We start from the raw sequence: 72089 nt of genomic DNA, 5'->3' as shown, positions 1-72089 counted from the left end.
TCAAAATCAATGGCAAGGATATCAAAAATTAAAGCCTCAGGCACTTTCGCTTGTTTGACTGCAAGAGTTTGGGACAACCAAAAGTTAAACATTCGAACAAAGGCTATTATTTATCATTCCTGTGTATGCAGTACTCTGCTATACGGTAGTGAAGCATGGATGTTGTCTGGTATGCAGAAGAAGAAAACTAATACTCTTCAGATACGAAACCTTCGTCGCATCCTTAGAATTGTATAGCAACAAAAGATCACCAACGAAGAAGTGCTTAGACGTACTAGTCTTACCACCATGTACTTTTCCCTCAGTCAGCGCAGGCTTCGCTGGCTCGGTCAAGTTCTGAGGATGGGTGCTGAGCGAATTCCAATGTCTCTATTGTATGGCGAGTTGGTCGTTGGCAAACGCAACCGAGATCGTCCAAAATTACGTTTTAAAGACGTATGCAAGCGCGACCTGAAAAGCTTAAATATAAGGTCTGATGAGTTAGAGTTGCTTGCAAATGACCGCACCAAATGGAGATCTACTTTACACAAAAGACTGAAAGAAAGGGAAAAAAACCGAAAAAGATGAACAAATGAGAGCAGAATAAGTTTTATTCCATTTAATTTTATTTATTTGTATTTTTTATGTACTATATGTTTGTTTTGTTTATTGCACCACTGTGCTTTTAAGTTTATTATTATCATTTATTTTTATTCTCTATGCACAATTACGCATAGCCGATCCCGGCTGATAACGGGTTTTTTATTAAGATTTTTATTATAAGAGTATAGTATTTTTAATACAAATAATTGATTAACTTTTTTCTACAATGAAATAATATAAGAAAGGTGCAGAAAAATGAATAACGCAAAAATAAACACAAGTTACAATAGCGCACTAACACAGTTCACACGACATATTCTAACTAATTTAACTGCTTTTAACTTTTTATATGTACACAATAACTCGGCAATCTCAATAACTAGAGTTAGCGAACAGCGTTACAATCCATGTTTTTTAGAATAACACACTTGCTAATGCAAAAAAACACAGTTTTATACTAACCGTTTTATATTAAAACTAATTTTGCGGTGTCAAGGTATTTTTTTGTAATATTGGAAATGTAAACTGTAATTTTAACAAATATTCATGGAAAGGAACATTAAATTTTTATTTTAAAACATCTTATGCACATTGTTTGACTATAACAAAGCAAAAGCACGTTTTGCTTGTATTTTAATAACTTAAAAACATCATAGAGCATCAAACCATCTTTTGTAATAACAAATATGACTCATAATAAGAACGGTGGGTTTTTCTTTGTGTCCTCAGAGCACTTTGCAAAGTCCGCACTTGCTACAGTTGGAAAACAAATTACGGCTACATTCGGTTGCTTTGTTCACGAGCTTCATGTTAGTTCGCATTTTTTTACTACAGAACATAAAAGCTGTTTCTGGTTTTATTTTGAAAATTATTAAAAACAATTTAAATACTTGTTTTAAACACTTAATAGGTTTTAACTATAAACACAAATTCAATAAGTTTGTAGAAGTTAGTCAAAAATATAATTTTTATATAACTTCTACTTCAATATGCGTTATTATTTATTCTGAGTACTTTTTACAGGCTACTACTTTTAGGTTTGCTACTAACAAAATGCTATTGTCGAGAATGAAAACAGGATCAGATAATTGGAAAAAATATGCAAAAGTCAAAAATAACTAAATTTTTTATATAAAAAATATTGTAATATAACTACTTATTATAACTATTGTACTATCACGATATACTTTTAACAATTTATTTTAGAAAAAGAACAAATAAGAAGTATGCAAAGAAATGCTTTACTCTTTTTTCTCGTTTGTAAAAATAAAAAATATAAACTTTAATGAGTAGATCTTATTTAAAAGTTAGAGATTTAAAATGATTTGATTTAAAATATTTAATAATTCAAATTTTTAAGATATGTTTAATTTTTATATATTAATACTTAGATTTGTTACAACTATTATTTAAGAGGTTGAAAAAAAAGAAGAAAAATAATCGATTAAAAAAGGAAGAAAATATTTCATTCAAATAACATAATGTACTAGAAACCATCGGTTTATGTATCAACAACATATATTTTTTGCAAAGAGTAAAAGTTATGTATAAAGAACTATTTATGATTGAACACTGACTGGCTATTTTTATTTAACATAATAATAAAAGAAAGCTGTTTCTTTATTTTTCAACTCTGAAAAATAAAAACACTGTTAATTTTAGGCAAATAAATATTTACGTTTTGTTAAAATTTTCAAGTTCTAAAAGTAACTTTGAATCATATTTGCAAATTTTTTATATAGTATATTGTATTTAAATATAGATTTTGTTTATTAGTTGTTTATTAAAAAACTAAAGTTTTTATAAAATGTTTGACTTTTTAGTTTTCAGCTAAAAGTTGTTTTTATGTGGAAATTATCAAAAAAATACTTAAGCAAAATATTAGCAATTTGGTAAAACCAACATAAAGGCTATTTTTGATTTGTTGAAAACAACCCTAATGTAAATTGTATGGGACCCAAAAAATGCGACCTTAGAGTTTTAAGCTGAAAATTATTTTACATATGGCAACTATCACAACAACAAAATGTGCAGAATTTAAAAGGATTTGAAGAAAGTTTCACGAAGAAATTTTCGATTTTCTGTTACTTTGTATAGTTTTTTATTAACTTTATGTTAAAAAATAATTAAGAAGCACCTTGGTGAAACTTTCTTTAAGTCGTCTTAAATATCGCAAAAAGTGTTATTATAAATAAAGTAAGAGAAAAAAATTAAAAAAAAAAAGTTTACTTTAGTTACTTAAAAGCTGTAAAAATCCAGTTTAAAGTTAGCATTTGAGCAGATTTTAAGCAGTTAGTTTAAATAGCTTAGCTGTTTTTTATGTATTGTTTCAATAGCTACTACGAAAATTTCCATACTTTTAATACTTAAAGTTTTCTAAAGCTAATTGTTTTGACTAAAAAAGTAAATTTCTATATATATTTTTTCAAAATAAGCATCAATTAAAACGTTATTTTTCAGAAAAAAAGAGAGAAAAAGACTATACTAAAACTTTATTTCGACTATTGGTTTACTTTCTAATTAAAAAAGGAGTTAGCAAACCTGCGGGTAAAATTTGGCCCGTAAAGCTAAAATTGCGGCCCGCGAGGTACATTTTAGCTGAAAATTAAAAAAAAACAACAAAAATAAAAGTTTCTGTAGTAAAAAATTGCAGATAAACTCTTTGTTTTGTTTTTACTTACTAGCAGTGCACTATTAACACTTATATTTTGATTTTTTTAGTTTAAAATAGTATTGTTTAGCGATTACTACAGTTATTTTAAAACAACTACGTCCCACCAAAACGTTTTTCAATAAAGTGCAGTCCAAGAACAAAGATTATTTAATAAAACTTTTATAAAACGTAAAATTAGCTTTATATCGATAATTACCTTCGAATAAAAAATTATATAGTTTTTATACATTAGCAAAATGTAAATTAATTAAAGTTAATTCGATTATTTTAAGTTTATGATTAGTGTTATACAATTTTTGTTGTTTTTGTATGAAGCATAAAAAACTTCTCTTCACTATTATAATATTAAAAAATATAATGTAGATTTGGTTATATAAAAAAAGAATAACGATCGTTTTATTTCGGAATGAGAACAAAAATATTTTAACTTTCTCATAAATTTATTTTGCAAACCAAATATATTATTATTCAAAAGTTATTTATAAAAGTTTTCTTTGTAAACATAAAAGGATAACTGTAAAAGACTTTTAAATTTTAAACGCATGTCGAAAAAAATTAGAAACTAACGTTATTAAAGCCTTCTTGTGAAACAAAACAATACAAGGTTTAGTAAACAGTTTAAAAACCGGGAAACTTTTAAAAATTTATCAAATTAATATGGCAAGAAAATAAAATGGTTAATTTTTTGAGTCTTTTGTGAAAGTTTTTTAAATTTACAGTCTTTCTGAAAATTAAGAAAAATCGCTACATACCGTCAGTATAAAACAGAAAGGTCTTTGTCTCCATTAGAAAGATTATTTTCTTAAGAACCTATGTAGAAGCTCGCCATTGTTGGGGTTAGGGAGTACTTACTCCGTCTACTTGTTTATAAAAATTAAGCCATACTGAAAAAGCTTAAAGTAGGTAATGTAACAAACTATTGATGTACTATTCATGTATATTTTCTTTTAGTTTTTCTGAAATAATGTTTTTAGTTTTGTTCAAGATCACACTCGTTTAAAGAGAAACAACATCAAGACTAATTATCTTTATATAAATATTTATTTAACTAGTACAAAATTGATTGCTTGTTAGCGTTATTTTTAAAAGTTATTAGAGACTCTATTGTAGGAGTTAGTAACGCGGCCTGCGGGAACAAACGTTTATACAAAATAAGTCAACAATCAAGTTAATATTTTCTATAACATAAGGAATTAGATTTTTACTACATATTATCGAAACTTACATTGTAGTATATATTATTAAAACGTTTATACAAAATTTAAAGATTATATACTTTTTGCTTTGTCTCCGAACGCACTTTTAAAAACTTTTAAGCTGTAAAATTGTAGAATACTTCTTTTTAACAGAATAGAAAGTATTGTTCAGAATAGATCTGAAAACAGAAACTTAACTTAACTTTAACTACTAGTAGGTAAACAACTAGTCAAAGAGTCTGTTTACCTTTTTCAGTATAAAGCTGATGTTGTTTAATCTTTATCTCTCTTAACCTTTATTAATTCAAGTTTATAAGCTAGAACAGGTATCGGTATACTGAAGCCCACAAAACCAAGTCATGTTGCCCGCGATATACTTTTTAGCGAAAAACATGCATTAAAAAAAGTTTTTGGGTTTAAAACTTACAACTAAGCGGTTAACTTTAATTAATACTAATTAGTAGTGCTTTAATATTACATATTTTATAGTATTGTTTAGAATAGTATTTTTTATTGGTTGCAACAACTTTTTGAAATAAATGCGGCCTGCTAAAGACTTTTTTCTATACAGTACGGTACACGAACAACTTTTCTAAGAAAATTAGCCCGTCACCTATAAAAGCATGCCGACTCTTAGAGTTAAAAAAAGACGATATAATTTCTACAGAACAAGCAGCTTACTTGTTTATTATCATTATAATAGTTGTTGTCAAGATACTAACAGATGTCATAATTATGAAACTAGTTTGATACAATTTTTTGACAAACGTCATTATTATACAAAAAACTCACACATAATAAGATGGCTAAAATCTTCTATTAATTTTGTGCTTAAGCTAAAATTCAAAATGTACGCAAGAGTTGTGAACCAAACAACCACAGATAAGTCTTGGTACTACCAAAACCTCCATCCAAGAAGCTCTTTGGACTATCATTATATACGAAAACCAACTAGTTTTGATGAAATTCATAACAACACGAGACGATGGTCTCTTGTTAAAGCTAATGCTTTATTTAAGTAAGTGAAAAATTGTATAAAGTTAGAAAAAAAATAAATCACCTATTTTTTTTTTAAAGTGTATCTGAAACAATTGGTAAAATGATTACTTGTGCAAAAGGTAAAAGTTTTGTTTTTGAGACGAATTTACTTGAGATAAGTTTATGTTGTTAATATGCAATTAATTTTACTAAAGTTTTCAGCAAGCGTTAGTTTAATATAAAAAAATATAATTTAGCTGTTAATTAATTATAGAAAATAAAAGCTTAAATACTTTTTAAGTATCTATAAACAATATGTCAAGTAATTTTGTTGTTATTTATAAATTTAAACAAACTTTGTTTTCTTTACTGTTTTTATGTGTTTGACTAGTTTTTCAAGTTTTAAACAGTTATGAATTTTGAAAAACACTTATAATCAATTATTAAAGGTGAAATAATTCGTTTTTTTATCTAAAGTTTTTATTTTAGTTTTAAATAATTAAAAAAAAATTCTAATTTGCTTAAAAAGTTAGTAGTTTAGTTTGAAATTCTACAAAAATTTTACTTTTTATCAAATGACAAACATGTTTAAGCATTTAGTTTTATTATTATATTTTTTTCCAAAGTTAAAAGTATCTATTAATTTGAGTATGAAACCAGCATGTTTACATTACAATTCAAATTCCAACAATTAAAACTCTTAAAATTATTTTTAAGAGGTCACATCTAAAAAGCAATACATATTTAAAAATATATATACAAAAAGTTCTTGTAACTAAGAAGCTTATGATAAAAAAAAGTTTAAAATAATTTTTGCTAAAAGTGAAATTTCAAAAGGGTTAAAAATTACTAAACTTTAAGTTTTGTTTTAGCCATATCTAAAGAAATGGTTAAAACTTTTAGAAGTAAAAATGTGCTGTGCATGCAGGTCTAGTTGTTAAGATTATGATGATAAAGTATTTTTGTTATCTAATATTTATTAAAAGAGATACAAACAATAACACAAAATTGTTAAAATTTAGATTATCCGAATTTAAATAGTCGTGCACTCAACCAGTTAACAATTAGATATAGTTTATACTCGAAGGCTTTTTTTTCTACTACAATAACTTAGAGCTGTCTAGTTTGTTAATTTTTCAAAGTTTATTTTATTTACTTCTAACTCTATGTGTTTTAAAAAGAAATACTGAGGACAACAACAAAGCTAGACACGAAATTTCTAGAGTGAAAGCCCACCCACCAGAAAAATTGAAAACTATCGGGGTAAGCTATGAAAAGTTTGGAGGATTAAATCCAAAAGCGCTTACTCCGATTCATTGCAAACCACCATACATGAGTTACAACTACCGAGAACTACGAAGGTTTTTACTTTTACTTTATTTTTGAAATTATTATTTAGTCAAACAAAAATTTTGAAAACTATTTGAGTTATAAAATGTACTTTGTAAATCAATGAAGTATATTTATAAGTATTTTTACGTAGTATCTATTTTTAGTCGATAAGATATTTCAAACTAAAATATTTTTGATTATTTTAAATTTTACCATTATTTGTATCACACTACGTTTAACCGGAAATTTGTTATAAGTGTTTTTTTTTTACTTAATATTTAAGTAAGCTTCAAGTATAAAACTCTGTAAAGATAATAATAACTTATGTTATCAAAATTAATTATTTCTGTGACCACTTAGTTGTTATTTAGTCGCTTTGTTTCTTATATAGTAGGTTATTTTTATAGTTTCCAGATACAACCAAAAGTAAAGTTATCTTATAGTTTTTCTATTCGTTTAAACTGATAACCACAAACAAAGCTGGCATGATCGGTGACGTCAGCTTTGTCTTTTGCCGTGCAACGTTTAATACATTGTCCACTAAGCTCGTTTTAAAAACGATCAAAGAAAATATCGGCGAAAGTCTAGAGAGCCTAAGCCTGGGCTTCCGTATGCCGTAAGACAAGCTCAAGTTAGCATAAAGTTTAATCATACCACTTCGATCATCAGACCACAAGCTTTCTGTAGACTTAGTAGGAGTTAAAAGTTTAAGCTTTAATTAAAACTAAAACAAAACTAAATTTACAAACTTTATTAATTTATTTTACTATGTAGTTTTAAATTAAATTGTTTTGATACTTTTACTATAAAGTTTTCTACATAATACCTTTTTTATAAAGCTTAATATACATGCTTTAGGATTCTTAAAACCTTTTTAAAAAGCTTGAATTGATTGTAATAAGATTAAACTTTAAGCGTAAATTTTAGATAAAAGGTGAGATGTAAAAAGGTTTAAAACTTATTTATTTCATTATAAAATATATATAGCTTTGAACGTAATAACATTTAAAGGTTTCAAAATCCTCTTATTTCTAAATGCACGCATCTCGCAACTTTTTTTATGCTTATCTATGTGTTTTAAAAATCATAAATAGACTTCTCAAATGTAAATAAACTTAATTTAAGTTTAACAACACTTCTACCCGTTTAGATTTTTAGTTGTTTTTATAGTTTTGGAACTAAAAAAAACAGCTTAATTTAAAGTGCTCCTAGTTTAAAACATCATTTATAATTTTTTAAATACGATACTTTCAAAAGTGTTAGAACTAATTGTCACATTTAATTGTTTGTTAACTTAATAACTACAAAATAATTAATCATTATTAAAGTGAACAGTTTTTAAAAATTAGAAAAAATTTCCATGCAAAAATGTCACTCCGTACTAAAGCGACGACGTGCTTTTTTGACACCTACCCTGTTTTAACTATGTGTTCTACATTTCATTGATTTTAGCTTGATTAGTTTTAACAAACCGAAGATTTAAGAGGACTTGAATCAAGGCTGCTATTAAATACTATTAAATCTTATCTATAATTATTTCTCTTAAGTAAAGAAGGTGTGTTTTTAGATTGGTTGCTTTAATGAGTTTAACTTATACAAAGTACACAAACACATTTATTAAACAAAATAAACATAACTACTCAATATAAAAAACTAAGTTAAAACCAAGAAAGGTAGAAATGAAACTGTAAGTTGACGCCAAAGCGCCCACACAAACTGAATCATTAGTCTTGATTTCTTATGTTGTTATTATAAAATACGAGAGAGGCAGAGAAAAGCAAGCCAACTAGCGGACAAACAGGGTTGTTACAATTGGCTGTGCTCTTTATATCACCTCCCAAGTTACTTTAAAATCAATGTTTTTGCGCTTTAGGCCGCGAACATACCTAGAAAGCTCAGTCTCAGCTATATTTAAATAAGAGGATTTTGAAATCTTTATATGTTATTACGTTCTAAGCTATATATATATTATAATGAAATAAATAAGTTTTCAACCTTTATACATCTCATCTTTTATCTAAAATTGATGCTTAAAGTTTAACCTTATTATACTATGTATATATGGGTAGGTGTCAAATTTGCACGAGCGGACAAAATTGCACGAGGGGACTAAATTGCACGATAACAAAATTGCACAAAGACACTTCTGCACGGATTAAATTCTTTTAATATTAATAATTTTATTAGTTTTATTAATTCTTTTTTTCATTAATTATTAATTAATTTATTTCATTTTACTATCACTGTTACCCCTAACCTTTACCCTCGGTCGGTAACTTATTTAATTATTTATTTATTTATTTTTTACTATCACTGTTACCCCTAACCCTTAGTTATTTCATATTTTTATTTTTACTATCACTTATACCCCTAACTCTTACCCTCGGTCAGTACTTTTTTCTTTTTAATTAATTTATTTTTTAGTTTTTTTTCTGTTTTTTTTACTCTCGTGTAAAAATTACGCTCCGTGCAAAATTGTAACTCGTGCAAAACTGTCTTCGTGTAATTTTGTCCCCTCATGCAAATTTGTCTTCAAGCAAAAGTATCTTCGTGTAAAATTGACCCTTCGTCATTGCACCGTTGCAAATGGTATATTAAAAAGTGAAAGATAAACTTCGAAAATATAACCTTGAATACTGTAATTTTGTACCTACTGTTTCACAAAACGTACTGTCTGTATGTTTGTGAATGCTATAACTAAAACTAATTAGATACTAAACACTTACAGTAACCTCTCGCTTATTTACGCTCATTGTGTCCACAGAAAAAAATGCGTAAAGATACGAGAGATCGTAAAAATACGAGAGGTACCAAATATACTTACTATAATGGCTGTTTTTTGATATTGCTTCTAGATAAAAGCAGATTGGGGACTTTCTCACCTTTAACAACTTGTTTACTTTAATCATAAATATAAAAACAAAAGATAAAACTATAAATATATTAAAAAAAGGATTTAAATTTATATAAAATGATAGTACTTGTAGAAAATTTTTACTAATTTTAATAATAAGGAGGTTTCATCTTTATCTTTATTTATATGTGACTTATATGATACTTTAATTTATATCTTATTCTACTTAGCAAACTCAATTTATAGTTAAGCATTTGCTTACAATCAAGAAATGGTGTGGTGTCTATATAAAAATTTGTTTCTATAGCCTTTTACAAAAATATTCTTTTGGTGCCTTAAAAGATTTTTCTTTTGATTAATTAGTGATATGAAAAACTAGTGATATGTTTACTAAAAAAAATTGAGATTTGTGTTAAGTGTAAGCTCTATATTTATAAAGTATCACTGCTACTTTTTGCTAGGAAGTTTCAATAGATTTCTTTTTTGGATATTTATTTATATGTAGGGCAAGAGTGCTGTAATATTTATTTGTGTTTGAAACTCTCATTATTTGATTATACTTTTATTATTTAACACAGTAATATTTCTTTCATAATTTTAACTTAATCTCTTATTGTTAACAACATTTCTGATATATTGAGGTATAACTAAGTGTTTATCAATTAGACAAGGAACACAAGTTTACAAAGTTTAAAGATATAGAGAGGTGAGTTAGCATATATAAACATATTTAAAATTAAAAATGTACAATAAAGCTAATTTGTGCAATATTTAAACAAATTAAAATTTTGATTTTTAGAATTTTTTAGAATTCTAAAGTGCGTAACTAAACGAGATTTCGTAACGCCACGAGTGCGTAAAGATGCGAGAGGTTACTGTACATTTAAAAAACATTATAGAAGTTTTTTTTCGTTGCTTTAATTAAATATTTAAAATAGTTTGATCTGCTTTCCGAAATTAGTAACAAAAAATATCGGATAAAAGTATAATAAACAATTCAGTTTGTTTTTTATAAACATTTTAATAAAAAAATAATTTTAGTTATAACTAAGTTTATATGATTATAATGTTATTATTATAATATTATTAATATTATTATAATAATTAATCATAATATTATATAAATATATTTTTATATCATTAATTATAATGAAAGTTTTATAAAAACTGTTTAAGCTAGGAAGCTCTAAAAATTATTAATAAACGTTTCAACACTCTCACATGGTTTATGAGTCAATATTCTGATAAATGTTAACTTTTAGAAAACTTTAAAAAAATGTTTATAGACATGGGCTTTTGTTTAAGTCTAAAAGAATCAAAAATAAGCTTTATTTTCAACAAGTTGTAACGACACAGTCTAAAAAAGTTAGCTGTGGTAGTGAAATAGCTAGTTGTAACAATGAAGTTTTCAAAAGTCAAGGTGAAACATTACAAGAAAGAAGAAAATCATTTGCAGCTACTTTTGAGGCAATGACGTTGAAGAATAATGATCAAGTTTCCGTTGATAATATAGAAAATGAAAACGACAAAGTAATGGAAGTCAGACCAAATGAACAAAATTTTAACAAAATGAGAAGAGGGTCTAAGTTCCAACGTGGAAAAGTATGTAGACAAAAAAAAAGCACAATTTTATATTTATATAGCAAATTATAAGAGATCTTACAATGTTTAAATACGAAAAGAATTTTAATAGTTAACTTCTCTACAACTGTTAAATGAAATTTGTTGTTAAAAAATATATTTTTAACATGTATACTAAGTTTTAAAAAAATATATCAAATAATTTTAATAGAAAAGTGTAGATTTTTGTGTATATATATTCTTAAAACTTAGGTATTATTTTATATGACATTAAATTTTCAAACTTAAAACTTTTCAGCTTCCTCGTAACTTTTTTCGTGACACAGAGTCGTACAAACTTTCTAATGAACCATGTGTTAAAGATCTTAGCCCCCAAGAAAAAATTGCTCAAGTTGAAAAGCAAAAAGTTTACATTAATTTTAAAACGTTAAATTTATTACTTTTAGTTAGGTAATATTCTATGTATCTAAATTATTTAGATAGTATTTTATTGTTAATTTTTTTACAACAAAAAAAAAGTTTTTATTAAAATTAGTGAAAGTTGAAAACAAAATTATTATTGCTCGTTTATTTTTACACCTAATATCATTGCTTTGCATGTTTAGAGAAAATACTTTAAAAATAACGAAACAACTTCAAATATTATTTTAGAAAGAGTTATAGAATATGCAGACAAAATTTTCTTATACTAATGGCTACACTAGTTTAACATTTACAATAGATCTTTGAGTAGTTTGTTTTTTACTGCAGTTAAGTTTTTTTTTTCTTTTGAACTAGCGTTAAATGTTTCCTTATTATTGAATAAAATAACATTGTTAATCGCTGTGCAACAAATGTCGAGTTTTAATATTTAACATTTAGCTTGCCAATCTTCTATAAGTTTTTACTTCTCTAAAACTTTTGGAGTAAGAGTATGCTGAATATACTATTTAAAATAGTTTAATACAGAATATTTTTTACTTTATTAAAATTTATGAAAACAGTTACCAAAAATAGTTGCTTACTTTTATACTACAATTATTGTATTTTTTTTAGAAATTAAACATTGTAGTTGATGAAGTCAAGTCAAAATCAGTTCCATTGTGGGAATGTTTAACATATGATGGAAAAAAGTAATTTTTTATGATTTTTATATAACAATAAATGCTTTTTAATCATTAGCACAAGACAGTCACAAAACTGATTTTTAATTGAAAAGGTTTACAAGATGTGTGTGACTCGATAACCGAAAGGTTCTTCGTGCACCAGGTCCTTGAACCAAATATTTTGAGCTTCTGTTTTTGTCGTTCATTAAACTAACAAAGCACAAAAGTTTGTCTTTAAAAGCTCATACTTATTTTTTAGAGTTCAACACCGCTTGGGAGTTCCTTTTAAGACAATGGCTCATAAAAGATACCACAAGCATTATCCTGACAAACAGTTGGATCTGAGAGACAACATCCGTGCTAGACTAAAGCCATGCATGTTTGACTTGTACATAGGACGAAAATTCTAAAAGGAGTAGAACTATATAGAAATTGTTGGAATTTACTAACAAAAGAATCATATTATTTTAATTAAGTCAATCAATAAATAACATTGAAAACTTTTATTTTTTATGAAATAAAATCTTTTAAGAATTTTTTTTCGGTGCATAACTTATTCAAAATATTTTACAAAACACATTTCATTTAAAAAAATTTATTTGAGTACTTTCAAGTAAGGCTTATCAAAATCTTTGCCTTAATAAATAAAGCTGAATTGAAATTGTAATAACGTTTTACTGTAGTTAGAATCCATCAAACAAGATTTTCGGAACATGCTGATCGATTCTTACGTGAAACCTTTGAGGTGTCATTTACACGTAGTCACTACCACAGTGACAACTAAACTTAAAGATAGTATTACTTTTTTCAAATATCTTTTTAAATACAACTTAGAGGTCGATCAGTATATAAAATTTTCTTAAACGAAGAGAGCCGAAAACCTGTAAACCAATTTTTATTGTGCTTTGCTATTTATGTAACGCGGGCCTGGCGGTAACTGACTATATATATAGGCGCTAATATAAAGTGGATCCTAAGTTCGTTCTAAAGCTAATGTTTAGACTGACTTAGCTAATTAATATAGTAGGTTTAAAAGTGTTATTTGAACTTATACGAATGTTTAACTAACGTTGGTTTATAAGGTTGCAGATAAATTATACTACTTATACAACTGAAATCGAGTCTGTAAGTTGAGAATGTATTTACAATGATTAAATGTGCGAAAAAATACAACAAACTGTAGTAGCAAAATAGTAGGAAATAAAATACTTTTGCTTAACAGCCTAAATTAAAAACAATTGACAGTTACGCTAGTAACGATGTTTAATAAATATGCATGGTTGGTCATAAGAAACAAACACAAAGCTAAAATAAAAGCAAAAGTAACTACAACAACAACCTCATTAAAACAAATGAAATAATTTGAGAGAAGAGAATGAAAAAAGACGACACTCTACCGCTAACCGCATTAGAGTATTACACCTGGTTTACTTCCTCAGATTAAAAAAAAAAAAAACTTCTTAAAAATATTGCCAAGGTACGGAAGTTTTAAGTACACTGGACACTTCTGAAAACCAATCATTTTTAATACTGTTAAACTTCTTACATCAGTTACCTGGATAACCAAGGGAAAGGATAGTATTTTGAAGTTTTTTCAACTCGCCTTCAAACTATCAGGGAGAAGAAAAGCAAAATGTTCCAAAAATCTTTAAAAGCTAATTTGATGGACGTTCGAAAAAACCTGCGAAAAAACAAAAATTTTTGGACAATCATTAGGTGCGAGAAAGTATAAAGAAGAGAACTTTTTAGTTTTAATGAGAGCGGAGAACTCTTTTCAGCTACTTATTATGGAAGCCTTGTGAATTCAATATTTAAGGCCCAGTTTATGTAAGCAGAAAATGTTTGTATATCAGACTGAACTTTCTTAATATTTATATTAAATAATTTTATAGTAGTTTGTTCCTTAAATATCTTTAAAATGTGTAGTTTTTATTGACAGTTTTTATCGTTGGTTTGTTTTAGTTTGATTTTACTCTAACAAGTTTTATAAGTATTTAGCAAAGTTATTTAGTATTAGCATCTAGTTTATTTTTTAGTTTACACTTGATTATGAAGTGATTTTGTATTTTTAAAACTTTAACGTTCTAACTACAATATAGTTTTATTTTAATTTCAATTCAGTTTAATTTAATAAGATACAATTTTTGAAAAGCCATACTTGAAAATACTCAAACAAACTTAAAAAATATTTTTTTTTAACTCTTTTTTGAAAAAAAAAAGTAAAGTCTGATAATCAATTAAATTGTAAAAAACAAAATTAAGAAAACTCAATAGGTATTGATGAGCCGTTTGCAATAAGTGTTAATTATGCAGTGAGAAAGATTTAATTATTTTTTGTTATATAAATTTTAACTATTAATATTAGTCAGCGAAGCCGATCTTGTACAATCATTTTTTGCGCTCTATCACAAAACTATTAACTACTATTCTATAGCGGTAAAACTGTAAGCTTTTTTTTTTGAAAAGTATAAAGAAACTACAGTCAGATGAGACTACTACGCTAGTCTAACAAAATTGTGTTAATGTGATACAACTGGTACATTTAGGCAACGTAGTGATTTAAAAGATATTTTTAAAGATTTTAAAACTTGTAGTCTGAAAAGTTGTAAGTTTTTTGTAAATATTTTTAAATTTACAGCATCATTTTTATATGTTAAAACTTTGAATAAGAATACTTAAAATATTATTTGTTTGTTTGTTTGTAATAATGAATATCTTAGTAATAAGTTTATACTATTTTTTACAGCTATGGTTCCGTATTGGTTATAAATTAAGAACGAATTTTCAAATCGTAAATCATATAAACTACTTGAACTTTAAAACCATAAAAAAATTATAAAAAATGAACATTTTTATATAATTTTTTATAAAAGAATGAAAGAGTAATAAGTTCAAATACTAGAACCACATTATCTCACTGGAACTGCATGCTTGAAAGTTTTGACTCGAATCCCTAGCTCCAATTCTAACGAGTATGTACAGTACATTGCGCATAAAACGTTACATCAGATTTTGTAAATTAACTCTACTCTTGCTCTTAATTTGCTTTTAATTGTAACCTTACTTGAGTTACATTAGAAATCCGGTCTGGTTGACTGACTAAACATTACTCGGCATTCAAAACAATGAAACAGCAAGTAAACCATTACAGATTCACAATAAAATCCTCTGAAACTAAATTTGTCTTAATTATTGCGATTACTATAGGCTAGGCTATTAGGTAAGTATTAAGAATATAACTTGTTATTTAGCTAACCTAGTCTATAAGTAGTTGTTATCAATTAACGATTAAGAAATCAATATTTATTAAACAAGGTAAACAAAACAACGATAAAAAAGAATACTCACACTTAAACAGTTTTTAGAATTAAACGGGCGTTAATAAACTTTGTTGACTTGTGTTTCCTGATTGCTCGTTCTGAAACAAATGGTTTGGAAGGGAGCAATTGCTTCACGTATAACGACTTAAATTGCTTGGGCTGGCAGAAGTTGCTCACCAAACGACACTACGTTGTTTATACCGAACAGACGGAAACTGAAAGTTTCCGAATTCGATTGTACAGTTTAATCAACGGTGAGAACTGCCAATTAGTATTCAAAATTTTAGCAAAAGGAACTTATTATAACGTGCTTGCGAAACGTTTTTTATTCAGATTTGCCGCAAAATCTGGACCACGGTTCTAAACAGTGAAGTGTATTTCACTTAGTAAAACTTGGAATGCCCGCTAGTCGACGAAGTCAAAAAGCGTGCAAATACTCTTACTACGGATTCTTAAAAACTGCGACTACTAGAAACTTTAAAACTGCCACTTCTTTTAAGCTTTTCAAACAGTTTTTGCAAAACTCAATCAAAACAAAAAAAAAGTTTAGTCAGATTAAATTAAAAACATTTTTAAGACTATAGGCTAAACTATACTGTTAGTTTAAGATTAATCATTACAGGAGCTAATTAAGGATCGCTTAGTACATCTAGCTGCTTTATAAAGTTAGTGAGTTTTATTATTTAATATATACAATTATTAACTTGTTATAGACTATTACTGATTTAAATAACAAAGTAATGAATAACTTTTTCATGTTCAATTATATAAGTTTTTCTAATACTCTAGTGCAAAAAACGTAACTTTTTAATACTTTGACTATTTTAAAATTATTGTTTTATTATTTTACGAGCTTGTTTCATACAAAACTTTTACTATCGAATACTATTAGCAACTAACAGTTGAACAAGCATATGCTATATCTGATATAATTTAAATAATTTAAATTAATTGGTAGTAAAATACAGTAACAAAATCACTGAAGTCATATTGTGGGTACATAGAGCGATGGCTCTAGATTGTTTAAGTGCGATGCCCAGACTTCACTAGTTTTGTACAACAGCATTTAGTATTTTTTAAATAAAATACTTCATAATTTATAGTAAGTGTAGCTTAGTACGTTTCTGCAAATCTACAGAAACGTAAACATTTGTGCGAAAAAACTCGCATATTATTCAGCTTTTAAGATCTTGTTTCTTTAGCTTTCAGTATTCGTTTATATTTAGTTTTGCACTCCTGAGAGATAATTTTTACATTAACTGTACTCTCTAGCACTTTTAGTGTCGTAAATATTGAACAAATTGAATACATCTAAATTGTATAAAAATTGGTTGGTGTAGATTTCTGTTATCAAATAGCAAATTATTGTAAAAAAAAACCATTTAGAAGCTGTAGATTTGGTTAAAATGGTGTGAGAGAATAAAAAAAGTAAGTGTGAGAGAGGATCTTGTACTATTGAAATGTTTGTAGTGAGTCAAAAAGAACTTAATATTTTTTTGAAATTTACATTTTTTTGTGTTACAAAAGAGCAAATACAGATAGAAAATATATAACAAGATGAATTTTAAAGTAGATGAACCTCAAAGTAAACTAACATAAAGAATTAACTTTTGTTTTAAATCAAATTGACTCTCTGATTTGAATGTTTTAAGATAAAATACCTGTGGTTGACAAATATACAAAAATGAAAAACGTTTTAAACAGTGATGATAATATCATTTCCTGAAGTTTTATCTAAAATATTAGAATCTATTAAATCAGAAAAAATAACACAATAAGACAAATAGCTTGCAACAAGAAGACAAACTAAAAAAAACTCAAAAATATGAACATTTTTTTAAGAATAATATAAACTAATTATAGTTTTTTTTTTTTTTTTATAACTTTATTTTTTAGTTAAAATTTGTTTCAAAGATTTTATAAATGCTTAGGTTAGTTAAAGTTTTTATATTTTCAAGATTAATATAAACAAATTGTTGTTTTTTTATTGTATTTTAAAACTTTATTTTTTAACTAAAACTTGTTTTAAAGATTTTATAAATGCTAACCTTAGTTAAAGTTTTTACTGCATTTTTTAGCAAAGTTGAAGGATTTAAAGTTTACATTGTTGCCACACACTCAAAGTATTCTGGATAACTCTAGGATATTTACAGTTTTATTTTTGAACTCAGACTGACTCAGTATAGTTTTGTTTTATTTATGAAAACCAAGGATCTTTTTAGGTTTGTTAATAATATCAGAACAGATGTTTTCTAGATTTGAATGAGATTTTGCTAGCTAGTTTTAATAAACTTTTTTTTATAACCAATTTTATAAAAAAAACTTTGATAAATTTGAAAAATTAGTCTTATTTCAATGATATAGAAAAAAGTTATAATTCTTCATTTTCAAATATTGATGTTTTATATTCAAAGTTTGCAATTATTTAACTAAGTTGTTTTATTTAACAAATTTGTTTTGTAAAAATAAGAGTTTGATTTATTTTTTACAGCTTTTATTTAACAAATTTTTTAAGTAAGAAAATGTTTCATTCATTTTTACAGCTTAAATCTTAATGCTACCAAAGCTAGAAATAACATTTACAAAGACGTGTACTCTTCATTTCTTTATGAATTGTTGTTGACAATAATAAAGTAATTGTACATCTGAATTTTATCTAATGTTGTGAACTTTTTTATTTTATATCTCTTTTGTTTTTTATTTAACTTCTAAAGTTTATGATTTTTATCTAATTTTTGAAAATGTTTTCTGAATTGGGGAAACTGTTTTCAAAGTTATATATTTTAGGCCTATCAGTAATACTATAAAAATTAAATTCTTAATTAATATTTTTATTTCAAATGAAAGGTTTTATGAGTTCATAAAAGTTGAAACACATAAAGAATTATAGGGGGTCAAAAGCAGTACAAATTGCCTTGTAATCAGTTATTCATTATACTTCAATATTCAAATTATTTTTAAATTTTTAACAAAACTGCACACTAACATATAAAATTAAAGGTAGTTAAAACTACTCTATTCCCGCTATGACGTCATCACACATAATTCTTGATTTTTTTTTGCAGGTTCGTAATTTTTTTGAGCTAGCTACGTCCCTGTTACACTGTATTAATTCATAAAAACTGATCGAGTGGTTTTAACTACAATAAGGCAGTAGTTAAGGTAGGTACTTTAAATGAAACGCACTAAACCTAAAAAATGTTTTGGACCAAAAGTTTCATGGTATTTTATTCTACGAATCAAGCTAAACTTGCAAAAACCTAATCTTTATATGTTTACGCAAGAATAATACAAATACATTTTTTATTAACTCAAGTATTTCTAAAAAGCTTGATTAAATATAAGTTTTACTTAAAACAAGTAGATATTTTATCATCGTTTGTTGTGAATAGAGTAGTTTTGTCTAAAGTTATATGGTACGCATAACATATACAGTCAGAACTTTTTATTGGATCAATCTGGTACCCCGACCTTAAAGTTTTGCAGTGAAAAATCTTTAGAGCATAACAAACCATGTAAAAAGGCAAGACAAAAAATAGCTTTCTAGCTTTCACCAAAGTTGAGCAGATGACGTTTGATAATTTTGTTCTACCGGTATTTTTTAATTTTAAAGAAGGACGTTTATTTTTTTTTTCATATGTTAGTGTTATTTTGCAAAAGCTTATCCAAGTTATGAATTGATTTAACATTTACTTCATAAGAGCCTTATTTTTTAATAAACAAGTAAATATTAAAATTCAATTTATTTCTAGGAAAGAACCAAATAAAAAAGCAAGATACAAACTTTTCTTCTCACTAGAAAATAAAGGGGATTTGTTTTTGTTAATGAATTAATTTTGTTTTTTTTGTGTAAGTTTATTTTGTTCGCTTAAATGTCGAACTGAAGAAAATAGCTCAAAATAGACAAAATAAAAGGAACTGAAGAAAATCGATCAATCAAAAAATTGATTATTTAACTCTAAATTAGTTAATGCAAGTCAAATCAGCAGCACAACTGTTTAAAATGAAACAAATTCAGTTTTATATTCAGTTGTAATACTTATTTTTTGTAAAGTTTTTTTGTTGTTTTAAATATTTTTTTTTTCAAACAAAATTAAAATTTATTTATGTTTTTTATCTGAAGTCGACTAACTATTATGCATTTTAGTTTACTTAAGTATCATAGTATAATTTTTAAAGAGTACTAGAAGTATCTTGCTATAAGATAAAGATGGGTTCAACTTAGGATACATTCCCACGTTTTAATGATAAGTCACAAGTCACGAGAGAAGAGAAACCTAACAAACTTTGTTGGTAATAGTTCAATGTTTTTATTTTAATTATAGGCCGCTGTTCTTTTTTCTTGTTAAACCAGCAGAACGATAGATAAATGATAAATATTACACAGACGTAAGGCAATAGTAAATAAAATGAGTTTTTTAAACGACGTTGCCGAACAAGGTGTTTAACAGTGCAGAAACTTTTAACTTCTTTAAGAAATGAATTCATGGTTCAAGCCAGTCTACAACTTATTGAGGAGGGTAAGAAAGGGTAGTAAGAAAGTGCTAAACCTTAGAAATTATAAAAGTTTTAAAACAAAACTAGTGTGAAAACGATTTTATCAAACTGTAATACTTTGGTTTACACAAAAATTTTAAACGAATACTTGTGATTTAAAAAAACAAATTATACAGTGTCCTTCTTTTATTAAACTGACATATGTTTCTGTGTGTTAAACAAGTCAACACACTTCAACTGAGCTCTGTAAAAAATATATACTGTAAGGAAAGAATAGAAGCTAAAGTAGGTATATACATGTGTCCACTAAACATAAAAATAATTGCTATATATTTTATAGGTTAATAATAAATAAAGTACTTAATGTTAAATCCGACTGTTATAAAACAATATAATATTTTTAATTATCAAGTTTAAATTAAATAAATTAAAGTAAAATACAAAATAAGATACAAATAATAATATAAACTACTTCCATCAAAATGAAGGAACTACTAAATATTTACTGGTTACTAATCATTGAAAAAAATGTATCTAATAATTACGTCACGATATATATGAACATTAGGACTAGCTAGTTGTTTTAAACTACACAGTTAGATGATATATTACTTATGTTTAGAAAAAGTAGCAGAGCGCTTTAATTTTAAAAAGTTATATGTAATCTATTGTAAATAAAAAGTAAAACAACACTTATGTTAACAAACAATTAAATTTATATTTTGAACAGTTATTTAGGATTTATGTATTTATTAGAGGAAAAACTCTAAGTAATTTTTAGAATTTTTTTTGTAGAAAAGAACGAAAAAATTTAAAAACTTATTTTAATCAAAAAATTAAAAACAACTAGAAAAAATATAAAATAGAAACTTGTTATTTTTCAAAGTTAAAAATATGAATTTAGTAAAAATCTTCTCAGCTATGCTTCGGATTTCAAAAATAAAAACACCTGTAAGTATATACTTGAACGAATAACGGCACTATAAAAGTAGAGTATAAACATTTAAATAAAGGCTAATAATAAAAATAAGCACTAGACTTCAATACACGACCATCAAAAAAAAAGAATCAGAGACGGCTATGTTCTAATTAGAACCCATCTGGCAAACATAATCGCGAAAAATATAGTACAATTTTGCTGAAGATAGCTGAAGTATTGCAACTAGCTAATAGCAGCGCATATTTATTTCTAAAACATAAATAAAATAATACTCGTTGCTTTAATACAAGTTTAAAACGTGTTTACCATTGTTAAGTTAGTTTTTATTTTTGCTTCAATAATAAGTCTAGGATGTTATGTTTTTCAGTTGTGTAAATAAGAAGACAATTAGTTAACTTTTAGACATTTATTGATTCAATTACCATTAAGTACATAAACAAATCAAATTGTTTTTAATATTTGAAAGTAAAAGTTGGGGCTCTTTTAAAAATAAAAATTAGTTTTTTTGTTAATAATTAGTTTGACGAAAGTAGGCAAAGGTATAAACAAAGCTTTATGGGCCTAGTGTAAAAACAAAAGGACATTCGCTTTCATCATCTTCTTTTTCTTTGGTTTTATTTTTATCTTTGCATTTCCTGTTTGGATTGCATTTAACTGAGCTTAAATCACTCATGCAGTTTTTTAGTTTGATAAATAAGTTAGTTGGACATTGTACCGCTGTATAGTATTTACTAGCTTCTGACATACACGATTGCTTTGAAGGTTTTCTCTCACATTTTACGTTACTCGAATCTTCTTTTACTTTTAACGTTGGCACACAGTTTTCTAAACTTTTTATAGGAGGAGAAAAAGCTATAAATGGTGAAACAATAGTATTAGAAGAACAAATAATAACTGGTGATGGCTTTGATAGGGTACAGTTTGGTTCCTCTTTTTTTATACATGAGGTAAATTTCTGCATATCATCGTTGTTTGTTTTCTTTGGTTTTAGGCAAGACTGTTCTGATATTTGTTGTTTTTTGCAACTGTTAGTTTTTGAGTTTGATACTTTTGTTCTGCAACTGTTAGTTGTTATTTCTTTTTTTACAGAAGGACTGGTCAGTTTTTCACATGATATCATAAGAGTTAGGTTAGAAACTGTTTTTTGAGTGTTTTTATTAGAAGGACTTCTTTTTTCTACCTTACTTGTTGTGCATATATTATCAACTACAGATGTTTTCGACTTATTTTTATTTTTCTCTTCATTTTTTGTTTCATTTTTTTGTTTGCAAGACAGTTGTGGTCTTTTTATTGTTCTACAGCTGTTGTTTGTTGAACTTGTTTTTTTAGTTTTTATACATGTATTTTCGTTAAGTTTTGCACTATTATCATTAGGTATTTTAATAGTAATGCTTGAAATTAATCTTTGTAATTTTTCACCATATGACTGTTTATGCTCTTCTTTATCTGTTGTACAGTTATTATCATTTTGTTCTGTTTTAGTGGTAGATAGTGCAGATTTATTTTTTAAAATCGTCGTGCGACTGTTGATTGTTAAACATGAAGTTCTAGACTTAGTTTTTTTAGTAAGAGTTGATTTAGAAGTTTTCACTTTTGGTGTTTTGATAATCAAGTTTGAAGCATTATTTTTACATTGTTTTGAGTAGGATCGATCACTTTTTGCTTTTTTTGTAAGTATTGTATTATCATCTACAGATTTTCCTGTTTCTATCATCTTTTTGTTTTGTTTTTTTATAGAGTTGTTCTTAATTTCAGACTTGCTAGAAGTTGCTAGACGAGTAAAAATGTTCCATATGTCATAGGCGGATGATTCATCTTCTCTTTTCTTCTTTTGCTTGTTTTGATGTTGCTTAACACTAAGTTCACTTCTGCTTACACAAGCAACTTTGTTTCCAATTTTTTCATACGATAGAGCATCTTGTTGAGCCTGTTGTTTTTGAAGTGCATCAAATTTCCTTTTTGATAAATTACTGCTAGAATACTCAACGCAAATGTCTGGTTTTCTTTTTGAAGATACACTTCTATCACTTTTTTTATTAGTAAGTTGGACATTTACCAATGGTTGAACGTTGTTTTGAGAATGTAGTATAGAGTCTTTTGACTTGGAGGACTGAACTTTAAAAAAGTTTAAAAAGGTATTTGCTATATTAGAATTAGATAGACTGCTTTGAGGCGTTTTATTCAGTTGACCATTTGAACAAATTTTATTTTGTTCAGATATATTTTCGTGCATTTTAACAGAGTTTGAAGACTTTACTTTAAAAAGTTTGATAAAATTGTTTGATTCTCTCGTTTGAGAAGAAGAATCTTTTAAAGGTACAACATTGTCAGCTGTTAAAAACTTTTGGTTCTTAGAACAACTTTGATGGACTACTTTAACCGATCTCGATGATTTCACTTTGAATAAATTTAGAAACGTGCTTGAAAGCTTGCTTTTTTTATTTTCATTGTTCGGGTCTTTAGAAATAGGTATATAAGTAGGTTTTTTTAGTTCCATCAATGTTGAAGATTTAGTTTTAAACTGACTACTTGTTGAAGTTGAAGGTTTAACTTTTAAAAAGTCTAAAAATGTATTGTGTGTTTTCGACTGAGAAGAATTATTTTTATCAATTTCGAACTCAGCACTACTTGAGTTAAATACTGAAGGTGTACAATTTGCTTCAAGATTTTTTATAATACTTTTGGAGTTGTTTAAATTGTTAGCATTGTTTTCCCCTTTTTTTGAATTTTTACTTTTTGTTATTTTTTGGCTGTTTTTTGAACTGCAAGTGTTTTTTTTTTCTTTTTGACTGTTACAACTTTTGTTACTTTTTATAGTCTTTTGACTTCTACAGCTGTTGCTTCTATCGTCTTTTAATTTACTAACTTGCCTTGTCGTAGACCGACCCCGATTATGACAACTCGATTTCTCACTATTTCTAGTATTCCTTTTGTTTTGATTTTTATTGCTTTTAACAGGTATGTTAGAATTCTGATTCTTGCTGCTTTTGACACTTTTTGTAGACTTTTGACTTTTGCAGCTTTTACTTCTGTTATCTTTTGAAGTACAAGCCTGCTTTGTTTCCGTTCGACCACGATTCTGACAACTCGGTCCTGCGTTCTCGCCTTTTTTTCTTCGTTCAAACTCCCTTTTAGTAAGCCCACTTCTTGCAAACTCTACACATGGATCTATTTTTTTCGAGCCTTTATTTGATTTTTTTGATTCCGATCTTGTTCCATCTGTACAATATTACGATTTAAAGCAAACTCTTTACAAATGCATTTGTAAACTAATAAAAAACTTTTGAGTTTCATATATTTAGTATTTCATAAGTTTTAAATGTATTAGTACATGGGTCAGCAGCTTTTATAAGCAAAAGAACAATTTCCCCCAAATAAATTGCTCGTGGGTCCTACTTTACAGAAAATAGTCTTCTAATGGACGCAATTACTTAAACCACCTATAGTAATCAATAGTAAACACTATTTTAAACTAACAATATGAAAATAACAATAACAAAGCAATAGTTATGTAATTGTTAAGTTGAGATCCTAATTGTATGTTTTTATGCAAAATTTTTAATTCTTTTAAACTAACAAAAAACATCGGCGAAAGTCTGCAGAACAGAAGTCCGGACTTTCGTTTGCCGTGAGACAAGCTCAAGTTTAACAAAAGGGTTGATCATGCCAATTCGATCATCAGACCACAAGTTTCGGTAGACTGAGACCGGTTTCGTCCTTATTAGGACTCATCAGTCAGTCACAACCGAAAAACTTTTAGTCATAGTTTAGTCAGTTATCAACCATTCTTTTAAATTAAGTATGTTTTTAGCTGAAAAGTTTATTGTAAACCGTAGGTTTTTGCTTTTAGGGACGCATTCGGCCCGCGATCTACAGTTTTCTGACCCTTGTGTTTTGTGTGAAGTATTTATGCAGTTTTATTTCCTTATTAGAAAATTTTTTTTAAGTTAATTTTATAAATGTATAAAGCTTCAAAATATTAGATTAAAATTAAGTTTGTCTAAAGCTTAATCTGTAACAAAACAAACACACATTTTGCTGGTTTTTAAATAACCGCCATGGGCGCTATAAGATTATTTATCAAAACAAAATTAAACAATGTAATGTTTTAGCTCATTTGTCTTATTAAACTTTTAGCTTATTAGTCTTTAACTTTTTCGCTGTACGCGCCCTGTTATCCGTCAACTTGTGCACAAAGCACATCATATTTTGTTTTTAAACTGTGTTTTAGTTTACATATGTCTATAGTATGGTGATTTTTATTTATTATTTTGTTAATATTATTGGCAATAAAACATAGTTGAATTGTACTTTCTCACTAACTTACTTGATTAATAAGATTATTTTGTCTTAATCTTTTGTAACTAAATCTAATGTGTCGGAATAACTTAGGTCATGGCAAGTTAATACCTAGTTTAAAATATACCTTTATACTAAGATATAATAATCTACCTACAAATATCAATAAAATGGTATCTCCTTTAACAAGTAGTGGTATTAACGTTACTATTCTAATAATTAACAGTAGCTTCTACCTCCAGGCCAAGCTGGATTACAAATCCGCTATCAAAACACTTTTTAACAGTTTTATGCTTAGCCTGCTACTGCTTGATTTTTTTTTGAATTATATAGAAATTACTGAAGTAATACTTGATGTAAATTGCCACGTTATTTAAAAAACAACTTTTAGTCTTTTCCATATTTACCCTACCTTTTCCGCCGATACTAACTTCTTTAATTATTTCCCCTTCTTCATCATACTCATCAAAGTTTCCTTTAGAAGGGAGTAATACCCTAACAGAAAAATAGTTGAGTTTATAAGAAAAAATAAATTGTAGTAGGAAATTTTTAATTTGTTCAACTTTATAAATTACTATAAGTTAGTATAACTTACTACAATTTGAAAATAAACTGATAAGTAGAAAGTTGTTATAAAGTTAAATAAGGTGCTGATTTGAACCTTACTAATATTTCTTAAATAAAACTATGCCTCTAATTTTACTGAAGAATGAAACTACAAGACATCATTAACAAAGAATTACCTTAAGTAATTTTTTAGTTTAAGAACGTAGCTTTAAAAATATATTGGTATAAAAACAGAACTTTATTGCTTTTATAGTAAAATAAGTAGCTTACTCGGAAATAGTTAATATGCGTTTTACTTTTTTTTTTTTAAATTAGATATCACAGCTACTTTTTATGCTTGAATTTAATTTTTGGTTAAGGTTAAATATTGAAGTATATGGTTGGAATTAATTTTATCTTAAAGTGTACCTTATTTTAATTGTACACACAATAAATAAAATGGAAACTTTAATTTAACATAGCTATAGCATATGAAACAAGATTTATATAAAATTTAAAAATCAGTCCAGGACACAGTCAATTTATTACTTGTAATTTTTCCCCATGCTTCAATAGTTACAAAAATTCAAACGATGGTTTGAAAAATCTACAAGTTTAATGCATACAAGTTTAGTTCAAAACGCTTTTAGACAACAGTCAGTTTTCAGTTAACTTATGTTAAACTAAATAAACTGAAGCACATTCATGCAACTAAGTAAATAAAAGTGAAAAAAATATAATATAACGTAGTAACTCAAAACTGTGTATAACACTAAATGTTTAAAAGCTAGAAGATTTTTTACATTATAATGATTTTTTATATGTAAAAGTAAATCCGAATGAAATGAATATAAAAACAAACACTTTCCCGGTATAAACTTTAAATCAAAAACTATCTTAATAAGGAACTGTTTGGTGTAAGTTATTTTTGATAAATAGTTACTGTTATCAGTGAATTAATTTTTTTTTACTTAGATTTTGTTTCAAAAAAGTTATTTTTATTCATCGATAATACTATTTCTTTAAGATAAGAAATTTGTAAGATACAGTTTTTTATTAATATAGGTTTTTGTAATTACTTTAAGTAGTGTTTGAGAAAAGTTTTTTTTCTTAATTTCACCGATAGCAGACAATATTTATTGACAATAACTTACATCAAACAGTTCCTTACTAAGGTAGATTTTGATTTAAAGTTTATATCGCAAAAGTGTTTGTTTTTATATTCATTTTATTTGGATTTACTTTTACATACAAAATATCATTATAATTTAAAAAATATTTTGGTTTTTACAAATTTAGTGTTATACACAGTTTTGAATTACTACGTAATAATATATTTTACACTTTTATTCACTTAGTTGCATGAATGTGTTTCAGTGCTTTTAGTTTAACATAAGTTCACTGAAGACGGACTGTTGTCTGAAAACGTTTTGAACTAAACAAGTACTTTTGTACTAAACTCGTAGATTTTTTAAACCATCATTTGATTTTTTGTAACTATAGCATATAAAAAGTGTTATTGCAGTAAAATTTTAAGATTGTGTATAGAAAAAGTTCTACATTTAGTTAAATAAGTCTCTTTTTGTAATGATAATACATCATTTTAATACCTTACTAAACCATTATATTTTAACAAATCTAGTATAGTAGTTTTAATTAAAACATACTTGCTCTTACAAATAATAATTTCATAAAAAAACATTTAAACATGACTAAAGAAAGCAGCTATTTTTGTAGCCAAAAACTTTTTTAGACTTATAACTTTCCGAGGGGCATTGCTTGTTTGAATCTCTAGGATTTAAGGCTTTATTACTTTATACCTGATACAAAATATAACGGAATAACTTTAAAATGATTTTTAATACCACTCTTTCAATATAAACCAAAACTTTTGTACAAGTTAAAAAAAATATCAAATAAAGCTGCTATTGTACTCTCTACTTATTTATAAATTTTGATATTGTATGGAATTTAGTTTTATTAAGAAACATTTATTGCCAGTAACTATTATAAACGTTTTTTTTACTGTTTTAAGTTAATTTCTTATTTGTTAAAACTAACCTTTTCTTTTCTCCTTGAATTGAAATCAAACTTTTACAGATTTTAAAGTTTTGAGTACTCATTTCAGTTTTTAAAAATACATTTATATAAACAAAAAAAAATTGACATTGAATACAAACATATAAAACTAAATAGTTATAAAATTAAATTTTTAACAATTTATATTATTATTATTTTAAATTATATACGTCATTAAGTCATAATGCTTTTCAGAACTTTTAGTTTTCCGTTTCTAAGTAGCTCAAACTTATAGGCTGAAAATTAATGGTTTTCAGCGTATATTAAACTTTTTTCATATTTATATACAGTAGGGACTTGAACAACGTACGCACCTTAAAACTACCCAATATGTAGTGCTTATCTTACGTGAAATGCGTACTTTACTGTTTCAATACAAAAAATCATCTACTAATTTAATAACTAATATCTACTTTATATAAAAATTTGAGACAACAATTCATTTTGCAGTATATTTTATTTTTTGTTAACTAAAAATTTTTCAATCTACCCTTTTCAATAGTTTTTGTTACAAAAACTATTGAAAAGGGTAGATTGAAAAATTTTTAGTTAACAAAAAATAAAATATACTGCAAAATGAATTGTTGTCTCAAATTTTTATATAAATTTAGTACCGAAAAGAAATTATTTAGTAATATCTACTTATTTTTAGTAAATGTACGATCTATTCCAGCTTATTCTAGAATCTTAATCAAAGTAACTAATCTGATAATATTTGTAAAAACTATTATTTTATTTTGTTGTTTATCATTTAATCATTTTAGTAGCTTATTATAAAATAAATTTAATTTATGAATACATTTATATAAAAAGGACTCTTTAAGAATTAAAACAAATAAGCAAAGAAGTCACATGTAAGAAAAGTAAAAGTTGTTTGCAATCAAGTACACACTAAACATTCAGCTAAATTAATACTTCTGAAAGTTTTAATGGAAAAAACGAAGAAAATTGCAGGTATAAACAGAATAAACGAAGTAATACCGTAAAAAGTCACACAAAAAGCGTATTATTCTTTCGACAAAAAGCGTCATATGAATTTACTCGATTTTTTTTTAATATATTTGGTTCCACTCATTTTTTTATTTCTAAAACGTAACTTACGCAGGTGCATACCACTTAAAGTGCGTATCTTATCTACTGTAATTGGCACTAAACCGAACCGCGTATACATCAACAACAGTTCACGCGATAGATTAGGATCTGATTACGTTCTTATTAAAACTAATCAGTCAGAAGTAGTCTCTTCTACTAACCATAATCTTTCGTTGAAGCAGACGACGCCTCAGAAGAAGAGTTGTGATAATTTAGTTGTGTCTTCAATTTTTTGACAGTGTTGGTGGCTCAATATCCAAAGGTCTAGTTTGTTCTCGTAGAATATCTGGGGCCAGACTGTCTCCCAGACCTACTTCTATACGCTTTTTCTGCAGATGGTCTGTCACTCTACGCCCTAGGGCGTGTCTATTTACGGTCTGAAGAACAAATACATTATCTTTATGACTTAAACTATTACTCATAGTTAGTTATGAGTCTAATATTACCAAATTATTAAAGCTAGACACATCAAGTGAATAAGTGTTTCTTTATTAAAAAGAACTAAACACAAAAATTTTTTTATAGTTTGCTTTAAATATACAAATTATACTTTATTTAGAACTTTTATTAAATCAAAAATTTAACAAACAAATTAAACATTAGTTAAAAACAAGTTTAAGAAGTCTATACAGTGAGTTAAAAATTATAAGCATTTGGACTTAAATCAAAAAGGTTCATAGCCAATAAATATTTTCTAACTAAAATGAACTTGATTTAAAGAAAGAAAACAATAAAATGTTTAAGAACTGAAACAGTATAATAGGATATGCAGGAAGTGTTGACTTGAATGCTCAACTCAAATTTAAAATATATTAATATAGTTCTCCGTTACATATAAAATGTTGCGTCAAGCAGTATTTATTGTTACTCTACTTGTTACGTTATCTACGTAAATTTCCTGTGCAACTAATTTAAAGTTGCATTAGAGATGCGTTCCGATTGAATTGTTTTAAATAATTCAATCTTCACATAATGGAATACATGCAAAAGGAGTAATTTCATTACAACAGTACCCAGAGCTGATTGCTTTACAAGAACTCTTATTACTATTTTTTAAATATTACTTTATGCGGTATTATACGACTGTTACAGGAGCTCCCTAATGATAATTAAAAACTAGTAGAATCAAACGCAATATATATATATATATATAATTTATTGAAATGACGATTTTAAAAATACTGGAACATATGTTTCATAAAGACAAAAAAAGTTGTCTTTAATCTTCAGCCAGTTCAAATTTAAAATAAAAAGCATTTTGGTAAACAAAGATGCAAAAGTTTACAAAAAAACAACAAAAGTAAAAGAAAGCGAAATATAATTTGGTATAATCCCCCATTCTGTACTTCAGTTAAACTTAAAACAAACATCGGTAGAGAATTTATAAATATAGTAAAAAAACATTTTAACAAAAATAATCCATTATCAAAGATATTTAACAAAAATAATATGCGAATCAGTTATTCATGTATGGCGAATTTGGAGAGATTAATTAAGTCACATAATCAAAGGATTTTAAACAAAAGTAATTTAATCAAAAATCAGTGTAATTGCGCTGGTGGCTTTAAATATAATTTGAAGGGGGCAATTGCCGGTCAGAGAACATTATTTACAAGGCAACAGTTAACTCTGACCTTGAAAAGAAGTTCTACATCGGCTTATGCTTCACTCAATTCAGATTTCGGTATGCTAACCATAAAAAATCCTTTAAAGGTGGTGTATACGAAAATGAAACTGAGCTTTCGAAGTATGTTTGCGGCCTTAAGCGTAAAAACATTGATTTTAAATTAACTTGGGAGGTGATAAAAAGGGCACAGCCAATAGCAGATGGTGACAACCATGTTTGTAGGCTGTGCTTAAAAGAATCAACAGCCGTTATGTATGCGTTAAAAAAGCAAGGTTGTTTATATAAGAGGAGCGAATTCATATCGTCTTGTCGACATATGAAAAAGCTCCTCTTCAAATACAACAAATTTTGAAGTATTTTATAGTCAATTACCTGTTGTTTTCGTTAATTTTAGTTGTCTGATTAATAAGATGGTAGATAGATTTTTGTACTGAATATTTGTTAAGTACAATGTTCAATTCTTACGTCATATTGTATTTGTTTTTTTGTAAACTTTTGCATCTTTGTTTACCAAAGTGCTTTTTATTTTAAATTTGAACTGGCTGAAGATTAAAGACAATTTTTTTTGTCTTTATGAAATATATGTTCCAGTACTTTTAAAATCGCCATTTCAATAAATTATTTAAAAGCCCTTCAAGTCGGCTCAGTAGAAGGTGTTCAAGTTTGAATATTAACCTTATTATATATATATATATATATATCACAGATGTTCTTGTGTTAAAACTTTATTTCAACTAACGGCATTTCACTGCTCCATTAGAAAAAAAGCATAAAAAGCATGTATAATTATGTATAGTGTTTATGTAGGTAGTAACTATAAATGAACTTTATGGTTTAAAAACAAAGTTTGGGATAAAAACATAAAATTATAAAATTGTCTACAAAAATACAAATTTAATAAAAGTAGGCATTTACGAAAAGCCTCTTGTTTACGAAAAGATTAAAAAGTCAATGTTTAGATTGATGTCTGATATCGGTTTTAAAATAACTATAGAAATAGGAGCGCAAATAACGAATTTTTTAGATGTTACTTTAAATTTATCTAATAATACTTACCGTCCGTACCGTAAACCGAATTCTTTATTAAACTTTATTAATATTAATTCTGACCACCCTTATCATTTAAAAAAATGCCTCCCGGTAATGACACAAAAACGTTTAAGTACCCTCTCTTCGAATGAAAAGATATTTAACGAAATAAAAGCACCGTACGAAAATGAATTAAAAAACTGAGGTATTAAATTTAAATTAAAGTATGAAAAATTAGATGTAGATAAAAAACGCAAAAAAAACGCGTAACCGACATATAATGTGGTATAATCCTCCATATTGCTATTCAGTTAGTATAAACTTAGGTAAAGAATTTTTAAAGCTAGTCAATAAACACTTCCCCGATAGCCACTTTTATAATAAAATTTTTAATAGAAAGACTGTTAAAATTTCTTATAGTTGCATGAGTAATGTTAAAACTTTAATTCAATCGCACAACAAAACAATAATTTCAAACTTTAAAAATAGACATATCAAAGCTAATACAAATAATAGTGCTAGTAATAAAGTTAGTAATAACGCAGATATGTACAGTATTTCTAATTATACTAATCATATTATAAATAACAGTAATAATAAAAATAATAGTAATAATAACAGTAATAATAATGATAATCCTAATAGTAAAAATTTAAATTATGATAACAATAATGTAAAACATATTAAAACTTTAAACATTAAAGATATAAGCTGTAATGATAACTTTAATATTAATGCCAATGTAAATATCCACATCAATAATACTAATAATAGTGTAGATTATAATAATCAACGTATAACTAGAAGTATTTCTAAAATGATAAAAGAAAACTTAGAACAAGTAATAAATAATAGCGCTAAAAGTATAAGCAAAATGCATAACAATAAAACTACAAATAAATATTCAAAACCAACTAACCCTAATAGTAATAAGTAAGTAATATGCCTAAAACATGTAATTTCCGTAAAATAAATAAAAATAACTGCCCATTATAAGGTAATTGTTTAATTAAAAATGGAATTTATAAATTTGAATTTGAAAGTAAGGGCCCAGATGAAATTTATATCAATAGTACAGCAGGTAGTTTCAAGAATAGATATTCTAACCATAAACATACTTTTAAAAATATAAGTAAAAAACAAAGCACGCGTTTATCAGATTATGTCTGGAGCTTCTTTCACAGGTACGGTATAAGGCCAAACATGGAGTGGAGTGTTGTTTCAAAGATCAAACATGCATCCAACGGAGTAGGTAGAATTTGCCCAACTTGCAATACAGAAAGAGCAGTAATTGCAGCAGAAGATAAAGACCTACTTCTGAATAAACGGCAAGATTTATCGAATATTTGTCCCCACAACCGACGATTCTACTTTAAATAACTCTGTCTACTTATGTACTAATTTATTTCACAACACTCACATTACAATCGAAAACACTTGCAAGTTTAATACTTCATGATTTTAAGCTGTATAAATTATTGACCAATTTGTTAAATTTATTATGACGTAACATTTCTGCACAACTCAATTTAATTTTCATTTTAAAAACTTGCCTATTCTTAGAGCTTTTTGAGGTTAGTGCCTACTTTTATTAAATTTGTATTTTTTGTAGACAATTTTATAATTTTATGTCTTTATCCCAAACTTTGTTTTTAAACCATAAAGTTCATTTATAGTTACTACCTACATAAACACTATACATAATTATACATGCTTTTTCTGCTTGTTTTCTAATGTGTGTTAATATTTTATAGACTCCGTAGATCTGTTCTTAAATTTATTTGAGAGCAGTGAAATGCTGTTAGTTGAAATGAAGTTTGAACACAAGAACATATGTGGTATATATTCCGATAAGCTTAGATTATCAGGATCTCCCCAGATTTAACGCCTTTTAACGTTACATCTTATATATATATATATATTGATAACTGTGTGGTGCATTCTTATGCAGATGTCTAATATTTTTAATAAATAGATTACATTCCAAGTATAAATAATTAACCGTGCCGCAGAATAAACTTTTGTTACTACTTAATGAAAAGTGTTACAATAGTTTCAACTTCTAGTAACAACTTTATTTACATTATATAAGAATTTTAAATACTGCAATACATCTATGTTGTTATAAAAAAATCTTTTTTGTACGCAAATAATTTATTCAGTTTACGATGGTTCGCTCCGTTTTGGTGTTTCTGAAACTTTAGGATATAGACCTCTTAACTTTATTTGTAAAATATGCAATAACAAAAAATAATAAAAATAAGGTTACAGCTCTGGTCAATGGACCTTGTGTAGATAAATCAAACATCGCATAACTAATTTTTGATAGTATTTTTGAGCTACTTGAAGCTTAAACAACTACTTCCTACTCATGTTATCACTTTATCCCGATATGATAACCCGTCGTGGTGTCTAATGTAACCAACCTAAATTGCTAGGGGTAATTAAATGGGGATAGATATGGTTAGATAAGATAAATACATCTAAGATACTTAAAAGTCAACAAAAGCTTAGTTTCAAATATAAAGTAACCACACGACACACTAACTAAAAATACAATTGAACACAAGTAACAAGAAGTACCTTAAACTAAAGAAAACGAAGCATTTCAAACTTGAATTTAAACATTTTATAATACAACATTACGAGCTTCACCAAACACTAACCGATACTGCAAGTAAATGCAAGTAAAATTCCGTTTTATAAGCACTGAAATAAATGTAACTCCTTTAAGTAAACAATATTGTTTATTGTTTTAAGAAAATGGTTTTGAGAGTAAAAAAATTGTTTTGGAAAAGCTTGTTTTGAAAATAATGAAAATTGCTTTTATTGTTACAAAAAATTCCATATTTATTCACGCGCTTTAAAATATTAAAATGAAATATGCTTCTATTCTCTCATTACAGTAATTATTTTTTTACAGAACCCAGTTGAAGTGTGTTGATTCGTTGACACACAGAAACATATGTCGGTAGAATGAAGGAAGATTACTGTATAATTTGTTTTTATTTATTAAAATGAAATATTAATTTTATTACATTATTTGATTTTATTTTTTCAAATAAGTGTTTAAAGCTTGGTTTTAAATAATTTAAATCCTTAAAACCCTACTTATCTTTAAATTTTTATGTCAGTGTTAAAATTCCGGGTCAAAAAAAAGTAAGAAAAAGAAACTGTATTACTTATTATCTCAAAAATTACATAACTTACAAAAACTAAGATAAAACACAACATAAGGACAAAGTAACAATGATAGTCATTTAGCTGTCTTCCGGCTTCTTGTCCTCGGGCTTTTTTCCTCGGGCTTCTTGTCCTCGGGCTTCCTGTCTTCAGGCTTCCTGTCCTCGGGCTTCTTTATCTTTTTTGACTTTCTGTCTTCTAGCTGGTTTGTAGAATCAGCAAACACCACATTGATTGGCTTTGGAAATAATGACAGCAGGAATTTTTGATTGTGACGTCATAATATAAACACAAAATCTTGATTATTTCTCTTGTCTATTGTGGTACTTAAAAACAAAAAAAACTTTTAAAGTTGTATGCAGTAGTTAGGTGTGCTTAAAAGCTGTGCTTAAACGACAATCAAACATTTGCTTTAAACAACGTTCAAAAAGATACAAACGCAACAATTTATTTAACAAGCGACGACTGCTAAATTTAAGGGGAGTTTATTTTTGATTTCTTTCAAAGGAAATAATCCTTGCATATATTTCTTTCAAAGGGAAAACTTTAACAAAATTGTATACTTGAACTTGAAACGAGTAATAAAATGTGGTATATGAAATGCCATTTTACGACTAATAAAGATGAAACATCATTCAAACATATTTTTGAATTTCAGCAACATTCTGGTTTAAAACAAATAAAATCTAAACTTTAGAACAATCAATCAGCAGATCAAAACTATAAACTAGTAGTAGTAAACACATAGAAAAATTTGTTTTATCAGCTAAAACTCAGACGTTACTGAGAACAACTATTCTGCTGTTGTAAATTTAATGCGGTTATTATTTTACGTTTCTATGCTTAGAAAAATATTATAAATGCGCTCTCTTGGCAACTTATAAAATGCAATTTTGCACTAAAATACTGCGTCCCCTGACGACTTATGTAAATTGCAACATGTTCAAAAGAACATTGTGCAATTGAGTAAAAAGACTGTGCTTTTTATGATCGAAATACTGCGCCCCCATGCGACTTATGTTAGTTGCAACATATATTGTGCACTTAGAAAAAGAAATATTGTGCTCGTTAGCAAATAAACTGTGCACCTAAGCACTAAAAAGAATATACAAAAGGATAAGTAGAAATAACCGCAAAAATCATATAGTATTTTAAGCAAAACATCCCTGACATCTAGCTTCTCTTTTAATAAAACTCAATAAACCACTACTACACACTTGTATTATTGTAACGAATTCCATTTTCGATTTCGTTATTTTATACTTTTCCGCCAGTTGGCGCTATAGTCAGCCGAAATTATGTACTTATTTCAAGATAACGATAAGAAATTGCTCATTAGGCCCTAGCTTGCGCACTACGCGCAGCTCGATATGTTGTTCGTTATTTTGTTTTTGGCTCAGTTAGCCATAAGATCGTGCAAAAAGCACACTAATTTTAAGAACTTAAGACACTGATTGAATTTAAGAACTTTGATATGATTGTCATTTTATAAGAACTTTATCTTTATTTGTATAACTGTATTGTAATGTACTCAATTAAGCCATAAGACCGTGCGAGATGCACACGAACTCATTATAAGAACTGTTATATTATTTTTGTTTTATAAGATCTTGAAGCTTATTTGCATGATCTTATTATATTGTGCTTAGTTTAGCCATCGTTGTGCATGAAGCACGACATATATTAAGACTCTGTATTATTAGTAGTATTTTTAGTAAGACCTATTTTGTGCTTAAGATTGTGTCATTAAGACACTTTAAAAACATTATTAAGACATTTTAGTTTGTAGAGTTTGGTGTTTACTTGTTGTGTTTATATTCGCAGTTTTGTTCTACTGATAAATTAGCTGCTTTATTATTTCTACTTCCTAATTTTCACATTAACATCACGTTTTCAATAAACTCACTTCATTAAAGAAATTATATATATTAAGCTTATTACATATTTAATAATTACTAAGTTAAACCTAATGAGTAAGGTAAATTCAGTAAAAACCTTAAGAGCTAAACGCGTTAAGAGTTTACCACAAAAAAGGGGACTTCCCCCAATTAAAGGTAGTTCCTACCTCAGGCCCTGGAGGACTACATTATAATTGTAGACTTGCTGTTTCAAAGTACAAAGTTTTTCACACAATTTTTCTTACTATAATCATATTAAAATGTCGCAAAGTAAAGTATTATCGCAAATTATACTGTCAAAATTTTAAACTTGTTAAAAATTTGTTTAGTAATAAACTAAAGTTTTTTTTTCCGCTGCGTTTTTTAATTGATAAGGCACCTGATTCCTATTAGAAAATTCCTAAAGTTCAGGCCACTCATGGTCTCTAATTATCCCGATAAGAGTACCCGTTGTTGTGTCTATTGTAACCAATCTAAATTGCTAGGGGTAACTAAATGGGGATAGATATGGTTAGATAAGATAAATACAACTAAGATACTTAAAAGTCAACAAAAGTTTATTTACAAACATAAAATAATCACACCACACACTAACTAAAAATACAACTGAACACAAGTAACAAGAAGTATCTTAAACCAAAGAAAACGAAGCATTTCAAACTTAAATTAAACATTTTATAATACAACATTACGAGCTTCACCAAACACTAACCGATACTGCAAGTAAATGCAAGTAAAATTCGGTTTTATAAGCACTGAAATAAATGTAACTCCTTTAAGTAAACAATATTGTTTATTGTTTTAAGAAAATTGTTTTGTGAGTTATAAAAATTGTTTTGGAAAAGCTTGTTTTGAGAATAATGAAAATTGCTTATATTGTTACAAAAAATTCCATATTTATTCACGAGCTTTAAAATATCAAAATGAAATGTTAATTTCATTACAAATTTAATACATTAATTAACTTAATACGAGTAAGAAAAAGCTCTTATGTTTTTGTTACGTATTTAAAAAAATTAAAAATATTGTCTGTTATAAATAGAACTATTAGCTCCAATCCTAGCAAATTTAGTTTAAATTAATTTATTAAAAAATAGTTTTCACCCGTTCAATTCTAAATTGAATTACTTTTACCTCAAAAATTTTCAATCAAAATTAATTGTTACCTGATCAATTCCAACGAGTTAAGTTGCGATCTAAATTTAGTCCCATCCGTTTAATTTCTACCTAAATTGTTTCTAATTTTCTTTAATTCCCATTTGAATTAAATCTTGGATGTCATTTTTATACGAGTTGTCACTTTTAAACGGTTTCACATATGCTCATTTAACGGGTTTTATACTTGAACGTAGTATTACTTTTACAAGACATTGTTTTTGTATGTGGTTGACTTTTGTGAAACTAGAGTAAAACCAAGCTTATAAGAATAAAGTAAAAACAAATAGTTATTAAAATTTGAAATTAAACATAAAATAGCCTATAATTAAAATAAACGTCAGTAAGAGTTAAACAAAACTTAAGCTAAAAGTTTTTTTTATCATAATTAAAGCTTAATTATAAGTAAAAGAAATTTAAACTTCGATTGATATTTAATTGAAATCTAAAAATAAAGATTTAAAAACACGATTTAAGAAACAAAATTTTGAACTTTATAGCTTTTCTTTTCAGAGTTTTCTATTTTATTTTGGTATTCTTCATTTCTTTACTAGTAAGTCAAAATATCTATACTGTGTTTTTAGCCGTAACACGCAAAAAAAATCCGTAAGAGACTATAATGACATTTTAACTTTTCAACACAATTTAACTAATGACATAAATTAATAAAAGTGTTTAAATTGTTTTATTATTTGACTTATTATATATTTACAAAAACTTACAACACTTCAAAGTTCGTATGGCTTTAAATTTTTAAGTTCGTAATATGTTAAATTACACCAACTTTTCAAAAACTTCTCTAACTATTTCCTTTTTTTAACTTTTAAGTGTATTCAGTCCAAATAAATATGTGGATAAAAGTGTTTTCTTTAAACTAAAACAGAACAACTACATATATCAATGCACTAAAGCACGAACTGAGGTTAATTATTTAAACTTATTTAACTATTCAAAATTTAAAGTTAATCGTTTGCTAATAATGATCCTAGCGAAACAAGTTCACTAGAATATTAAATAGTAACAAATTTAAACAGTACTCTTTCTTTATTTAATTAACACATGTTTATGTGTGTTAACAAGTTAACATGTGTTAGTAAGTTAGTTAAATAAAGAAAGAGTACTGTAAAAATTTGTTGTTATTGACTTTAAATTCTAGTGGTATTATAGTTCAAAATTCATTCGATATAACTATCTTAACAGTAGCAGTTAAACTAGTAAACTACCGTATTTTTTTTTAATTTCCGATATCGGATTTTGGTATACTGACATTTCCCAACCGCGCGCAATTCCCACCCGCACGATTCCCACCCGATCAATTCCAACCCGATCAATTCCAACATGGGAAATCAATCATTTCCCACCTGCATCAAATCCACCCGATAAAATCCCATCCGCTCAATTTTCACCCGGATCAATTCCCACTCGAATCATTTTCCACCCGCTCAATTCCCACCCGGTTCAATTCCCAATCAAATATCAAGTTTGATTTAATTTATTGTTGCACGAGTTAAAAAATTTGATACCAAAAGAACTCACATTAAATTTATTCTTGAACGGTTTGAAAAGTCTTATACGAAAGGAATTCACATTAAAATTGTAGTTTTTATTCTTTATAAAGACAATTAAAAAATAAGTTTTGCGGTGTAAAGCATCATTCCTTTAACTAAAGTTTTTGAAAATAAAATTGTTATTATTACATATTTTATCGTGTTTTAGTTTAATGTAGGTTTTCTTTGTTGATTTACACAGTAGTTTTAAGTAATTACGGCTCGCAGACAGCAGAAAATTGACCAGTTTCTTGTAAAAGGCTTTTATAGCTACTTATATAAAATCTATATAAGGTTTTAAGCAACTTTAAGTTTTTACTATTACAACTATTTTTTGTAATAAAATTTTCTATGGTATAGATTTGTGTCATATAAAATCTACTTTTGTAACAACTATAGAAACTATTTTTGTACAAAACAGTTTTCTTTTAAGTGGAACTTTTGTAAACTGAATACTTTATTACTAATTTTTATTTCTTGTTTAAAACAGTACATTAAACATGTATTAAAACAGTTTTAAACAATTAATAATTAATTTATTATTCGAAATAGTATTTTGGTTTTAACATCAATTTTAAATTATTAACGACCACGATCAGCTTTTTATAGGAAAAATGGTCTTTTACTAGTAAAATGCTACCCTTGTTACTAAAGTTTAATCCAGATCAAGCTAAGAACATATTTGTTTTTAAAAGAAGCATTTATTCAAGTCTTAGCTTTAAAACCAAGTACCGTATGACAGAAGAAACTCTGACATGTATGTAGTTAAGCTTTGTAATAAGCTAATGATTACTCAGTGCAAAATTGCTAAAAAAGTTTATGAATAGAAATGTTACAACAATTTAGCCTCAAGTTAGTTATACCAACGTGGATCTTGTTTAGAATCAGAAGTTCGAAACTAAAAATGTCTAGTAAAGTTAAAAATTAGTTTTTGAAGTGTGAAAGCAGTAAAATAGAGAAGACTGTTAAGTACTTAAGTTTTGTAACTAAATATTTGACCAATGAAGTGGAAAATAAAATTTAATCTGAAAACTTTACATTTTTTTTAGGAATATATAAAATGTGTTACCAGCAAACACAAGGATAGATTAAGTATAAAAAATAAAAACAAACTTGAAAAACGAATAGCTTTAAAATATGGAACCCTTGCTAATATTGCGTATTTAATCTTTCTATAAAAGAAGTATCCGAACAGAAAAGTTTTGCTTTAAGTTTAGGCCTTAATTTCTCCCTGCCGGCAAAACAACTTGACAAAAAATCAGTTTACTTAGGTTTTTAAAAATGCTTATTAGACTACAACCGAGATCACATTCAGAGGAAATAGCAACGAAGGTTAACCTTACTGCGTTAGCCCATAATTACTGCAAATTAAAGCCAAATAATAGTGAGTTACTAAATGTGTCTGAGGTAAGAAATGTAATTAGAAACTTGAAAAAGGATGATACAGTGATAATTTCTAGAGCAGGTAAAGGAAATGGTTGTGTTATTGTGGATTAATCATATTTCTTAACTAAAATGTACGAGATTATTGATGGCACAACCAAGTTTGTCAAAACCTTGTTATGCAAGTACTTATAATTTGAAAAGATTTAATTTATTAAAAACTTTTATAGCATTTTTGATTTAATCAAACTTGAGGCTATATGTATTTTATTAAGAAAACCTAAGTTGTGTAAACATAAAGATTTTGAATATACTGTTTCTTTGTTTCATAAATATTTTTATAAGTTGTTACGTATGTATTATTTATTTTTAGTTTCATTGTAATTAAAACTACATATGTATTGCTAATTACCCTTTGTTCATTATTTTTACTTTTATATTAATTACCTTTTGACTATCTAAGCTGGACTTGAAACTTTATGTTCATTGCTTAGTGAACAACTGAAGAGTTAAACACGAAATATATACTGTTATTAATTATTATTTAGAATATTTTTTGTTTTTTCTGTGTTTTTTACGTTTATGTTACAATTATGGGTTAAGTAAATGTAAATTGCACTGTTTATTATGTTTTTTGTCTAAGTTTTATGAAACATTTTTTTTTGATAATATTTTTAGATATTTCATATTGCACAAAACAATTTTTTTGTTTATCTAAAGTTTGTACGACTTTTAAAGTATTTTTTATTCCAATGTTTTAATCATTACGAATGTAAATTCAAATTGCACTGTTCGTTATTTTCATTTAATAAACTGTAATGTGTTTGTTTTAAATATTTTATTTGATCTAAAATTTGTAAGTTCATAACTTATTTATTGGTTCATTTTGATTTAGTTTATTTAAATATCATACAGTATAATTTTATTTGAAATACAATTTTTTTATTTACTACTTTTCTTTTCAAACTAATCATGTTGAACATAGCGTTTTTAAGCTAAAAAGTTCGTACCATACTTGCAGTTTGAACCTAGCTGGCAGGTTACTGTTTATAAAACTTGACTTAAATTAAAAATAAACTTTTTCATTAACGTTAAATACAGAAAAATTTAATTGATTAGAACTAATGCAGAAACTATTGATTTGACTAAACGGATAACATAAAAAAAGGTTGAACAGATTCGGGTAGGAATTTATTCAGGTGGTAATTAATCGGGTGGGAATTGGTCTGGTTGGAATTGATTCGGTTGGGAAATGATTCAGGTGGAAGCTGATCGGGTGGGAATTGATTCGGGGGGAATTGATTCTGGTGGGAACTAATTCGGAGGGATTGATTTCGGTTGGAATTGATTGCGTCGGAATTGATTTGGGTTGGAAATGATTGCGTTGGAATTGATTCGAATTGGATTTGATTCGGGTGTGATTTGATCGGGTGGGAATTGTGCACAGGTTGGAACTGAACGGTTCCCTGGATTATATCAGCGGTCTAGATTAAAAAAAAAATCTAGGCTTTACTGAGTGATAAAATTTACAAACTAATTTATTAAAATTTTTATCTATAATTCTGGAATTCTTTTTAACATAAGGTAATATCAAAGTAATTGGACATTTTTTTACGTCCTGCTTGCTTTATCTTGTTTATAATTTTAAGGTGTAACTTAATAGTTTTGTTTATTAATTCTTGAGGATAGTCGTTTTTATTTAGTATCAACTTTATCTGATTTGTTTCATCAGCAAATACTTCCTTTAAACGAATTTTATGTGCGCGATGACAAAGCGTTCTTATTAAGTTTGTTTTCCTTTTTACAAAACGAATGAAATTTTTAACAGTTTCTTGTAAAAGTTTTTTTTTGTAAACACTGATGCCACAAATTTATTCTTCTGTCGGTTAACTAAAACGTCAAGAAAAGGTAGTTCATTGTTGTTTTATTTTTCTAGTGTAAATTTTATTGATTAATGTGTTTTTGTTTTACAAAAAATTTCTTTTTTTTTCATCTTTTCCCAATATAAAACAATCATCACCATATTTGAAATAAGTTGAATTGTTCTTAGAGATTACTTTTCTTTCAATAAAGCCCATGAAAATGTTAGACAAAAGTAGCCGTAATGCTAAACCTATAGCTTTTCCATCGTGCTGGGAATACATTTGTGAGTTGAATGTAAACTGTACTCCACTAGTTGATAACCTTAAAAGTTTTATAAAGTAGTTTTTACTTTTACTTGGTTTGAAATATTGTACATGTATGTACTACTTCATCTAAAAGTACATTTGTAAAAATACTTTGAACTTTAAAAGATACTATAAATGTATTTTTGAATTAATACTTTTTATTTAATCGACAAAAGTAATTAAGTCTTTCAAAAAGTTTAAATGTTCTAAGATAGGATCAAGTTGGAAATTAATAAGTTTTGCTAATTAATGTTAAGCAGAGCTAACAGAGGTATACCTTTCTAAATAAAATATTTTATTTTATTCAACGATTGTTACTTTACACTGTTTCTCCTAAAAGGATCTTTTCAAAGCTCTTCAAGTAACGGTTCTATCTTTCTTATGTATTTTTGGGAGACCATACAATTTTTGGGTAATGAAACCTACGGGCTTGTGGAAGTAGTTATATTTACAGTTTATAAAAACTCATATTATTAAAAGTAGTTATAGCATTTTTGATTATATTATACTTAGGCTAAATGTATTGTATTAAGAAAACCTAATTTGTGTAAGTACATATATAGATTTTGGTTATACTGTTTCTTTGTTTTCGTAAAATATTACGTATGCTTTATTTATATTTTTATCTAAATAAAATTATTTATTTACTGTTAATAACTTTTTACTCATTAATGTTACTTTTTCATTGATTTTGCCAAAATGTTATACGAGCGTTAACTTAGCTCGATAAGCATTTTTTGCAATTTTTAAAAAATGTCCAAACTTTAGATCCAATTATTTTCCTTATCTTTAGAGCTTTCAAAAGTCTTTTTTTATTCTAGAGAACGCTCCTTTGCCTTTAATCAAAAAAAAAATCATTTGAATGGGGCTTAAATTTTTGAGTGGGGCCCCTTAAAATAGTTGTTTTTTTTTTTGAATTGTTACTCTAACGGATGTTTTAGCCAAAATATATGATTTTCTATTTTATTTATTTTATTATTCTTACTTTGCTGTGTTCTCAAGGGTAGCTTTTTTTCAAATTTATAAGGTTTTAATAATACATACAAATGTGCCCAATTTTAAATTTAAAAAACCTTCAATTTTCTAACGGTCATTGACAAAAAAAACTTTTTTTACTTATTTAAATACACTTAATTATGACTATTTTAAATGGTTCACGTTTTTTTTATTATCTTAACTGGTTTATGTAAGACATGACCCATGTACGTTTTACTAAAACTATCGTTATTTGATCATGAAATCCCTCATAAAAAAAATATGAGGGATTTCATGTTCAAATAGTTCAATAATAGATTAATGTTCAAATAATATTTTTTTTTTTTTGCTGCAGTGACCGTTAGAAAATAAAAGGTTTTTGAAATTTATAGTCGGGCATATTTATATATATATTATTAGAATATTAGAAATTTGGAAAAAAACAACGACTCTTGAGAACACAGCAAAGTTAGAATGTTAAAATAAATAAATAAAAAAGCATATTTTTTGGCTGCAACATCTGTTAGAGTAACAATTATAAAATAATACATTTTTTTCTAAGGGGCCCCACTCAAAAAATCAAACCCCAATCCAATGATTTTTTTTTAATTAAAGACAAAAGAGGGTTTTCTAGAACTAAAAAAATCTTAGTTAGCTTTAAAGATAAGGAAAATAATTGGATCTAAAGTTTGGACATTTTTTAAAAATTGCAAAAAGTTCTAATCGAGCTAAGTTAACGCTCGTAAATGTTATGACTATATAAGTTGTATTTAAAACTTTTTTTTGTTGCTAAGTAAACAACTGACGAGTTAGTTTAACTGATTAGTTAAAATTTAATTCATTATGAACATTGAGTTGTGTTTTGATCTTAGATATAAATTTTTGAAACTTCAAAAATATTGAATCGTATACTTGTTTAACAAACATTGCAGTTTAAATTTGGGGTAAACACATGATTAAAACGAAGAAATAAAAAAACTATAAAAGGTCATACGAAAATATAAAAACAAAAATAATATAAAAGTGCAAACCACATTTATTTACCCCATGATACAAACATAAAAGTAAAAAGCGTATGAAAAAGCGATATTAACGAAAATAAAGAAAATTGACATTTACGTACTCCATATTTGAAGCACAAATGTATAAAGAAATAATAACGAAGATAATAAACATTGCAATTGAAGTTTATTTAAAACTAGATACTTTTGAAAACATGTCTGTTAGTGCAGCTTATCGTTTTGGTTTAATAGAAACTTTTTTTTTGCTCGCAAATTCTTTTAAAAAATTTTTGAAATTTTTTTTAAGCTGATTGTAGCTTTACATAGTTTGTTTCTACCAACAACTAATAACATTTCTTTGAACACAGCTCTCGATCTAAAAAAATAAACTTTGTGTAAATGTTATCAAGAATGATTAGTTGTATTATGTAAATTTCAAAGGTTCAATAAATACAAAGATAAATTCAAAAAGCATAAGGATTTGAATATAAATAAATACATATAACTACATATATAAATAGTCAAGACTTATAATATTTTAAACAAATATGTTTTGAGCTCAATTTTGTTGTATTGTGAGATATTGGTGTAAGTCATTTGTAAAGCTTAGTTGCTTTTAACATGTTTGTACTTGGCTTAATTTAGGTATACTTATAGAGCAAAATTTCTAAGGTACGCATTGCCGGTTTGATACGTATTTTTGATCCGTGTTTAAAGTGTGTACGTAAATTATGAAGTTACTATACCTTTCATTATTGCCTTACATCAGCGGGTCTTAAACATTTTTTCATTTTTACCCCTTTTAGAAAAATTTTTACTAAATTACCCCCAACTTACAAAATAAATTTTAATTTTGAGGAAAAAAAAACTAGATTTTTGGAACTTTAAGCTTATTAAATATAAAAATTTAAGAGTTTACATAAAAATTACAGTTAAACACTAACTGATAAACTAGAATTAATGAACATTAACTTACATAACATGAAATAAAAAAAATTTACCCCTAAAAGAAGGTAATTTACCCCCAGGGTTAAATTTACATTAATTTAAGAATCGCTGCCTTACATTAAGCTATTTTGTTGGTTTAGAAGTTCATTATTTTTTATACTATTTATAAACTTTATATATTCCTCTTTATATAAAAAAACTGTTGTATTGCTTATCTGTTATTACAACTTAAAAAAGAAAACAAGTGTATAACTTAATAAGTTTCTAAATAAGTTCCAACGAATTCAGCGTATACACACGAACTTGTCTTTATAAGTTCAACGAAATGGTTAAAAAAACTTAATTACAATTTTTGCCATGTGTATCTTCTCTTTATTATGACTATTATCGTTAATTACCCATTAAATTGTTTTACTTGAAAAACTTACTAGGAAAAACTAATTCCATTGTTAATTATTGTATATGTAACAATCTAATATGTGAACTAACTGGTGTACAAAAACTATCAATTAAAATTACTGTACAACTGTACTAATTAAGGGTTGTAAGGCTGAACTTGACCTCTATTTAACTAGTATAACATTGATGTACAGTGCAAGAAATTATATAAATTGAGTGTGTTTTATACGCACTTGCAGTTTACAAAGGTTAAAACAGAATTTTGAAACTAATTTTATGTGATATTGTATAAATTACTCAAAATATATACAAAACTTTTCAACTCAGTCTAGATTAATCATTTAAAATAGCATATATACTGTATCAAAGTTAATGAAACTTAGCTTTATTTAGTAAAAAACTAATTGAAGATAATTTTAGTTAAATTTTTCTCATTTTTTGAATGCAACCTTTATTTATAACGAAAAAAACAATGAATAAATGATTTAAATGGGAGTACATCAACATCATTTTTTTTTCCTATTAACAGTAGCATTCATTAAAATTCTATGAAGTTTATACAGAAAACTATGAAGTATATACAGAAAATTAACTTTAATAATAGAATGTTTTAAAGCCAAGAATGTACAGATCTAAAACATAATGATAATCAAAAGAGATTTAGTTAAAATGACAATTTCAAACAAACGCAGTTTTCAGTGAAAGTTTTAAAAGAGAGATAGGAAATAATGAATTGGCACTATCAGACACATTATTTTATAAGTAAAATTCTATCCAAAAGTACAGATTTAGCAAGTAGTGGATAAGTGTAAAATAGTTAGCATGATTTTCTTAAGTCACTTTTTAGCACACGTAAGTTTGTATAAAGGCCTTTAAAACGTATGTACAATAAAAAAGGGACATAATAAGCACCGACACAAAGAAGCTAGCTAAAAAAGCAATGTTAGAGGTAGATTATTTGTCGTCATGTAAGTAACTTTCAACGTCACTGAGCTCTGAGAAGTTGTCACTTCTGTCTTTCTGGTGTATTTTTAGCAACTTCTTACGCTCCTTTGAACGTTGCTTGTCTAACTCTGTATTAAAATATAAAATTTAAACATATTTTCTTACAAATAGTAAATTTTTAACAAGACTCAAGCTCTTAACATAGAAGACTTTTGGTTTTAATATCATACAAAGCTGAATTTGGAAAACAAAAACAAAACAGTAAACTAAGCTTTACCTTCCATGGACACACATGTAAAATTAGGATTTCCTGCTGGAGCTGAATTAAGCGGTTTTGCCATTGGTCTGCTAGATATTTTATATAAATATAAGGCTAACTTAACATTATATCTTTTTTAATTAACAAAGAATCTTTATAACAAAATATACTTAAGAAGGCTAACTTAACATTATATCTTTTTTAATTAACAAAGAATCTTTATAACAAAATATACTTAAGAAGACATAAGCGTACCCTTGTTGAATATTATTAGTAAAAACAGTGTTTCTTCTCATAACTTCGTGAAAACTGGGAGGTGCAAATGGTGCTTCAGATGCTAATCGATGTTTCTTTAATCTAACAAAAAGATTTTTAGCCAATTCGATCGGATAAATAAATTAACTATTTATCAAGTTCTTCAATTTCAACTAAATAAATTTAGTATTTGTCAAAATAATAATAGATAATAAGAAATAGTAAACGCAAATATTCTTATGAAATTGTCAGATATTTAACACCTGGTGTTTTTTCACTACATTATGTTTACTGAACAATTTTTCTATAAAATATTTAAAACATCAAATATATAATCCTTTGAAAAATACTTAAAAACTAAATATTTTTGATCAACTAACTGTTTGTTTTTTTTGTTGTAACCAGATGCATTTCTGAATATAAACTGAACAATTTCTAGTGCAGTAATTAGCATGCAAATGAAAGACAAAACATTCATGTAACGAAGAAAAACAGTTTTCTCCTAAATTTTTTTTTTAAATAAATATTCTTTATTGTTTATTCATATTTACCAAACTTAAATTTTTTAAGTACATTATTCAAAAGTATCTAACTTGGACTTCAAAATTCAAAGTACTAACATAAGGTCTAGAGACCCAGCATGGAACAAAACCAGATTGATTTTCTAGGTGTTGAAAACAAGCAGTTTGTACAGCATCGTCATATGAACTTAAATGTCCACACTTAAATCTTCCTGGAACTCTCATCCATAAGTATTTGAACAAAGATCCTTCAGAAATCGAACCATCCTGGTATTTTTTCAATTGTTAGGAATTTTTATTTAGGAAAAGTCAATTTTTCAAATATATTTACAGTGAAATTTAATACGTAGTATAAATTTTTATACTACATTAAGCGTTGAAAACTAAAGAGGAATAATAGACGGTATTATTTAAAAAATATTTTTTAAGACAGATATATTTTACAAACAAAATTCATCCCATAAACAAAATTAACTACACTTCTCTATCATTTTTTTAAATCTTTTTTTGGTAAACAAAATCTTTATGTGCAGTAAAAACTATAACTATACTATGAGTTTAAGGATAAAGAAGGAAACTTTTATTTCTTTTAAGAGAGTATTTATTTTTAAGTTAGATCTTCACAAACTTCAATATTGAATAGATTGTACCCAAAATGTGTGAACAAAACTTCCATTGCAAATCTCAAAGTGAGGCTGATAATATAACTGACTTTTATTTTATCTGTGTGAATCACCTGTTAAATAATTTTTTTATTTTGTTATTGCATGACTAAAGACAGTTCATAGCTTAAATAACAATAAATGAAAACTGAAATACAGATTTACTAATAGAATATTTTTTTAAAGTATTGAAACTAATTTGAATCATAGTTTAATTTTAACATTTACTCATAAAAGCAAAAAACTAACTTAATAAAGTTTAATTATATTAAAACAAGTTACTTTTTGTAAAAGCATGCTTGCTATTTGTGTATACAAATTCTTGAGCTCAGTAACTAATTTAGCTCTAACTTTAGGTAACACTTTTGTACAAGTAGCAAGCTTAACAGAGTTTGGACAGACGCAAGTTTGAAAAATTAAAATAAGTTTTCATTTTCTCTATAAACAAGACAGAAATTATATATATTGTTGCTTATTTCGAATAAAAAATAAAGTTCATATATACTTTGCTATCTGATAAACTTTGTTTACCGCTAAATAAGCGAATCTAAAATTCGACATTGCATCCAATAGTTTATTTTAGTGTAAGTTTCAGTTTTGAAGGAGATTTTGAAGTTTTAAAAAGTGTATACTAGTACATTAATTAGTAAACGTTGTCTACTTGATTTTGTAGAAAGGTTTAGCCTAATACTTTTAATCTTTTATTTTATAATAAGATGCAACATTTTTATTTTATTTTAACAACAACATTTGTTTATACAGATTAATAACTGATTAATAGAAAATGAACTTTAATGATGTAATATATTTATAAAACTAGCTTTATTAACATCACCTTTTTTTAGAGCAACGTAAAAAGTATTGCTGCAAACCAAATAAGATATGAAAATAAGTTTTATTAAAAGCATGCGAAACTTGTTTTTTTTTTGATATTACAAAAAAAAAACGAATAGCTTACTCATATAAACTTAAAGCCTAGACTTACGAAACTTGCCCGGGCAATATTAGAGAAAATTACTCAAGTGTTTAAAATGACTCATATTTCAGACTTTTAAAGTAAACAGTGCCTTAAGCTTAAATGTTTTGAAGCCGTAACTCATCACGAAATCTTTTGTTGGTAAGTACAGTTTTTTTAAGAATGTACATAATTTTGATTTTCAATTTTTAGTAGGTTTAAAATGTTGTTAAAGTATAGTTTTATTTGTAATAAGAAATATAAACTATTTCATTAAGCATCTAAAAGTAATAAATGTAACTAATCATTTTTTCAAATATACACAACAACCATTAGTTGTTATTAATACACTGTTATATTTAAAATTATTATGGTCTAACAAAACTTTTAAAAAAGGAACTTGAAGTAAATAAAATATTTTATACATATAGTTAAATATCTTTACAATTAAAGTCTACTGATAGTTTAAGACTTTTTTGAGTAAACTAGTTCGTATAAAAACTGAAATTAGTCAGTTTATGTTAAGGGCGTAGGGGGGTAATATTGATTTTTACAAGTTAATCTTATTTTATAGAGTTTTATCTGAGCTATTAGACACTTTTAACCGCTTGAAAAATTTCAAAGTATTTTTTGAGAAATCAGCGATCAAAGTCGCTGACCTCAATAGGTTCCTAATGGAAGGCGCAAACTAAAAATGCGAAAAAAGACCATTTCACTAAAAATCTATCTCCTCCTTCATTTTTTAAGCAATTTTATTCAATTTTTCACAGAAAGTGTATTATTAAATTTTAAAAAGATTGGATGCAGGATTTTTTTCTTTGAAAAATAAAAATACTATTATAAAAAACACCTATTTTTTTTTGTTTTTTTTATCTAAAATTTTTATTTTTTAATATTTTCAAAATTCCAACATTCAAAGTCTTACCAAAAAGTCTTAAAGTATCATTACAAAAGGAACGTTTCCTGAAAATTTGAAGTCTCTAGCTCAAAAAATTAAGGAGAATATAGGTTTTTAGTGATTTTCTAAATTTCCGAGAAAATTGACATTGAAAAATTTGCGGTCCATCCGTTTGTATCGGAAACTTTTTATAAAAATTACAATATCTCAAAAGTTAAAATAGATTTTTAAATTCTATAAAAACTGGCTTGTAGTTTGTACTTTAAGCTTTCATATAAGATACAATGTTATTTTTAGTAAAAAAAAAATGTCGGACCCCTCTATGCCCTTAATTAACTATAATACTTTATATATTTTTAAGCAAAAACACAGAATACTTTTATTTTCATTATTAGTTGAAGAACATTAAATATTTTGGCAATTTAGTATAACTAAAACATTTTTTTAAATATTCGGAATAGTTAAAAATACTTAAATTAAACATTCAAATAATGTTAGATATTTCTCTAAATTAATTCTTTAACTACTTTAAAAAAAATTGTTTATAGTATAAGCATATTAATTTATACATTACTGAAACATACAGTACTATCGCTTAATTTAGGTTTCAACTAAACTTCGTAATATTAAGCGTAACCATAGTAAAAAACTTCCCTAAAAATGCAGGTTAGTTTAAAATAGGTTTAACAAACTTCTTTTGCACCATCTTCCTTGTACACTTTCTTCATCTTGTACTTGCCAACTTGCATCCTTCTGCGTGGAAGTTTTTTTAAATCCTTTTCCATTTTGTAGTCATACTGTTGTAAAAAACTTAACAATTAAAACTTCTTCAGTTTCCATATTTAGTAAGTTAATATAACAATAAAAGATAGTTAAATAAAAAAGCACTTGATGTTGTCGGTACTATTTTGGTGCTTACAAGTATCAGAATTTTTTTATTAAGTTATTAAAAGTTTTTTTTAATGGCTATCAAATAAAGTATTTAAATAAATTAGAAGCAGCGACATACGGAAGTCAAAATAATATATTTTTATACTTTACTCTTCGAATTCTTGTTATCTAATTTAGTTATACAAAATTTAAAAAAATACAAAAGCTTTAGTTGTAAATTTAGCGAATTTAAAACTAGTTTTTTCTTTAGTTTGCGTAATTTAAATTCAATAGACAACATTTTTGAAAAAACCATGTGATTTAATCTAGCGGTAATGCCTACTTAGCAATCTAAAAACATTCATCATAAGTATAAAAACGTTTTAAAAAATACACGTTTCTTGTAAAACGACTATCTAGGCTTTTAGTTTACGTAGTTTATTGTTGACTCTTTCTATATATTTTCTTTTCTACTCGTAAAATGAAAGTTTAGTGGTAGTTTAAATGGATGTATGTTTAAGTCATCAAAATGATATAATAAAGCAAAAATGTGTTAATTATAAATTAAGTAACTTAGTCATGTATTTAAAAAATACTTACTATTTGTTTTTATTATGATAAATAACGAGCTTCACCACACAACCAACTACAACAACAGTATCCGAGACAACCAAAGACCGGTTTCGTCCTTTTTAGGACTTGTCAGACAGGCATAGTCGCGAGAAACCGTTGTTGTGATCTAACCAACTATTAAAGTCCGCTTGGTTAGATCACAACAGCGTTTTCTCGCGATTATGCCTGTCTGATAAGTCCTAAAAAGAACGAAACCGGTCGTAGGTTGTCTCGGATACTGTTGTTGTTGTTCGTATGGTGCAGTTCATTGTTTATTATTGATGGCGAAAAAGATCTTAACTTTGTTGATGATGGCTGAAATAAATACTGGATATTTGTTTTTACTTTATGTAGAGTTATGTGACCTATTGTATTGTAAATCATTATCTTTTATTATCTTTACAGACCGCTAATTTTATATATTTAACCTACGTGAACTAAAAACGGGAGTTATTATTCATTTAAATTATTAAAGTTTAAGCATTGCACAATCATTTATGTATGTAAAGTATATTTAACCGAAGATAAATGTTATCTTTAACAGATAAAAAATACTTTTTTTTTTCAAACTTTTATAACATGTTACTCTAAAAAAGTTCGTACTTAACTAAATTAATGACAAGAAATATTTTTGAAACTTTATAAAAGTCGAAAAAAATGATCAAACTTAAAACAGGGTTGCCAACGGTTTTTTGAAAGTACAAGTATTTTGTATTTCTTTAGTATAAAATTAAATTTAAGGTAAAAAACAGCCTTGAATAGTAGAAAAATGTTCAAAAGATACTGTAATGGTATTTTAAATGTATTTAAAATATATAAAATTCTCAATGATACGAAAAAAAATATGATAAGTTTTTTGTATTGTTCCAATATTTCATTATTTTTCATCTAAAAAGTAAAAACTGATTTAAATTCCAGTTTTTTTAAGTTTTTTCCCGAAACTTCTCAAATTCCAAGTTTTTTCGGTCATTTTTTTGTCTGCATTGTCAGTTTCAAAGTTTTTAGAGGATTCAAGGTTTTTTGGAAACCCTATTTAAGGCAGAACTCAGCAAACTAAGTAGAAACCTATGGCACGCTTTAAGTTAACCGAAAAATACTCAAACTTAAGCTTTTTTGGGTAAGAATTTTTGTAAATGTGTTCTTCATTTAATAAAGTGTAAGCAATGACTATTTAAAAATTGTTTCATTACAATTTAAATCTAAAACTGTCTTATTTTATCAGTACAGTTTTTCAAAACAGTTTTTCGGTCCGCTTGGACTCTTTTTTATTAATTAGGCAAGCAAAAGACTTATTCTATTAAATCTAGTCTATTACTTATAAAAGGCAGCCGACCCCTGGTTTAGAGATCACACAGTAAAACTTGATTACATTACATGTAAGGATATGCCAAACTACTAAACAAATTAAATACTATACATACTTATCTTATGAAAAGTTAAAAAAGTGTTTTGGTTAGTTTTGTTAGCTCTGTTTTGTTTATATTGCTTTAAATATATAAATAGTAGAACTACTTAAAAGTATAGATCTGTTTTTATTAATATATACACTCATGAAACTTGAAAATCTTTTCAACTCGTGATAAAAATAAAATTTGATACATTTACAAGATATTTTAGGCTCAGGCGTACACTTATACATTTTTTAATCCAAATTAATAATTCAATACTTATTTAAAACCTTTTTGATAAATAATTAAAGAAATTACTTTCAAAGTCAAAACTGTCAAAATTTACTGCTTATATTATTTCTATGAAATCAAACAAACTTTTTTATTTTTAATTAGTTTTATATATTTAACTGAAAATACATGTAGATTTAAATTTACAAAACTTTGAATTTTTTTTGGTATAAAATACTACAAAAATTTTCCATAAAGAAAAATTATTATCTTGCACACAAAATTTAACAAAAAATATTGAGTACACGCTACTGAAACCGTTAAAAAATATTGCCTAAAGGCAGTAGTGAAGTTTGCGCACTGTAGCGTGAAGTAAGTGCATTATAGGTACGGAGCAAAATAATTTTTACTTATCAGTAAGAATCAAATGAGCAAACTTTACAATCAAAATGCTAGGTGTATTTCAAAAGTTGTTGATACTAAATAATAAGAATACTTTTTCATAATAGCTGAAAATCACTTAGCACATAATAAAGTGTTAGATCACCGTAATACAGGGTTGCCAAATGTTTTTAAGAAATTACTTCCAGGTTTTCGAGCGTAAAAGTTTTTGGGTCTATCTATAGTATAAAATTAAGTTTAAGGTAAAAAAATATCTTTAATAGTATATAAGATTGAAAAGATACTGTTAAACTACTTTAAATGTGTTCTTTAAATTATTTTTTTAAATTTTGTCTTTATGATAGATTTTTTATGTTAAGTCGAAATATCATTACTTAACATATGAAAACTGTTAAAAATTCTAGGCTTTTCCAGGTTTTTGTTCAAAATTTAAGGTTTTCTTCAAAACTTCTCAAACTTCAAGTTTTTTGACAACCCTACAATTTTTTTTTCAAATAATTAAAAATTCACTAGTAATTATTTTAATTTTTATTTGAGAAATGCGTTATTATTACATGTTCGTATGCTACTTTAAAAAACATCTTATTATTCTGGTCTTTTTATTAATCTTCTTAGTTTTATCACTATCTATTTGATATAACTTAGGCTAGAAAAATAAAAGAAACCAAATCTTACTTTAGCTTTTGTATGTTGTTTTCGTGCATGATTAATCAAAAGCTTTATCAGAATGTGATTTAAATGACTAATTTTTTAAAGATCGATCTGTTCTGTGATTTAAAAAGAACTTTTTTATGTAAAAAAAATATTGTATAATGTAAGTGTCAAAAAGCAATACAGCAAAAAAACATTTTAAATAAGTCGTAGATCTGTTTTGAATAAGAAAATATAAATTCACCTATAGTTTAAGTTTTTTTAAACTGGCCTGCTTTCAATTAAAATATTTTACACAATCTAAAGTGTATATCATTTTTTATTTAGTCATATTTAATCATTTATACTTAACCAAAAAAAATTATTTTCATCCAGCTGACTGTTCTTAGTAATAAGTATAAATTTAAGTACCGGAAAAGACTCTATATTTTTTATTCTTAGGTATTAGTAATAATTAAACACAAAACTTAAAACTTTTTTTCATCTTGTTGTACTTAAATTTTTTCTAGGTTTACTAAAGATAGCTTTCAATGAAACTAAATACTATCATATTTTACATCTCTTTTAAATAGTTTACAAATTTAGTTCTTTTAAACAAAACTCATTTGTTCTCGTACCATACAAAATCTAATATTATTTCAAATTGTTTTAATAAAAAATTACTACTAAAATATTTCCTATACAGTGGTGTAAATTAGTTAAGTTAACATTTTTTATTTGGTAATTTAAAAGGTAAACTTTAATTCTGTATCAAAATTTATACAAAAATTTAACAACTTCATGGGAATAAAAATAAAATGCAAGATTTTAGCAGTATAAAAAATTCTAACTAAGCTGTACGTCTTGTGTAATAATTAAGTTTTATATTAAATTATACAAAACTTTTTACTAAATAGCTATAGTTTAAATACTTACAGTATTAACAATATCGTTTCCATCAAAGTCTTCAAGAGCTTTTTCTGTATCCTTTATTTTTTCAATTTGCGACTGAACATGCAAGCAATAAAAATGGAAGAAAATTGTTGGAGTTGAAATAGCTATCAACTGTAATTTTTTTCATATTAGGGTTTAAAAATATATGAAGATAACTTAAATAAATTTTCTTTTTAGTTTTTAAGTTATGAGGAAGCTTTTCTGCTTCAAACCTCATAAAACTATTTAGCTCCTATTAGCTGTAAAAATTATCAGATAGCTTGTTTTAAAAGTACAGTTATCTTCCCCTTGAGTACTCACTATGAACAAAGCCTAAAGGTGTGTACTCAACAAGTTTTGTTCTAAAATTTTTATTATTAAAGGTTGTTTAGACCTGTTTAAATTTACTACTGTTATAAGATAATCAAAAGATTTCTTAAAACAAAAAATAAACATTGTAGGGTTGTGTAGCTCATAGTATCACATATTTGATTTAATTTTATTGTTATCTTAATAAATCGTTAATTATTTGAAACTAAATTAATTTAAAAAATTAAATAAGAAGTTATTATCATGAAAAATCTCACAATGTTTTAAAATAAATAAATAATTTTACATTGAAGTGAGTGGATCAGGAAAGGATGAAAAGCCTATTGATCTTCTTATTAAGCAGTACGATACAATCCCTCTCAGTTTTATTGCAACTCAATTACCTGAAGCTTGTGGTTGTGAGTACAGGTTTCAAGAGACTAACACACTGAGAGTTTTGTAGCTAATAGATGGTACTGTACACATTCCAACTGAGGTTAAAGTGTGAAAAAAGTAGATTGTAATTCATACCAAACAAAACCCATACTAGTTCAACCAAAGTTGATCAGGAGATCAGTTAAGAGATATGGCTATCGTTTGTCATGAGAAACGTTTAGGGTTAAATATAAATGCAATGAGCTTGCAGGAATTCAGCAATTCCAAAGTGCGCAAGACAAGCTATGTGATCTTATAGTCACATTATTTGTTGAAAAAATCAGAGAACTGCTGAGCTGAAGTAATGAAACTCTTTGCTGTAATTAAAGATCCAGAAGTCAACGTAAAACACCAAGTTAATTCAGAGCATCCAGTTATCAACATTGAACATTCAGTATTCAATGTGGAAGATCTGATGGTTGATAAGAAATAGCCAATGCTTATTGTGGAAGATGTGTTAGTCAATAAGAAATATACAATGTTTGTTGTAGAAAATTTAATATCCAATTTGAAATGTGGAAGATTTGATGATTGATAACATTAATGACAGGAGCTTGATATAGGAATACAATTGTATTTCAAACTTTGCTATTAAATTTGCTTATTGCAAGACTGGTTATGTTGTAGGAAGTTGAAAACAAAAGTTCTTACCAGCTTGCCTTATGTGTGATATTTGAAGAAAAGACATATATTACAAATAGTAAGGAGCGCAAAAAGGTCATCTTCTGCCTGCAGGTACCAGATCTGGATATAAAGCAGTCCTGGACGTGTCCTCTGTATTACAACTTTATATTCAAAAGATGCACAATCATGTGATAAACTTAAAGGAGCTACATAGAAAACTAAAATGATCCATAGCATATACAGCAATTCTTTCCCTAGAAAGACTGCATACCTGTAGCAAACACAGAGTAAGTAAAAGTAACAACAGAGTAAGTACAGGGTTGGTGCGCGAATTTTTTTTCATTTAGCCTGACTGAAACCAATTCAGCCTGACATTTTTTCAAAGTAAGGAAAATCCTATTTAGAAGTAATTTTAGGTATTGGGGGTCTTGATTAGTACTATTGTAGTTTCTGACTTCAACTAGCTTTATCTCAAAAATATTTTGAGCGTTAAAAATCTGCAAAAAGCAACTCATAGCTTAGTTACAACTCAATAAAATAAGACTAAGTTGTGAAAAAGGTGATTGACCCCACCTATGCCCTTGACATAACAAATTCAGTGATAAGTTTTAAAAAAAGTGTTGTATCTAATCTATTACTAGTGTAAAAATTTAATATATATATTACTAAACACAATTGTTCAATTTAATTAAGCAATAAGTAAAAACATTATAACCAGTAGATTTATAATAAAACAACGTGCATTGTCGTGTTTTATTAAAATTTAAAATGAACGCTTACACTAGTATTAAAATAAGTAAAAAATGTTTATTATAGTATTTTGACTAATACTTAAAATTGATACATAATTATAAATCCTAAACTCTAAATAAATATAGTGATTGTTGATGTCATATGAAATTAAAAAGCTTACACTTAAATTAAAAAAAAAACCTTTAATATTTTTTTCTTGTAGAGAAAAATTAATTGTACCTAAAATTTGTACTCCCACAAAACTTAGTACTTATATCTTAAAGCTAAGTTTTAATGTTGTGAATATCTCTAACAACTTAAAACAAACAGTAAAATATATGAATAAACTGCTAAGAATTTTAATCTAAAAAGTAGTTAGTATAAAGCCTATAAATTGGAAATTAAAACCAACTAGTTCTGAAAAACATATGTAAAGAAATTCAAACAGTCAGCTAAGTGGTTGAACTAAACTGTAATGTTTAAACTGTATTTTTTTATGAATTTTCATAATTATGACGTATATAATCTACTCAATACAAAATAATGAAGATTCTTAAAATTTTTTTACAGATTCAACAAAAGGTTATAAGCATTTATTTTTACAAATACTGACTTAGTTTGTCTTTAGTAACTAAATCTTTATTTAGAAATAAATTCACATCTCAACAGGGTTCGTGCGCGAAATTTTTTTCATTTAGCCTGACTGAGACCAATTTAGCCTGACATTTTTTAAAATTAAAGAAAATCCCCTTTAGAAGTCATTTTAGGTATTGGGGGTCTTGATTAGTACTATTGTAGTCTCCGACTTCAACCAGCTTTAACTCAAAAATATTTTGAGCTTTAAAAATAAGCAAAAAGCAACTCATAGCTTAGTTACAACTCAATAAAATAAGACTAAATTGTGAAAAAGGTGATTGACCCCTCCCCCTCTTATGCCCCTTATATAACAAATTCAGTGATAAGTTTTAAAATAAGTGCTATATATAATTTAATACTAGTGTAAGATTTTAATACATGTTACTAAACACAATTGTTCAATTTAATTAAGCACTATAAAAACATTATAACCAGAAGATTTGTAATAAAACGACGTGCATTGTCGTGTATTATTAAAACAAGTATTAAAATTCAAACAAACAGCTAAGTTGTTGAACTAAACTGTAATGTTTAAACTGTATTTTTTATGAATTTTCATAATTATGACGTATACAATGTACTCAAAACAAAATAACGAAGTTTCTTAAAAAAATGTTAGAGATTCAACAAAAGGTTTTAAGCATTTATTTTTACAAATACTGACTGATTTTGTCTTTAAAAACTAAATCTTTATTTAGAAAATTCACATTTCAATTTGATCTTTATTTAAGAGATTTATCATTTTTTATCAGAAATTTTCAAGCAGTTGAACTGAGAAAAACTGAGATTCTCAAATTTTTAAATAAAAAACTGATTTAGCCTGACGTTTTTCAACTTTTTTCAAAAAAACTGATTTAGACTGACTTAGCCTGATTTAGCCTGACGCGCACGAACCCTGTCTCAATTTAATCTTAAAATGATTTCTCAATTTTTTTTTATCAAAAATTTTCCAATATTTGAACTGAGAAAAACTAAGATTCTCAAATTTTTAAATAAAAAAACTGATTTAGCCTGACGTTTTTCTACTTTTTTCAAAAAAACTTATTTAGCCTGACTTAGCCTGATTTAGCCTGACGCGCACGAACCCTGTAAGTAAAAGAGCAACTTTTTGAATGTGAGATTTGCAGTAAGACCTTTAGAAGAAGTAAGATCACAAGAGAAGAACAAGGCATTTGGACTATTTTAGGTATTGCAGTGTGTAAACAGGCTAACAAACAATAACATCAACCAAATTCTGAACATATCAATGACGCAGAAAATGCTATGGATAGAATGGATGATTCATGGCAAGGAACTGCATGTTCAATTTGCTGCTGATACCAGGAAAATGAGAAGATGAATGGAATGAGTCATCTAGCAGCCACGGCTATCCTGTTTTGGTGGTTTAAAAAAGTTATATTACACATGCATAAAGTCCATAATAAGCCAGGGAGGATTAAAAGTGAAATAGACAGTATAAAAAACATACGATAAGATTTCCTAAATAGCCAAAAGGATTTAGAACAAAATATATTTCATGCTTCTTTCGTCAGTTGTATACTAAGCAATAAAAATAAAGTTTCAAATCTAACTTATATAGTGTAAATGCAATCAACGTAATTATTAATAATAAAGCAAAGTGATTGTGCTAGTAATTATAATTTAAAAAGATTTAAAATTGTTAAAAATTGTTTTCACATTTCGGATTTAATTAAACTTGAGGCTATTTGTATTTTGTTAAGAAAACCTAAGTTGTGTAAACATAAAGATTTTGATTATACGGTTTTGTTGTTTACTTAAATTGTTTTATAAGTTGTTGCTCTATTTTATTATTTTTTAGTTGCATTGTAATTAGAAGTACTTATGTATTGTTAATTACTCTTTGCTTTATTATTATTAATTACGTTGATTGCATTTCCACTATATAAGTTAGATTTGAAACTTTATTTTTATTGCTTAGTATACAACTGACAAAAGAAGCATGAAATATATTTAGTTCTGAAAAAAATTGATTCTTATTTAGATTGTTTGAAAGAATTTATTTTAATGTCAAATTATGAATAATTATCTAAAAAAGGATTTAGCATAGATTATTACAAAATTTAAATCTTGTGTGAATTTTTGTAGTTTTACTGGTTTTTATGTTAAAATTAACTGTATCAGTATTCCGTTCAATATTTCTAGAGTTTAATTCTCTCTAAACAAATAAAAAAATTTGTACATTCAATGAGCTAAGAGGATGCAGAGTTATGTAGCGCATTAAAATCTATTTGATTGACTATTGTTATCTTTACAAATTGTAATTGATTAAAATTAAATAAACTAAATTCAAAATTTAAAACTAAAACTTAACAAATTAAATAAGGAGTTATTATTCAAACTTTTTTTTATTGAAGCTATTAAAATGTTGAATGACTAAATTATTTACAAACATTTTTCCAATTTTTTTAAAGTTCTTATGGTAGACCTGCTACTGTACTAGATGTAGCTAACTACAGGGTTGCCACTCGTTTTTTCAAAAAATTTTCCGGGTTCTTCAAATTTCTTCCAGGTTTTTAAAAGTAAACATTTTCGGGTCTATTTTTAGTTTTAAGTTAATCTCTATAAAAGAAACTGTGTTAAATAGTACAAAAACATTTAAAAGATGCTATTAAGTTACTTTAAATAAGTTTTTTAATAAAATTTTTTTTGATGATGACAAAAAAATCTTATTTATATGATATATTTTTTGTCAAATTGAAATTTTGGTACTAAAAATGTTAAAATTATTAAAGAGTCCAGGTTTTCCCAGGTTTTTTTATCAAGATTTTAGGTTTTTTCAGGTTATTTTTGCCTAAATTGTTGAATTCCAATTTTTTCAAGGTTTCCAGGTAAAGTGTTTCCCTGTAACTATGAAAAAAAAGTGATAAAACTATCAAAAACTGCTTTATAAAGATGGATATGAAAATAAATTTGAATAGTGCTGAAGCAGAAACTTAAAAAAAATAATAAACTTTCAAAGTTTTTTTTTCTAAATTCAAACATTATAGTCATTGTAGGAGATAGAAATAAATTAGTGACCATAAAACAAGTTTATTGAACTCATTTTCACTATTGCCCACTTGTTACATATTGACTTTACTAGTTAATTACACATTCACTTTTTTGCCCCTCACAAAAAGTATGCCTATAATATATACTTTGCCCCTATATTCCCCACTTTGGTAGCCCTGTCATAAATAGAAAATAGGAAAAGTTGTATCTTTCAAACTTTTAGATGAAGCAACCGGTTTTTCATAAAAACAAAACGGTTTCAAGATAAAAAACATTTCACGATACAAATATTAATCAGTGATTGTTGATACTAATATTTAAAATTGTACTAGTATTCTTGATGATGAATACACTAAATTTTTAGTTTGGAGTCAAAATACATGAAAGCTACTGTTGGCTACAGCTATGAAAAGTTAAAACAAGCTTTTTATTATTTTCAAAAAAAAAAATTAAATTAAACTTACCAACTACAAAAAGTGTATGCAAGACCTAAAATATATTAGATATGATTTTTCAAGTATCTGCTTAAAAAAAATGCACTGTTTGTTGTATATGTAGATAATTAGACTTTATTATTGTTTTCTGGATACTTGTTATATCATCATCAACCATAAGGGATGTCAGTGTGAAATGCACTTTTTCCAAGATATACAAATTCCAGTAGCGCATTTTCACATATATGTTTAAATCATTAAGGAGGTAAATGTAAATTTCAGAATATGAAATTTTTGAGGAAATTACTGTATGTTTACAGGTATTTTAGTTCTTTTTCTTTTAGAAGAAATATGAAAAAAGTTCAATTAATTCTACTTTTTTTAAATATAACTAGTAATGTTTTATTTTAAGGTTTAATTTAAGAAGAATTTAATTGCATATTTATCTTAAGCTTCCATATCTAGAAAGTATGTACTCAACCGGAAAGATAACTGTATATTGGATAAACGATTGACTTTAACAGTAGATATTTCTTTTATTAAGGCCATAGGGGGGGGTAGACCATGTTTTTTACAAGTTGATCTTATTTTATAGAGTTTTTACTAAGCTTCAAGATGCTTTTTACCGTTTTTAAAAATTCGAATTAGTTTTTGAGATATGACCGGCCAAAGTCGGGCCGCATAACAGGTTCCTTATGGGGAAGGAAAACTAAAACGGCGAAAAAAGACTAATGCATTCAAAATCTATCTCCTCCTTCATTTTTTAAGCAATCTTCTTCAAACTTTCACAGTCTATTCTTTATACAATAACAAAAAAACGTTATTTGTGACTTTAAAAAATTTCAAGTAAAAATACCTTTTTTTTGTAAAAAAAAATTTTTTTTGATGAAAATTCACTTTTTTTTTTAATTTTTGTCATAAAATTACAAAAAAAAGGTATTTTTACTTGAAATTTTTTAAAGTCACAAATAACGTTTTTTTGTTATTGTATAAAGAATAGACTGTGAAAGTTTGAAGAAGATTGCTTAAAAAATGAAGGAGGAGATAGATTTTGAATGCATTAGTCTTTTTTCGCCGTTTTAGTTTTCCTTCCCCATAAGGAACCTGTTATGCGGCCCGACTTTGGCCGGTCATATCTCAAAAACTAATTCGAATTTTTAAAAACGGTAAAAAGCATCTTGAAGCTTAGTAAAAACTCTATAAAATAAGATCAACTTGTAAAAAACATGGTCTACCCCCCCCCCCTATGGCCTTAAACTAACCTGAAATGCCCAAAATCTCATGTGAGATATTTTAGCAAAGTGGTTGTAGCACATGTTTTCACAACCAGATTCTTTAACACTGCATTGAAACTGACCTTGTTCATCACCATAAACTATATACAATTAATATTGTTAGTCTACATACATTGTAAAGGAAAATAGTTTTTAAATAAATTTTTTCTCTATTATAAATTATACAGTTACAAATTTTAAAACTTAACAAAACTCCACTAAAATTTATTAAAGAAAAAACAAACTTACCTGAACCACCAAGTGAAGTGATAACAACTAATCTGTAACCAAAAACAAGAAGATACCAGACTTTACCCAAACTTGAGCTGTAGTTGAGAACCTAAATTAATACAACATATTTTAGCAGGGTAAACAAAATACTATACTGGAGTTGCAAAAAAGAATCAGTTTTAATACATTTTCTAAAACATCAGTTAAAATCTTCAGAGTCTAAGCCTGGACTTTCATATGCCATTGGACCAGCTTGAGTTAACATAAGGTTTGATATTTTTTGCTTGTGGCTGACTGATAAGTCCTTTTATGACAAAACTGGTCTTAGTCTACTGAAGGCTTGTGGTCTGATGATCAAATTGATGTAATCAAACCTTATGTTAAGGGCATAGGGGGGTAAACTTGATTTTTACAAGTTGATTTTATTTAATAGTTATCTGAGCTGTCAAACATTTTTAACCGCTTGAAAAATTTTAAAGTAATTTATGAGATATGAGCAATTAAAGTCAGTGACCTCAATAGGTTCCTAATGGAAGGCGCAAACTAAAACGACCATTTAACTAAAATCTATCTTCTCTATCATTTTTTTAGCAATTTTCTTCCAATTTTCACAGAAAGTTTATTATTAAATTTTAAAAAGATTAATGCAGGATTTTTTTAATTTTGAAAAATAAAACTTTTATTAAAAAAAACCTATCTTTTTTGTTCTTTTTATATCTAAAGTTTTTATTTATTAATATTTTTTAAATTGCAACATTTGAAGTCTTTTGATTTAGAAAAGGAATTTTTCCTAAAAGTTTTAGGACTCTAGCTCAAAAAATAAATGAGAAGATAGATTTTTAGCAATTTTCAAATTTCCAAGAAAATTGACCCAAAAAAATTTGTGGGCGATACGTTTGTATTGAAAACTTTTTATAAAATTTACAATATCTCAAAAGTTAAAAAATACTTTTTATTTATATAAAAACTGGCATGTAATTTGTACTTCAAACTTTCATACAAGATCCAATGTTATTTTTAGTGAAAAATAAATAAAAATGTTGGACCCTATATTGCCCTGAATTTTAAACATTCTGACATTTACTTTAGGAGTTAACTAACAGGTTCATCAAGCTTTCAGGCTGACTCAGGCTAGTTTGGTATTTATAAGATAAACTCAAGCTATTTTAAAAGACTTTTATCTCAGTCTAGTATCCTGTTAAATTCTAAATGAGTATAAGTTAATTACTTTTTATATATTTTAATTTTTTATAGTCAACTTATATTGTAACATTTAGCTTTTGTTAACTTTAAAAAGTTGATTTTAATTTTTTTTTTTTGTTGTGGCTGTCTTTACTTAAAATATCAAAGGTATTTTCATAGCCTTTAGTAAATATCAAACCTGAAAGATATTTTTACAGTCTAGCTCACCCTCAGTGATAAAAAACATAGACTTCTTATCGGAGTGTAACTACAGTAAAATTTTATGTGTTGCCAAAGGTTTTTAAAGTTTTTTTCTAGGTTTTTAAAAACAGTTCTTTTATACATTTTTCAATATTTGACAAAAGAAAAATATTTTTTTTTGTTAATTATTGATATAAAGTTTTTATTTAAGAAATTTTGTGGATACAGAAATTTCTAAATACTGCAAGGAACATTTCGTGAAGGTTTTAGGTAAATATCTCAAAAAACGTAGGTAAAGATAAATTTTTAGTAAAACAGTCTCTTTTTTTTACCTTTTTAGTTAGTGCCTCCCATAAGTAACCTACAAAGTCTCAGACTTTGAACTGCTATATCTCAAAATTTATTATTAATTTTATAGCCTATAAAATAAAGGTTAGTTTAAACTCAATGTAATAAGACCAAATTGTGAAAAAAATATTTTTTTTTTAATCTTTGGTTATTAATCTTTGGTTATTCTTTCCATTATAAACCCAGTTGAAGTGTGTTGATTCGTTAACACATAGAAACATATGTTGGTACAATAAAGGAAGATTACTGTATAATTTGTTTTTATTTATATTCCAGTGAACTTGTTTTATTAGCATTTTTTGTTAGCAAACGATTAAATCTATATTTTGAACTGTTATTTTTTTTTACCTTTTTTAATATTTTTCAACTTACATAACTAATAAAAATAATGTTCAAAAATGAACCACAAAATAACAATATTTATTATATTAAACAAAACTAGTTAGTTTTGCTTTACAGATGTATTTTAAAATAAATTTTGTCAAATTATTTGATATTGAAAAAAATTTTGCATAGAGCTTTTAAAAAATAAATATTTGTTTTTTTTTTTTACTAGACAAAGCATTCAATTGTTAAATAAAGTTATTTAAATCAACTAATGAAATATTTAATTTGTTTAACCTGATTAGTTATCTTCTCAAGAATTGACCACATCTTGATGATTTTCTGTTCTTAACTGGTTGAGATGCCAATTAAACAGTGTGCTAATATACAAAAACTATCTAATAAAATGCAAACAGTTTTTAGTTATCAACTGACACTCAACTTTAATATGTGAAATTAAATAACATTAAAAAAACTACAAAAAGATTTTGTCAATAATAAAAAATATTTTTTGTGAAAAAATTTTTGGTAATTAACTGGAATGATGTTGCACCAATATCAAGCTGAAATTATTAGCCTAATAATCATATTTATATTCAATATCTTTTTTAACCATAATTTTAAGCTAAAGATCAATTTTTTTAGCTTAATATGTTTAGTCTAATAAGATACTTGGTTTTAAACTAGCTATACAAAATCAAAAATAATTTTTTTTATCATTAATATAACTCAAATATTTAATTGTTTTTTAACAATATCATAAGTTTATTGAATAACTAAAAACATAAGCCCTCAAAATTTTTTGATTCAAAAACCTGATGTAAGAAAAAACCAGTAACTACCTAGCAGATAATTACCTAGCATGATGTTTCACCAATATTGAACTGAAATTACATTATATTAGATGTCTATATTCTTGGACAATACGTTAAAAGGTATCAAAGTGGTGTGCGACTTGATAACTAAAAGGTTTTTTAGTACACAAAGTCCTTGGACTGAATATTTTGATTGTCTTTTTTTTGTTGTTCAATAAACATTACTATTTTAACCGTATTTTGAGATAAAAATAAATCTTTAATGCCTAATATGTTCAGTCTAAATGATACTTTGTTTTAAACAAGCTTTATAAATACATAAATAGAATAAAATTTATTTACTACAAACTAATAAAACATAAATATTTAATCTCTTTTACTTTATAGATTTGTAGTTGATATAAAATAATGTATTGATATAATCGATTTAAATTGTAAAATGAAAGTGATTAAATATTCAAGTTTTATTGTTTTATGGTATATAATTTTTTATTATTATTTTGTATTTATAAAATGTCATTTCTAGCCTAAAATTATAGTTAAAGTAGACCTCAAATAAAATATAAATTCAGATAAATATTGGTGTAACATAATACTAGGTAACTAACAATAAACTTTTTGGTTATCAAGTCATATGTCAGGATACAGTATTCAAAGGTACCTAAAGGTGAAAACCGGTCCTTGTTTAAAACAAAGTATCTTTTTAGACTTGACATTGATTTTTAGTTTAAAATTATGCTTAAAAAAGACGTCGAATATAAATATGATTATAAGGCTAACTACATAATTTCAGCACGATATTGGTACAACTTCATTCCATGTAAATATCTATTTTTTTGCATGTGTGTCAACCACATGGGTTTTGATATTTCAGCCTTCAACTTAAGAGTTTACAAAGCCATCATTAGGACCCTTACACCATCAGGCCACACACTATAACTACTACTGAATTATATTATAATTTAATCTTCTAACCAAAATATTTTCACATTAAATTAAGTAGAGCTAGCAAAATAATTGAAATAAAATTAAATCAATACATAAAATTAAAAAAATTATAAATGATTTGACAAGTGAAATTTAAAAACCCAACCTGAAAGATAAAAATGTATCAAGTTGTACAATAATATTCTAGATTAAGTAAAATTATTTTGATTGAGTTACATTTACTAGATAACTTTACACTTAACAACTATTTTTTAGATCTATCAAAAACTTTATATCTGCACTTTTTTTATTAGGAGAAAAATAAAAACATGACTAATTATAAAATAAACTGACAATGAGTAATCTTGAGTTAGAGAGAAAAAATGGAAAAGCTGTATACAGGATAGTTCTCTTTTTTACTTCATATTCTACAAAAATCGCATAATCCTTTCTCTCTTTTTTGTTTCGTATCATTTTAGAAGTTTGTACTTAATAATTAAATATATTTCAGTTTTAAAAAATTTCAGTACTTGAAGTTAATGTGTAAACATATTATTGAACTTTTATAGAGTTTAAAAAAAGATTTAAGTTTTTGAATTATATAAATTTTAATAATACAACTTGCTTAAAATTGACATGATGTAGAAATATAGAATTTTAAAGAACTACATTATTATAAAACTAAAAAGACAACACCTGATTAAAAATTAAATCTTAAAAAAAATCTTATTACAAATTCTAATGAGTTGTGCAGATTAAATGTAAAGTATTATTTTTTTTGATTTTGCTGCTCAATAAATAAATTTACAGACAACTGAAAATTTTTAATAGTCATTCTATAATTTTAGTTTTTTTTTATTTACCATAATTGATATTTTTTAAATTTAGCGATTGTGAAACTAAAACTCAGTAGTTTAAAAATATTTAAACTATATAAAACACTTGAAACTATACAGTAAAATCAATTTAATTTTTCTGGCATTAAATAAAAATTCAAACCCCAATCCAATGGTTTTTTATTTTAATTAAAGACAAAGGAGCGTTCTCTAGAACAAAAAAAGAATAATTAGCTATTAAGATAAGGAAAATAATTCGGTCTAAAGTTTGGAAATTTTTTAATAATTCCTAGAAAATGCTGTCAAGCAAAGTTATGCTCTCAAAGCATATAAATTGTTTGGTTTTTTTTTTCGGTGGTGGTCAATTTTTTATCAATAGTTACATATTAATTAAAACCTAGTCTGCTGCTAAAGATCAAATACTATAGTTTAAATAATTTGTAATTTAATACAAAATAAATGATAAATCAAAATAACGTGGACGATAAATTTTAAAAACACGTTTAAGTAATTATATCTCAAAAAGTAGTAAACAATTGAAAAAAAAAAGTGGTTGCATTACAACCTTATTATTTATCTACGAACGATACTTTTCTTTTAGCAAAACATTTTAAAATTTTGGAGATAAGGCTAGAATAATATATTAGTTTGTAATAACTTTTAAAGTTCTTTTTAAGTTTTTTTTTTGTTATTCTTTTACTTTTTCTTTCAATTAAATCTGTAACTTTTTTTTTTTTAATTTATTTGATTACTGAAATAAATCCTCTTAAAACTTTTTTAAAGAATTTGAATTGTCGTGTAACCATCAAAAAAAGGTTTTATTTTTTGTTGTACTAGTCGTTTAAGCAAATTAAATATTTATAAAGTTTTAAGAACTAATCTTTTTTGTTAGTAAATTTAAATTTATTTCAAACCAAAACTTTAAAAACTAAAAAATGTTTTTGCAAGAAAACTTTAATTTAAAGAAAACTGTAAAAACGTGTTAATTCAAAATTAGTAAAATTCATTTGTTAACAACTAGAATTATTTATGTAGGAAATAATGTTTTTCTGTAATGAAATAAAAGAATTAAACTAAACAAAAACATTCCAAAAAAAAATAAAACAACAACTATTTTCTCAAGACTATAATATATTTTAAAAGTATTTTATGAAGTTTTTGGTCTCAAAGTAGTACTAATAACTATTAAAAGGTAGCATAGTTTTGTTTATATCTATGGTTGCTCTTAATAAATAAAACCATTTGTTTTCTTAGTTATCCATGTCCGTATGATGACTTTTTATTAATTCTAAAAAATTATTGATTATACTTTTTCGAAAATTTTGCTCTATTTCAAATTTGATGTCTTTTCGTGAACCTGGGACCTTTTTTTGACAATACTTATGTTCGACATACCTAATAATACTGTAATTTAATTAACGTTTTAGCTGTAGTACTTAGGAAATAATTTAAATAAAAATTAATTCAAGTTGTCAATATTGTTCATCTACTAGATCCAAGATCCGGATACGACCGGATATCACTAGATAAATACTAAACTGAAATACCTAATTCTAGTAACTACAATAATTAACTACTTGAGTAGGCATTTTGAACACAGGACAAAAATGCGTACATAATTGGCTGTGCATACTTAAAAAACTTTAGCACTTTTAAACTTCATTGAATCTAGTTAAACTTGTTTAAAAAAACTTAAATTTATAGGTGACTTGTACACAAAACCCTTTAAACTAAACAAGACCATTCACCATAAAAACAAAACTTCCACAAATTACAAATTTATTGGTTTATGAATATGTTTATTAAACAATGTTTAATTAGTTAGAATAATAATAATGAAATTGTAAGCTATAATAACAGTTGCAAAGTTCCTTTTCGATATAAGTTGAAAATTTTGGTTGTTACTTAACAACACAAACTAAAAGTATACAAAATATTTGACCAAAAAAAAAAATTTTATTACTTTTATATAAGTTATTCCTGTGTTTAAATAAATCAATATGCAGATATGTTTTTTTTTCGTGTGTATTATTTAAGCGGTTCAGGTTTTAATGCCCGAGTCTATCTTCGCACAACAAACTCAAAAAATAATAATAAATGACTTTTGCACCTTAATTTATTACTCTACAAAATAAACTTTAACATTTTATTAAAAATCCCGGATTTGATATAAAAATTGTGAGTTCATAACTTTTTTTTTCTGAATTCATTAGTTGCTGTTAAACTTACTTTGAACAAGAATATTTATTTTAAAGTATAACAATTTTGTATTACTAGTTTGAGGTAACTCTTTTTTGAATTTAAAATAAAAAATAGAGTTTTTAATAATAATCTACCGGATCCAATATCCAGAACCGGTTAGGTATTTTTTTTAGATCCGGCCGGATGATAGTTAGGAAAAAATATTCAGATCCGGCCGGATCCGATATTTGTGAATCCAGTAGATCACTGGCTAAAAAACTACATTAAGAAAAATGTTTCTAATAGTCACTGAACAAAACTTTAATGTTATAATTGAAAACAGTTTTATTAAATTATCATATATTGTATTGTATTATCATATATTGTATTGTGTTTTGAAAATTGTTTAAAGTTTTTAGAAGTTCAAATTAAAGTATAATAGTAAACTAAAAATCTTTAAATTATACACCAAGCTTTATGGACGTAAAAGTACTTTATATAATAATTTATAATTTATGATGTAATTTTGATAAATAATAACAAGTAATTTGAGTATTTTTGATGAGTTTATTGACAGGAGGCATAACTTGCACTAAATTACCGCTGAAGTACGCACTTTAAACACAGCGCAAAAGTGAGTACTCAACCGGTAGTGCGTACTAAATAACGTTTTTTTATCTACTCCTAACTTAGTATACACATAACAAAAACAGCTAAAGATGACTATTACACTAATATTTTGTAAAAAAGTCTAAAAAAGATCCACCATAAAAACAAAACAAAAGTTTTGCTATTTGACAATGCTTAAAATAATTTTTAAGATTTTCAAAAGTGTTTTTTTTTGTAATGCGTTTTTTCCTTCAATGTTACAAGCTTGAAGTAGTCATGCAATTTTGGAGGTATTGCAGTGATCAAAAAGAGATATATATTAAGAGTTTTGAAAATTATTATGTCATTCTATTAGCTTTATAATGTTAACAAAAAAATACTAAAAAAAGAATGTTCAAAATTTTATTGGGAATCTGTTGATATATTCGTTATGGCAAACATTCAACTTTGCTAATTGTAGTTAACTATGCTCCAGAGGCTTAGGAGAAAATTACTGACGAAACTATCAAAAATGACATTCTAAAAGCAGTCTTTAAATACCAAATATTCTTTTCACAGAGACCTTTAAAAACAATTAATTTTTTAAGATTTTTACAAATTTTAAAATCAATGCCACACATCAAGATATTGATATTTTTTAGGCTATGATAATATAAGCATCATTCCAAGAAGAAATAATAAGAGAATTTTTTTTTTATGAATAACAGCAAGGATAAATGAAGAAGATGATATAACAATTTAAAAATTGAGCCTATAGACGTTGGTAGCAATAGTCAAAATTCATAAGCTACCAATGTTTCTGATATTGTTAGAAACATTGGTAGTCCATTGGTAGAAACACTCAAAGTCCGATATTCTAAAATGTCTTCAGCAGAGAGGCGAGTAACTGATGGTAAAAAAATTATAGAAAGCTACAATTTGCTTTTAAAAACTTCCAAAGCACTTAAAAAAGAACTTGCGAACAACAAAAAGTTTCTGCTAGACCAAAACCTCAAGCATCACTAACAGACATGTTTTCAAAAGCATTTAGTTCTAAATTAGTGTCAATTGCAT

General features: G+C 26.2%; 1 protein-coding gene across 2 annotated transcripts; it reads right to left on the bottom strand.

The window, feature by feature from the left end:
• Positions 1–46812: 46812 nt before the first annotated feature.
• LOC145842111 (gap junction Cx32.7 protein-like) lies at positions 46813–66071 on the bottom strand. 2 transcript variants are annotated; one of them, XM_082949495.1, is made up of 11 exons: positions 65966–66071; positions 63632–63722; positions 63371–63483; positions 55930–56058; positions 51553–51657; positions 48974–49081; positions 48445–48612; positions 48205–48326; positions 47825–47926; positions 47588–47658; positions 46813–47438 (listed from the first exon to the last, which is right to left on the bottom strand). In XM_082949495.1, exons 1-11 carry the CDS (start codon positions 65996–65998, stop codon positions 47320–47322), a joined length of 1161 nt encoding a protein of 386 aa, XP_082805621.1. In that variant the 5' UTR covers positions 65999–66071; the 3' UTR covers positions 46813–47319. The 2 variants fall into 2 exon arrangements, with proteins under 2 accessions (XP_082805621.1, XP_082805622.1); XM_082949496.1 differs by having other exon boundaries at positions 47588–47655.
• Between the last annotated feature and the right edge of the window lie 6018 nt (positions 66072–72089).

The sequence above is a fragment of the Thalia democratica genome, chromosome 8 (genome assembly GCF_965202585.1).
Source record: "Thalia democratica chromosome 8, ktThaDemo2.hap1.1, whole genome shotgun sequence".
NCBI lineage: Eukaryota > Metazoa > Chordata > Thaliacea > Salpida > Salpidae > Thalia > Thalia democratica.
Note: the sequence above shows the minus strand (reverse complement) of the source record. Positions and strands in the feature narration are given on the sequence as shown.

Excerpts from the sequence above, each read along its gene's own strand:
- LOC145842111 (XM_082949495.1), bottom strand. The coding sequence starts at position 65,998 with ATGTGGTCAATTCTTGAGAAGATAACTAATCAG. Across the intron at positions 49,082-51,552 it reads AGGAAGATGGTGCAAAAGAA|GTGATTCACACAGATAAAAT; the intron begins GTTTGTTAAACC and ends ATTATTTAACAG. Across the intron at positions 47,927-48,204 it reads TACAACAAAAAAAACAAACA|ATTAAAGAAACATCGATTAG; the intron begins GTTAGTTGATCA and ends TCTTTTTGTTAG.